Here is a 69,527-nt window from a genome sequence, read left to right as displayed (position 1 = left end):
CTGTTTCTGTGGCGTGAGGTTTGGGTCGTAATGGGCCGCAGCCTCCTGCCAGAGGGGAAGGGTTCAAAGAGTTTGTGGCAATTCAGAACTGAAGAAATGTCAAAAGAAGCAATACTTAAACGTTCTCCTGAGGCAACGGAAGAAAGAGAAATCAACACGTTGAATGATTACTTCTTTTTGATCAAGGAGACAATTAGATTGCTTTTTACTACTGTCCGCCTAACCTCCTCCCTTGAAGTAGACTCTTCTGGTTGCCTGGCAACCTCAAAGTCAAGACAAGACTCTAGGAAGTCACAGCACCCGGCCACAGTCCGGCACATAAATCCTCGTAAAAACCATAATTTGTTGTTTTCACATTTTGTTTTTTGTACGGATTAAACAAACAATATACTGTATAAAGTGTTAACCAGTGAGTTTTTAGTGGCTTCTTGTTATCTTTGGACAGAGCCGGTCTGTCTAATTCTCTCTGTTTCTTTGTTCTAAGCTAAGCTAAACCAGCTGCTGTAGCTTCATATTCCTTGAAGAGCATGCCTGCTGATGTTTGGGATGTGTGACATGTGAAATGTTCAAAGTTGTATTTCCATGTATGTAGCTGCTGTAGTTGGACTGGATATGGTCTGCAATTAAACGTTGTGGTTTATGTGACCAAATACATCTCTGACAACAAGAGGTAGTTTTGGTTTTATTGTCTTGTGTAGTTTTTCTCATCTTAAATGTATTTCAATAGTCAGGTGAGAAAATCACTAATGGAAAAAAGTCCTAAAATGATACAGTGTAAGTCAAGTCAATTAATTTGGTGATATTCAGTACTGCACAGAAAAGCTGAGTATCCACATTACAGTTGTCAGTGAGCGTGTCATATGCTATAATGACTTTGTTACTTCACTTACGTTAGTGATGCTCACAAATAACTAGGGTTGGGCATCGAGAACCAATTCCTAATCGGAATCGTTTCAAAAATCCCGATTCCATCGGAATCGTTTCTTTATTGGAATTGTTTGGAGGATTTGGTTTCAAATCTGATCATAGGTTCCAAATTTAATATGCGCAAGTTTTGGTTTCCGTAGAAGCCAGGCGCTTGTTGTGTTGCAGCCGTGCAGCACAGTAAGCGGAGCTCTAGTGTGGCTTTATTTTGCATTGTAAAAGCTGTAAAACTGCAACCCACCTATGAATCAAAATAAAACTTTCCTCTTATTTGTGAAATAAGCATCTAACCTGTTTCAACTCCACCACTCAAAGAATCGGAATCGAGAATCGATAAGAACCGGAATCAAAAGGAAGAATCGGAATTGGAATCAGAATCGTTAAAATCCAAACGATGCCCATCCCTACAAATAACCTCACTTTGTTATATTTTTTTAGCAGCAATGTTACTGAGAATATTGCTCGACCATGTTATTTGAGTAATTCCTAGTAACAAGCAATTATGAACTTTGTGAAAAGGATTGGCCTTGGACTAATTAGGACCCAGGTTGGCACAAAAAGACCGGCAGTAAGTTTTTTGTGTACACATTTAGAAATGTGCATTTTGCAATTGTATCTAGGGTAATTTTAATGATCTTTAATGAGGTGTTGGAGGGGATTTACATTTTGTTTTTCTTAACAGTTCCCTTTATTTTTCTATCTTCTGTTTTACATTACTCTTACATAAGGCACTTAGTGTGAATAGGGGACATACCAGAAAGTTGAACATTGACAATAAGAAACCAGTAAATAGACTGTTGACACTGGTGTTTCTATGACACAAGTTAATTTAGTTGACTGTAGAGAATATTTGACTTTATTATTGGGTTAGGTCTAAATGTCAGATGAGTTTGGTGTCTTCTGTTATAATGACTTATTTAAGCCTTTGCTGTCTTGGCTTAAGCAATGATAAAAGGGACATAAAGTGCTGTGCTGAGAGAGAATAATTTGGTGATTCAATGTAAAGGAATACTCCACCCCAAATTGTTAATTAGTATATTACTTTCCACGTGTGACCTTGAATTCTTTAAGAAAACTTTATGTTTGACCCATTCCTCCATGGTGAAAGAAGAATCCCAAAAAAATCTTGATAACGCCCTATTACTCCAATGCATCAAAACTACTGCGTTCACCATCGAGGCATACAACAAAAACAAAGTTTTCTTCAGGAATTCAAAGTAACACGGGGTGAATAATTGATATACAAATTATAATTTGGGGGGGTGAAGTATTCATTTAATGTTTTGATAATTGTAACAGTGTTTCAGAAACTGAGATTAAGCTATTAAGAAAATGGACTAATGATGACTCCTAGTTGTTAAAAATACCAATAACATCAGCCGGTTGTATAGGTTGGGGGTGATTTTAGGGGAGCTAACAACAGTTTACCTGATGGTCGGCTTGAGTAATTTACTGACTGATGCGTTTACTCTGTTTATACTCCTCGATAAAAGGCCAGTTTGGTTGGTGTGAATACATTTAAGCAACATGTTCCTATAAATCTCAGGTAGAAAAAGTAACTCAGTGTTTTCTTACAGCCCAGGTTGTGTCCTTGTTGATCCGTGCAAAGCACACCGACAACTGCTGGATTTTTCATGCTGCCAACAACACAGACAAAGAGCTTTCAGTCGTCTTTAACGTCCCAACAGTCAAAATACGAACTCAAACAGAGTGTGGTATTAACTTACGTATCATCGAGATGTTGTTCGAGGGTGGACTCCATTATTAACAATCGTAAATAACTGCAAAAGTCAAATTCTGTGTATGAATATTACTTGTTTTGGTTGTCTGCTTCCTCAGTTTCCGGTTCAAATCAGCTGATCGTCACGTGCACTAAGGGTCCCTGCGAGGACTACACGAAGCGCGTATAATGATAAACAAAACAAGAAAAGGGACTGCGTAATACTTGTAAGCAAGCACATATAGTGTATCATTAGTTAAGTGTACGATGTGTAGTTATATGGATGCAATGTACGCACACACACACACACACACACACACACACACACACACACACACACACACACACACACACACACACACACACACACACACACACACGTATATTGTTTTGCAAGTTAGTGTATGGTCTAAGACAGACCAAATATATTAGAGAACAAAAACAACTCTCTCCGAAATCCAAAACCTAGAGTGCTAAAACTCAAATTTGTGATGTCTTCATAGTCTGGATCTGCTCCAGCCTCCATAGGCAACAAATTGGGAAAGATGTTATAGATGACACTGAGAGCAGCCAGGGGAATGTTCTGAGTATATGGGTACATTTTCTGTTTCAGAACTGAGAACACTACAATAGAATAAAGCTTAGTCGGGTATAAAGAAGAAAGCAAAATCAACAAAGTCCCATTAATTGTCTGTGGAGTAGCTCCAGACTTCATACTTGATGCCATCACAAGTTTGAGACTCACTGCTAAGGGTTCTGTGAAGTAAGTGATATAAATTTTCCTAGGCAATTAAAATAACAAATTGAAATTCTTTATTTAGGTGGTGTTCCTCTTAAAGCTATAATTACCAACTGGGTAGTGTTTATATGTCCTCGGGAGATTTCATATTCTACTATCAGCATTTGATATATAAGCTTAATATAGGCTGCTTAATATCACTCCTGGCTTCTTCTATGTGGCTAGGTCCTCATTCCCTAAAATCATTTTCTAAACTGGATTAGTTATAAAATGAAACCCTGCCTCTCTATATTTCCTCATGTCACTCTCTTCCTCCCCGCCCCAGTGAGAAAATGATTTGGATATTCAGAGTTGCATAAATATAAAATTAGATTACTTGAGTTAGTTATTTCCTCCTGATTATATACTAATCTTTATTGATAATCTGTTCCCATTTTTTTCTCAAGCATTTCACAGGCAGTCACAATCAGATGACTCTCAAAATAAGCTGAGGTTGCCCAAAACAGCTCCAGTATCACATGCTGCTTAGTCATAAAAAAAAAGTTATTTGGAGAAACAATAAGTCCTTGTTTGACACTCAGATTTCATAATTGAGAATTAAAATCATCTTCAGCAACAAAATCAACATTAACATCAGATTCATCATAACAGGCTGGTGCAAACATCTTTCAGCATGATAAACACTTGAGCAACATGATGTGAACTTTATCAATGCTTGTACTTTATTGAACATAAAATATAGTATTAATATTATGAGTCTAAAGCAGGGACCTTGTTTCTCACAGCCTTTTGTTGATGGATTTTGTGTGTTCTTCTAAAGTTAGCTGGAGGCCACTGGGCTTACCTCCCTCCATGATTTCTGCTGCCTTTCCCAAGACGGCGAGGAATCAGTGCTCCTGCTGACAGAGCAGAAATGGGTGAATGTAATTATTTGGCCGCTGCATTGGAGGAATCCATCACCTGCGCAGCAGCAGGGTAATGTGCTGCTGACTAAACCATGGGGTACACTCTCATCCTCTCCTCTCCCTCTCCTCTGCGCTCTCTCATATTTCTCTCCTCACAGCTTAAATCAGAGCCAGGACGCTTCCTCTGACAACCTGCTGCTCATCACTGTCCAAGCACGCACGTTGGCAAACACACGTACAAGTTTACACACACACACACACACACACACACACACACACACACACACACACACACACACACACACACACACACACACTATTATTTATGTATTTTAGCACACAATAAGAATCATTTATCATATTCCGTTATCCATCAAGTGATACTTTAGACAATAAGCAATGACAATGAGGTATAATTAAATAAAATTTTATTGTAGCCAAATTTCACAAATCACAATCTGTACATCTTAAAGGGGTGATAGAATGACTATATAGGGTATTTCACACTGTTCCTTAAGGTCTCCTAATGGGGTATGTAACATTGGTTGGGCTGAAAATGGCCTGGTTGATATTTTATTGGCCCTTATCCATCCCTGTGTTTTGGCCCTATTTCTAATAAGCGCTTTTCTTCCAAATATGATATGCTCATGAATATTTAGATGAGCTGCGCGCCGATTGTTTGAGCGAATCCCCATACACACACATTGGAGACGAGACAGTAGGTCTCATATTCCAGACACTGCAATGTTTCATTACCAAATTCACTTCTGAGACTTTTTTATGCGAGAAATCAACTATATAAAGCTCAATTATGGGCCGTTTTACGAAAAAATTGATGGCTAATTGCAAATATGGTAAGACGTGTCGGACTTTAGGAGCTTCACACAATCTGACGAGAAAGCAGGGCGGCTGCCGGCATAACTATATTTACAGTTTGAATTTCGTCACAGCACTTGTATCACAGCTACCCCAAGGTCTTACAAAAACTAGCTAACAGTTGTGTCGGATTTCAATTTCAGGCATTTTTGTGAACGCGAGGGGTCTTGTTAGGAGGAGCAGCTAGCTAGCTAGCTATGTGTCCCATTCAATACAATGGGAAAAGATCGCAGCTAGCTAGCTACACTTTCTATATAGTATAGTATATTTACACTTTGAATTTCGTCACAGCATGTATTTCACAGCTATCAAAAGGTCTTACAAAGCTTAGCTAACACTTGTCAGATTTCAATTTAATGCAATTTTGTGAATTTCAGAGGTCTCGTTAGGAGGAGGCTAGCTAGCTCTTATTGATGGACTCCAGCTCACCGCGGGCTCTATCAATGAGACTCGCGGACAAGAGGCGTTTATTTCCCTGATCGTTTGTTTAAATAACTCAACACACATCCATTATAAGATTAACTGGAACCTGCGGTAAGAGATTGCGGGTGTAGCAAGCTCGCTGACCGCGCTCTCAGTCACACACCAGCCATTTAGCAGGAAGAGGGGAGGGAGAACAGCGAGCTGCAGGCCGCGTTTGGTAGTCCGATGTAGCAACCCAGGCAGCACCGGCCGGTGAACTCCGACACACATTGCAATTAGCCATCAATTTTCGTAAAACGGCCCATATTTGAGCTTTACTAGTTGATTTCTCGCATAAAAAAGTTTCAGAAGTGAATTTTGTAATGGAATAGCAGAGATCTGCGTGACCTAGCTAGATTCAGAAGACTGCCTGATCTCAGGTCAGTTGTGTAGCCTATGTAAATGTTGGGGCCATACCCGTCGCTATGGGCGGGCCATAGGGGGCCGGGCCCGCCCCCAAAAATGCTTGTGCCCCCCCACTTGAGGCACAGATCTCTTAAAAAAATTACTTTAATTTTATATTATCATAGTTGCTAATTTTGTGTTGCATTAATGTTGCATTCTTTATCATTAAAACATTATAAATATAAATAAACAATGGTGTGATTTTTGTTTGATTGATGGGAATCTACACTGCAACAGCCTATCACGGCCTTACTAAAAAGAAAGTTAGGCTACGACGTGACGTAGCCTACGTCAGTGTAGCTGCTCAACAGTTACCGCACATTTTTGAAAGCTGGATGAGTTTTCGCCGGCTTACTCGCTTCAGTTCCTCATGGTAAGTGGTTGAAAAGCCCACCAACATTCTCCTCTGCCAAACTGGATACGACACCGACGCCTCCTGATGTTGTCGTTGGAGAAGGAGTCCCTGGACGACAGTCTGAGCCTGATGCTAGTAGCTCCGTGGAGCCCGACCCTGGGCCTGGCAGGACCTGCAGGTCAAGTGCAACTGCGACTGGGGCAGCATTTGGGCCACAACTAACTGTTGAATCAGGGGGTGTGACGGAGAAACCCGAACAGGTTGTGTTGAGGAAATATCCAGTCAAAATGTTTGGTTAAAAAAAAAAACGTAGCTGTAGCTGGTATTTGAACAGGGACTGGCTTGCGTAGGCTACTCGGTGGAAAAGGACTCCGCATTTTGTTATGCCTGCAGGAAATTCACATCTGTATCATCGGACGCGACCTTCTTCATTAAGGGGTTTAAGATTTACAGACAAGGGCTTAAATAAGCATGCAGCTTCAAATGACAGGAGGGACTGGAGAAAGGACATGCTGCCTCCACTCAAAGTACCGGGAGGTTCGAAGTCTCTGTGTGTGTGTGTGTGTGTGTGTGTGTGTGTGTGTGTGTGTGTGTGTGTGTGCGTGCGTGCGTGCGTGCGTGCGTGTGTGTGCGTGCGTGCGTGCGTGTCTCATGGCACATGCATAGCAATGCATATCCTTCTATTGACTGCTTTAAAATGCAATGTTTGAGAGATGCTTCTGGTGTTACATCTAATATGTTGTATAGTCAAGTGTTTTATGGATATTCATAACATTGCTTCTATGTAATGTGTTGTAGGCTATATAGGCTACCTGGTCATATTGCTGTTGGTTATGTTTAACGTGATGATTACGTGCGAATAGTATAACAAGAGTATATGATTATTATACATATACGTACTGTACGCCAATAATAATTGTGCCCCCCCATGTATTTCATGTGCCCCCCTTAAGACTGAGGTCTAGCAACGGGTCTGGTTGGGGCGTGACAAAGAGAGAGACTAGAGCCAAATGAGGAGGAGCCGCCGAGTTGACGTCAACTCAGTGGCTCGTTGAGATTTGCCCGTTTTCAGAGGCAGTTTAAATTGTGAGATTTGCAGAGGAAAGAGGTGTCAATGGGCTTTTGAGATTGTATGTATGTCCTATTTACCGGTACCCATCAAACTTTTTCAACTTTTTTTTGTCATTTTTCAACTATGACAAGGTAAAATCGGTTTTGCATTTTATCACCCCTTTAAGACACTCTATTTTCTTTGACCCTCGCATCAGATAAGAAAAACTCCCCCCAAAAAACCCTAAAGGGGGAAATGGTAACCTCAGGAAGAGGAACTGAGGAGGGATCCCTCTCCCAGGATGGACAGACGTGCAAAAGAATTGCGTTTATAGAACAGACCAGCATAATGAAATTACAGTATAAACAATCCATATGCCATAATGATACATAGAAAGTGAGGAGAGAGAGAGAGAGAGAGAGAGAGAGAGAGAGAGAGAGAGAGAGAGAGGATTTAGTAAGGAGTCTGAACCATGTTATTCTTTCTTTCAAAAAAAGACCAAATATGTTAGTGTCAACATTTAACAAATACAGTTATAACAGTAAGATCATATGTATCACACTGATTGCAGAGTAGCTTGTGTGATAAAGCAGATATGTTATTGACCTTATAGGCCTTATTTTCTCAGTGTGAATGAACTGCAGCTGAAGTTGATAGCAGCTGTCACAATACATGGCATCCTGGCACACATATCCCATAATAAAATAAGGAATATCACTTTCCCTCCTTACATGAAGCCCAGTTCATGAGTCAGCCTGTGGTAATTTCAGTAAACTCATTAAATGACTTTGATGTTGATTTGTCTTCACACTGATAAATATCTCTGTATTTCATGGCACCTGTGCCCTTTTTCTCACAAAGAGGTGTCAGATTAATTTTAGTTCATATGAATGTCTACTACTTGTTGAGTAGTTTTGCATATTTTTTGTGTTGGCCACAAAACCACTGAGTCATGGAAACTCTGTCAAGCAGCTGTATGACCAGACACTATATGTAAGTGTACAAGTAGAGGGGACTACTGGGAGCCTCCATCATCCGTCATCCAGATGAGTAAGATGACGAAGCTATTAAGGAGACAGGCAGAGAGAGGGCGTGGGGAGATCTCAGAAATGGCGAGCGAGGGAGGGTTGGGTGAGGGTCGGAGGTGGATAAAGAGAGGGAGAGAGTGTGCCCCCTCCCTGAGGAGTTCTGGGAACCTTCAACACTGACTGGAAAGCCGAGGATCCAGTGTGAGGTGCCGGACAGACCGTTAACAGCTGTTGTCCAGTGTTGTGGGTGTTGATAGAGTCCAGTTCTCCTGTTGCTGACATGGGCTTCAGGGCGGTGCTGCTGTCCTTCCTCCTGGTATCTCTCAGCTGCTCCAGAGGAGCCATCATCACAGGGGTGAGTGAGAGGCTTCTGGTTCTGCTGCACACTGTTGAGTCATTTTTTATTCTGGTATTATATCAGTTTATTACATTCATGTTTAATCTGTTTTTGTTTTTAATAAATGACTAATCACTCCATTTACTCTTTTGAGATTAAAGTAAACATTACATTGCTATTATCTTCTCTTTCTGTGATTGTCTTATTTCCTTTTGAAAATGAAAATATGTGATTTCACAAATGACTTACTTACTCGGGCTGCAACTTGCAAATTATTTTTTATTATTGCTTAATCTGTCATTTATTTCTTTTGATTAGTCAATTAATCGTTTAGTCCGTAACATGTAGAATAATGACAGATGCCCATCAGAAGTTTCCTAAGCCTAAGGTGATGTCTCCAAGTTGCTTGCTTTTGTCCTATCAAAAATATTGAATTTACAACTATATAAAACAAAGAATAGCAGCAAATTCTCACATTTGAAAAGCAAGAGTCAGCAAATGTTTGGCATTTTTTCTTGATAAATGAATTAAATTAAGTTATTATTACAATTGGCAAATTATTTTTCTTTTGATGGATTAATCGACAAAGCAAATTGTTTCAGCACTAATTCTGTCTATGCATTGGGAAGTGTGCTGTACGTGCAGTCAAACCTCTATATAGGTATGTAGTATGTTTTTAATACTATCCCTTGCCTTTTGATTTTTGGTGTGCTTTTCTCATGTTCAAACTATATGCAAAACACCTATTATGCAAACAATACAGTTCACTTTTCTGGATAATTAAAAAAAAATTTATTACAAATGACTGACAGGAGACCACATCCTCCTCCGCTTCAAGACCAATGGAAAAATGAGAGGAAATTATTTCAGTCCTCTGATTGCTATTCATTTGTAAATGGATTAGGGAGATGACAGGCAATGGATAAAGTGGCTTTCACTGTTAGAACATGAGAGGGCATCTCTATTACGATAAGTAAAAATGAAATAGATTCAAATATAAAAAGGAATCTCTAGTAGCATAAATACAACTGAGTCACTAGCAACAAGAAGAACTCTTCTTGTCTGTCACTTTTATTATCTTCCGTCTGTCCTTTTCCTCCCTCGTCTCTCTCTCTCTGTCCTGCAGGCCTGTGAGAAAGACGTGCAGTGTGGTTTTGGTTTTTGCTGTGCCGTCAGTCTTTGGCTGAGGGGCCTCAGGATGTGCGTCCCAAGAGGTGTTGAAGGGGACGAATGCCACCCATTTAGCCACAAGGTGGGGAGAAATGTGATGTCACTAATCTTCACACACACACACACACACACTCATATGTGTTTTCTGTGTTAGTGGAAATTCAGATTATATCAAGCTGCTGTCAGGTTGGCTGAAGCTTTAGAAAAACTGCTGATAACTGCAGAGACTATTGATCTTCTCCAGAGTGAACTGACCAATCAGAGCCATACATCATTTTGATCATCTGGACATGGCAACAATTAGTTCTGCTAACACCACATCCGTCTCTGAATTCAGATTTTTAAAGACCTGCAGCTCCACTTGTCAGCTGATGAAGGATTTAAACTGTCAGATTATCCCTCCCCCTCCTTTCCTCACTTGCAGGTGCCCTATCCAGGGAAAAGGCAACATCACACCTGCCCCTGTCTCCCCCACTTGGTGTGCACCAGTTACGGTGAAAGCAAGTATAGATGTACTGACGACTTCAAAAACCTGGACTTTTAACAGATGCCCAACATTCAGATGAAAAAGAGCAGAGCAGAAACAGCATCCTGAGTGAAGACATGAACAGGGTGTGGATCAGAAATGCATATTTAATCTTCACTGGTTGTATTCTTTGTGTGTTTATATACTATAATACATAGTTTGGATTCTATCAATACACACATCAAGGACAGAAACGAAAATGTCAAGAGAGTGTAACCTATTAACAAGAGCCACAGCAGACATCTGACACTTTTTACTTTTTAAAACAAAGAAGGTATTTGTGAAACAATTGAAACATTTGCTGTTTTGTTTTCATGCTCACGTTATGGTAATTTATCAAGAGAAATGTATAAATATTATTGCCGATGAAAGTAGCCTATAATAACAACATTGTTGTTGGATACTTGCTCTGTGGACCTTTTTCGTGTTCAGTTTATGTTACTTGATTAAACATAATGTGTGTTGATGTCACGTGGTTTTAATCACGGTCTGATTATGATGAAGGTCATGTGCATAATACCCTTTACTTCCATGAGCAAACTCATGACCCTGATATGTAACTAAACTGAGGACCTAATTAACTGACAAAGAGCAATTCCACCAGGACATTTTCAAAAAAGATTTAGCTTGGGGTTTTTTTCTACACGTTTTTCACTTACAATAGAGCTTAACAAACTCTTACAATTGATTTTCTGCTATCTCAGATGATGCAATTTTCTAATGTATGGATGTCTTTTTTACATTAAGTGAAAACAAAGCAGCTGTCATGAGAAACAGACTGCCTTTTGTCCTGCTTACAGCATCTTTGTGTAAGACATTGAATTCTTCACCCTCTGTTTAATAGAAGCACATAATAAGGGTATATGAATAATATATTATTATTAATAGTAGTAATAGAAGCATTTGTATTTGTATTGATAGTAGAAGTATTATTATTACTAACGTGTTTATAAAAGACAACAAAAAGGCTCAAATTAATTTAATGGATTTAAATACACAACAATAAATCACCAGAGCTATTATGAGCTGTGGTGGAATGTAACTGAGTACATTTACTCAAGTACAATTTTGGGGTGATTATACATGAGTATTTACTTAATGCTACTGTACTTTTTACTTCCATACATTAACAGCTATAGTGACTTTGCAGATAAAGTTATTATAGTACTTTTACATTTTACTGCTGATACTTACCTAGTCACTTAAGTCACATTTTGATTGCAGGATTTTTACTTGTAATGGAGTATTTCTATATTGTGATATTACTACTTTTACTTTACACTATAAGAATCTTAATAATTTCTCCACCACTGTGCTTAAAGGTTACTTTGGGTATTTTATAAATTCACTGCAAAAACATATTTTGTGAAAGCAGATTCAACCCAAGGTTATGGAAACATGAATATGAATGATGAATTTTGAATTTGGATTTAAAAGATTTCATTAAATGTAATATCAACGATGTAAATATGCTATAATTCACTTTCCAATCAAGGTCAAACTACAGTAGGCTATGTGTACTGGGTTAGCTGCATTTTGTTATCCTTTGTTCATACATCACGCCATTTCACCGTGTCTTTGTTTTGTGTATCACTTTTATCAGATAACCCTGCCCAAATAACCTCAGCTCACACCTTTGGAAACCTGTGGAAAGTTTCTGTATCAATGTTAAACAGTCCAGCTCTGGACATAAAATCTCCTGATGTCAACACATTAACATCGGTTAAACGCTTATCTTGCATCTAATATATTCAAATGATCTGTTAGATAATAAAAGTCAATCCTCTGACAAGTTTCCTTTAAATAACTATTTTTGCTGTTTTCTATGACTTCTTGAGTAAATGGAAATAAATCAACACTGCTGAGATAAACATTAGCACTATTCCATTTTGCATGACTGATTTCTTTTCAGTAAAATAGTAGAAACATTAAAACGAGTGGCTGTTGCACAACTTTAAGCACAGTATCTCTTAACAAACTGTACAAGCAACATACAAAATATCAGCTGCATTTAAAAAAGGATACTTGATTTTACAGTAAATTGTTGCTACAAAATATGCTTAAAATATAATGTAAAAGGTTTTTATTGTTCATATGTTTAATGGGATATTTGCTCCAAGATAAGAGGCTTCATATCGCATATCTCTTATCTCTTATCTCCATCTGATACATGATATCAAGTTATGTGGAAGGGCATTTTATGAGACACAACCTTGATTTATTGTATTTAAGGGCTGGTTCCTGCAAATGGAACTTCACTTCTCTTAGTCCACCAGTAAAGTGACACAATGAAGTGGCTCGTAGTCCTGTCAGCCCTCGTGGCTTTCTCCGAATGCCTCCACAGGTAAGTCTGACCTGGCTGGTTGAAAAGGAATCCGTTCCTTCATTTCTTTGACATTTTAAACCAGAATTGCCTGAAAGGCAATCTCTCCATCTAGTATTCCTGAGGGAAAGTCTAAAGGCCATCTTGCTTTGAGCTATCATACTTTTCAAACTTGCACAAAGCTCAAAGTAACGCCTACTTATTTCTCCAGCTATAAAATGGTGGACATCTGTGTGTTTTATTCTGATTCTTTATTCATGTTTCTGTGTTTAGGATTCCCCTGATTAAGGGAAAGACTGCCAGGCAAGCTCTGCAGGAGAAGGGACTATGGGAGAAGTACAGGTTGATGTATCCATACAACCCCATGGCCAAGTTCGACCAGAGCGGTATTGAGTCCATGACCAACGATGCTGACGTAAGTCCAGACCAGAGACAACATTTATAGAGTAGTTCTCCTAAAAAAATATACATCCACTACTGTTGCTGAAACACTTAAAAATCAAAACATAATTTGTCCTCTTGTGTCCCCCTAGTTGTCTTACTATGGTGTGATCTCCATCGGTACTCCTCCTCAGTCCTTCAGCGTCATCTTTGACACCGGCTCGTCCAACCTGTGGGTCCCTTCAGTCTACTGCTCCAGCCAGGCCTGCCGTAAGTGTTACTGAGACTACCAAGCTGTTAGAAGTTGGCTGATGTGCTTCAAACACAGGGGAAGAAAGTAACTAACTGTATTTACCCAAGTGCTGTATATGAGTACAATGTTGAGGTGTTTTAATCGCTTAATACTTTAATTGAGTATTTTTATTCTGTGCTACTTTATTCTGCTTTTAAATCCACTAAATTTGTCTGACAGACGATTGTTACTTGTTACTTTGCAGAATAATATTTTAGATACAAAACATGCAATTATTCTACAATGCATATATTGTTATAGATTAAATGAGCTAACCGTGTATAAACTGAAGTAGTAGTACAGTAGCTCCACTTTCACCAGCTGCAACATACATAGCAACATATCAGTAGTATAATTATATTACAACGACAGGAATTCTGCAACATTAGTATTTCATTTCATTTATTTATTTGTATAGCACAAGTAAACACAACAGAAGTTGACCACTGTGCTTCACATAACAAGAGTCAGGAAAGATAATAGAATAAAACATCCTTCAGACAGCAAAAAACATAGAATTATATTATATATTATTATTATTAAACAAGAATTATTATTACTATTAAAATAGTACTTCTGTCTTTGACACTAAAATATATTTTGCTTCTAATATATACTAAAATATATTTTGCTTCTAATATGTATGCACTTCTACTTAGGTAAAATGTCAGGAATATAACTTGCAATGCAGTCTTTTTTGTTTGTTGTATTTCACTAGTAGAAGATTCAATTACTTGTTTAACAACTAACACTTGGCAAAAAAATCCCAATCCTCTGCAGAGAACCACAATAAATTCAACCCACAGCAGTCCAGCACCTTCAAATGGGGCAGCGAGTCTCTGTCCATTCAGTACGGCACCGGCAGCATGACTGGACATCTGGCCGTTGACACTGTTGAGGTAACCAAAGGAACAAAATGCATAGTCTATTTAGAATTCAAACAGGCATTTCTCTGTGGTCTGTTGAACTGTGACTGACAGCTGTCTTGTGTGTCCAGGTGGGCGGCATCTCCGTGGCCAACCAGGTGTTTGGAATTAGCCAAACAGAGGCTCCCTTCATGGCTAACATGGTGGCTGATGGCATCCTGGGATTGGCCTTCCAGTCCATTGCCTCTGACAACGTCGTGCCTGTCTTTGACAACATGGTCAGTGAAGGACTGGTGTCTCAGCCCATGTTCTCCGTCTACCTGAGCAGGTACTGAAACAGGATGGAAATCTGTTCGTTGTGAGTCCGTCATTTCCCTTGACATTTAATGTAAGTATGACATTTGTTTATTTTTTTCTCATTTAGCCAGAGTGAACAGGGCAGTGAGGTGGTCTTCGGTGGTGTTGACAGCAGCCACTACACTGGACAAATCAACTGGATCCCTCTATCCTCTGCCACCTACTGGCAGATCTCAATGGACAGGTACAAATAATAAACAAATTGAAAAATACCAACCCCAAACATAAGTTGCACAAAGCTTCCTAGCTTGACTCTAATCCACCTTTTGCTCCTTCTCCTCACAGCGTTACCATCAATGGACAGACTGTGGCCTGCTCTGGTGGCTGCCAGGCCATCATTGACACTGGTACCTCCCTGATCGTTGGCCCAACCAGTGACATCAACAACATGAATTCCTGGGTTGGAGCCTCAACCGACCAGTACGGAGATGTGAGTCATACCATCCTACCGTACCATTTGAAGGAAATATTCCCCATTTTCTGAACCCAGAGTAAACAAACATGTAATGCTGTGACGTCAAAACTCTCAAATAAAAATAATTAAGCAGGACTTGGTTACTTGCTTTAGCTGGAAACATGTAATATACCAATAAATACACCTTCTGCTGCCACAAGCTATTCAGCTTTATGTGTGATGTTCTTCTCACAGGCTACAGTGAACTGCCAGAACATCGGGAACATGCCTGACGTCACCTTCACTCTTAACGGATACGCTTTCACCATCCCCGCATCTGCCTACGTCTCTCAGGTCTGTCAGAACCCCTGCCACCCACTGCAACAGGAGGTTTTCCACACTATAATGAAGATTTGGGGAAGTAAATGTATTTTCTGTTGTCTCTCCATAGACCTCCTACGGTTGCAACACTGGCTTTGGCCAGGGTGGCTCTGATCAGCTCTGGATCCTGGGAGATGTCTTCATCAGGGAGTATTATGCCATCTTTGATTCCCAGAATCAGAAAATTGGTCTGGCCACGTCTGTGTAGTCAACTGAGACACCCGGTGGATAATCTATAAATGTTTTCACTGCAGGGGCTTGTTTGATTTAAAGCAAAAAAATGGTTCAAATGGAGATTGTGGAAATACATGTGAACATATTGTATCTGCCTTTGCATTAAATATATTATAGCAACTAAAAGCATTTTGTATTTGTTGTGTTTGTGTCAGTCTTACTGTGGTGACTACAACAAAGATCACACATCAGTGCAGCAAAAACCATCCTTAGTCGCCTTGGTTTAGTGTTACAGAGCTGCACTGAAATGTCACAGGAATAAGAATTTGTTCAGTCTGTTCATTCATTTGCTCCTAAGAGAAACTTGACCTTTTATAGAGGATACAAAAAGGATTGCCACCAGCTTTCAGTGTAAAGGAAGAAGAGGCAAAGAATAGAATATCGAGCGGCTCTAAGAATAGCCAGAGGGCCAGGTTGTCATCGAGAAGAAACTGATAAGGACAAACGTTGATTTAACAAAGGATAACCCGATGACATAATCTGACAACTCTGTTGCCGTTTCAACCTGTGAACAGTGTTAAAAGGACAGAAAAAAAACACATGGAAGCAAACACAAGTCTTAATTTTACCAGCTATGTTCATTTCTTTAATGCGTTATCATTTCATTTTATGTCATTTACCATTTTCTCAAACAACACATGCTATATACACTTAAAGCGGTAGTTCAGTATTACATATTGCACTTCCATAAAGTTGGGGGACTCCCAACAGACAAAAGATTAGTTCAAACCAAATCAGCAGATGATGATGATTTTTAGTCAAGCTCCAAAAATGCTGTATCCTACATTTCCCATAATGCAACCAAATGGATGTTTTTGTTAGATCATCCCTGCCTGGTGAATGTCTTTCAAACTCTACACAGGCTGAGTGGCACTAAGCATGACTCGCAAACTGACATTTATGTGTAAAATAAAGTTCATTTTAGAAAGTGTCGGAACAAATATATTCTGCCCCATTAAAATCAAAAACTAACTAAACGTTCACAGGTATTGATTGGTGGATGGCCAATGTGGAGTACTCCACCATCCCATCATGCTCTGCGCGCCAGGTCGAGTCAGGGGCTCCCGCTTGTGTTTTGTGCATCCTCAGGTTTGCGTACACCTCTGTCGGTTTCTGGTGAGCTCTGAAGTCCACCGTTGTGTAGACTATGGCGCTCATTTCCTGCGGGAGACTCACTATGTCAAGAGACAGTGTTCTGGAGGAAGTATGTTGAAGCATAAACATGCAATCTGCTCTTTAAAAACAAGTGACGATGAATCACAGACGTTACATGTTCCTTGTTTAGTACTTACCGGGGCGTCTTGTTTCAGTGACTCACACAGAGTTTCTCCACATTTGTCTAAAAAGAATAAGAAAAATCACATTGGTTCTATTTACCCGTTCCACACAAAATCAGATCCTTGTGATCATCAATTTAAGAAAACTGCTTACCCGGCAGTTTACGTTTTGTCTGGACTCTGCAGCAAACAACACCAATGACTGAAGTGATCAAAATCATCACCGTAATTGACACAATGACAGCTAGTGGCAGGCCAAAACTCCAGGGAACTCTGGAGAGGAAACAAAATACATATCTTATCCCTAGACAGCACTGTTTGGCTGGCGAGAAACAGAAAATGAGTAATCTGCAGAGTGAATACCTGGAACTGTCACTGTGGTCCTGTGCCAGAGCAGGCCCAGTGGAGTCTGGGAGTATTGTGGAGGTGTTGGGGGCTTTGATGGTTGTCGTCAGTGAAGGCTGAGATTGGCTGTGGTGACCTGAAACTTCTAAACAGTGCAAGAATATCAAATAAGCTTCCAGCGTTTATTGCAAGAATTAACCATTGCAATTGTTTCCCTACTTTACCAGGGGAAAACTACACTAAAATATTATTTTGCAAGTAAACATTTATCTTATGTAGCTGTAATAACGCAGGTTTGGCCCAATAGTTATTGTACACACTAGAGGCTATTGCATAACCTTTACATTTATAACATCACATTATTGAAGATTATAAGACTGCTTACCAGACACCTCAACATAGTAATCACTGTAGATTAGGTTTTGAGTTCCTAGCACAATACATCTGTAATATCCTCCGTCCTCAAACCGCACATTTAATATTTTAAATTCTATCCAGCCGTCTCTCTCAGTTTTCGTCACTCTTCCTTTCAGTAAATCACAGGTAAATCCTGCACTGTCCAGCAGCTTGTAGCATCCTCCTGGATAGAGTTTACAGCAAGACTTGTTGTAACTGTTGTAAACGGAAGGGAAGGCCAGTCTCAGCAGGACGTGTTCAAACTCCTCGATCCTCTGCTGCCCTTTTAGATGAGGAATATCTGCAAAACAAACATTTCTTATTAATATGTTATTACAGGCACTGGAGGACAGACAATTGTCAAATTTGGCATATTGTTTTCCCACCATACCTAATAAAAGAAACAAGACAAAGGAAAACTTCATCTTCAGTGTAATGCTCACTGAGGCTCAGCACTTTTTCCCCACACTTTTCGACACTTTTATAGGATTTGAGGCCCCGCCTCGCTGAAGAAAGAAGGAAGTTGTCAGCTCATCAGCTGGAGGTCACAGCCACAGACGTCTCCCCGTCTGTGCTGACTCTTTGAGGATTGATATGGCACACTTGATATGTTTCATTTCTAACTTCTTTTTAAATACATGATGATTCAAGGAGAGGTTAATCCTCACCTGATTTAGTGGCACACTATTTATTTCTTACAAATAGAGTGCAGATAAAGTTAATCAGACATATTCTACTTCACCCCAGAGTTAAGTGAGCTCCCCCCTACTCTTCACACTTTATATAGACGACTGTAAAACTCGATATTCCAAATACATTCATTTTGAAGTTTACAGATGATACTACACTGTTAGTGGAGTGGTGTGAAAGGAATTCATTTATTATTAATCCAAAGAAGACACAAGAAATGTTCGGTCTTCCAGTGAATCATCCACCTGTATCCTCCACCTGTTACTGCCTATAACACACATCCTACATGGACGTGCTTTATCCTGGAGTGCACATATACTGTAGATCAGGGGTTCCCAACTAGTCTCACCCTGTGACCTATATTTTCTCATGGTCATTAAGTCGCGACCCACTTTTGTAGAATTCACACCAAGCAAATTTATTTTTCAAAAATAGCCTTAGAAAATATACATACGTCATCTTTTTTTTAAAAACATAAATACACATATTTACATGTGCAACGTGCATTTTAGAGCACATTAATAAGAAACTGAGTACCATAACAACTGCATGGACAAAAGTGACTAAAATAAATTAAATATCAAAACTTCACAAAATAAATATTAGTAAGAAACTGAGGACCATGACAAATGCATGTATAGGTGAATAAAATAAATACAGAAACTGCAACAACAAAAAAAAAGGCATACAAAACGAGATGTTTTCATCTAACCTGTCATTTGTGGAAGCCAATGAGACAGTTGGGCATGTGCTTCACTCTTGATCCGAGTTTCAAAGTCTGGGGTGACAGTAGACAGAGTTACTCTCAGTTCACTGAATGAAATGCGATTTGGCGTCTGACTTAAATGTGCATCAAAGACAATGAATATTTTCAAAATGGTCCCTGATTCCAACTACATTAGCATGCTCAGTGTTCAACCCGTTTCTCTGCTTTGGCTTGAGCTGGACCAAAGTAGAGAAGCCACTTTCACACAGATAGGTCATGCTGAATGGTAGGATCGTTTTGACTAAATGAGTGGCGAGAGATGGACACCCAACCATCGCCATCTTGCTTCCAAAAATCAACAAAAACTAAAGTGAACGTTAATGAAATTATGGTTACCATGGCTACGGTGCTAGACTGCTGCACGGCTCTGATGCATATGCGTCCACATTTATTTATTTGTTTTTATAAAAAATAAGTCCAAAATCAGATACGTATTAAATTGACCATTATTGACCAGCTGTCCGCGACCCACCCACAACGGGTCGCAACCCAAAAGTTGAGAATCCCTGATATAGAATATATCTAACAAGGCATTTCTTTTCTTACAGTAAGAGACTGAGGTCCTTTGGAGCAAACAAACAGATCCTATTATTATTTTCCCAATCTATAATACAAAGTGTTATGCTGTATGGAATCAGTGCATGATACGGTTGTCTCTCTGTTCAGCTTAAAGCTAGACCGGCTAGACTGCAACGGATGATTGTTGGTCAAAAGATTGAATCAAGTCTACAAACTGCATATACTAATAGAATGTTGTCTCTGGCTGTATCATACCTCTCTCACATTTTATTTGAAGAATATCAGCTTTTTCCAATCACACAGATTTAGAGTCACACGGAATTCTTTTGTTCCTCAGTCTGTCAAACTCATATGGTCAAACTACTAAATCAGAGTTTGGGTTCTTAGAAGGCCTCAGTGTACCTGGGTCAACACTGAATGTAAAACAGAGCCATTAAATTGATTGCACTGCATCCACTTTTTTTTGCAATGTCAGCTTTTTTGGAATGTAGGCTATTGCAGGCATCAAATTCAAAATGAGTGAATATTTTCAAAAAAAAATAAAGTTTATAAATTTGAACATTAAATATCTTGTCTCTGTAGTGTATTCAATTGAATATAGGTTGAAAATGATTCACAAATCATTGTATTCTGTATTCTATTCTTTACATTTTACACAACGTCCCAACTTCATTGGAATGGCAGTTTGTATATCTGTATTTATGTAAAACAAAACAGAAAATATTCTGATAATGAAGTGAAATCAAATCAAAAGTTAACTGTTTATAATGAAGATATGCAGAGGGTGGAAACAGGAACATGATAGTATAGTATGACGCAACCTAATACAATAACCCTGCTGAATCTAATAATGTTCACACAGTCAGAGGATGTTGACTAAACTGCTCATTTTTGAGGGTGTAGCTTGTAGTGTGCTTGTATTGGATTACATTACATTGCTCGTGTTCCTGTCATTGCATCCTTCTTTTTTATTGCAGAAATATTGACACGTTGGAATTTCTATTAGCATATTATAATGCAATATAAAACCACAAATTACAGCCTATACAGTTGCATCAACTCATTTCTGACTGAAGTGTGCAACAGTGATTCTTTTTTAATGGCTTCCTGTTTGTGTCCACTGCATCATAATAAAATAATTTAGAGCAGATATATTAACCTGACGAGCCATAAGGTTTGTTACACAGGACCATCTGAGAAGACTTCTTTGGAAACTGTTGGACGAACCATCTGTCACCTTTGTTGACAGGCATGTGTGACTGTTAAACGAACAGTCACACACGCCTAAACCACGCCCGTAGCTGCCAGTAACTCCTCAATGGGACACCGATTGGTTAGCTGGTAGTTCAGATGCAAACACATAACTTAAAGCCTGACAATTTGGATTTTCGTGTGATAGAAAGCAGCTGCTGTGCAAAGTAAGATATACTGTAGGTACCTTTAAGAACAAAATCCATCAGAGTAAAATCTGGACATTTATGAACACATTACCGAGTATACACAAAGTGATTTATTTGGTGTCAGCTTTCAGCTTATTAAACACTTCATATTCACCAAATCAAGATGTATCCTCCATCAGGGAACAGAAGACAAATGCAAAAGGTATGTACATATTAATATTAAGTAAACACAATGCTGTGGCATTCTAACAATCAACATTATTATTACAGATAAAAAATAAACACTCCCTTTTCATTTCACTCCATTCAAAAACTAAAATGTTCATATGGATGTTCTGTATATTTTCTAAAACATGATATAAGCCATTTACTTGTCTTTGATAACCTTACAAATTGGAAGAAGTTGAGGCATGTAAACAGAAATACATTTTTACAATTACATAACAGACCAACCTTGCTAAATTAACTCTTAAATGCACAGCCCCTATGATTAAGTTAGAAGCAATGGGTGCAATATTTTTAATTTACAAAGAGTTGTTGATCCTATTAAACAGTGCAACTGCCCCCGCGTAGATGATAGCGTGGAGGAGATAATATTTTAGTTCACAGCCAGCTGGATGCATAAATAAATTGAGGTCACTGTACTTGTCAGCTCATAGTGGTTTGTGGTGGGTTGTATCCGGTTTAAAAAGCTGTCTATTCGTCTGTAAAGGTAATGACATCATAGTGGATGCCTTGCTGCTGCAGCTGCTCCAGCTGTTCAGGTGTAGCTTCAGTGTAGACTGTCTGGGTCTGCGCCATGGCTGCGTCAGCTACAGCTACAAGAACAAAGATTGTCCGCTTAGTTTGATTTGTTTTCAGGGGACTGTAGTTCGTTCATCATAATAGTTATTATCAAGCTCAAATTATTCGTAATGGACGATGCATGTTCACCATTTTTTAAGCATCTAGACCTTAGTCGTTGTGGCCTCCTTGATGGTGTGTTCAAGAGAGCACAGACAACAGTGTTTTTTCTTCTTATTCCAAGAAAAAGCCAAACTCACATTAAAATAGCAAATTAATGAAATGCGATTTGGCGTCTGACTTAAATGTGCATCAAAGACAATGAGTATTTTCAAAATGGTGATTCCAACTACATTAGCATTGTTTTGTCAAACAATGATGTTTGACAAAAAACTAAATTATCAGTTCAGTTGAAATGAAGAATAAAATCTCCACAAGCTTATTTTTATCTGATACATTTTATATTAAAGTGAGAGGAAGTGAACAACTGAAAGGTCATTTAAGGTCCTTCTTTAATGAATTTGGTAAATATAAACAATCTAACAGTGCAGTGGAGGACTGAATATAAAACAATTAAAGTGCAATGTGTTCCCTAAGAGAACCAACCTGTGACAGCAGAGTGGGCAGCAGCCTCCAGATCTTCAGGATTCACCATCTGCTGCTCTGAGCTCACAGGTAGATACTGAATCTGACCGTCATGCCCAACAGCAATCTGAACACGTAAACAACATGGAGGAATGAGCTTTTGTCAAAACAAAAACCTCTCACTGCAGAGCATTAAAGGTTATCTGCCTCACTTTGTCAAGCTCAATCTCAAACTACAGAGTGATCAACATGTGCCTCACCTGTTGCTCCTGCAGAAAGGTCCCATCATGCTCGTACTGGAGGATCTGTCCATCTGACATCTGAGGAACAGAAGAGCAGTTAGAACCAGACATTATCACCTTAAACACCGCATAAATCCATCAGTTATGGTGACTTCTTATGAGGGTATACGCTGACCTGTATGTGGTTGCCATCAGCTACTACTACATACTCCTGGGGGATCAAGTGCTGCACTCCATCCTGCGAGATGATATACTGAACCTGAAACAAATGAGTTGAGATGAAAGCTATAGAATATCACAAGGGCTGTGTTATTAATTATATATATATATATATATATATATATATATATATATATATATATATATATATATATATATATATATATATATATATATATATATATGATATTCCATTATTGTCATGGTAGATTCTGGCCATTACCTCAGTCACCTGGTTCTCTCCTGTCATCAGGTGCTGAACTGTCTGTCCATCTATGGTGGTTATCTGCTGGATGTATGTGCCCTCCTCCTGATGTACATGTTAATGCACTTGGTTATAAAACACAGAGTGGCTATACACTGTATGCAACAATAATTTATTCAAGAAAAGTAGGTTAAGTTACAAGTATGTCCAGTTTAGAGAGAACGCTGGTACCTGGTCTGATAGAGCCTGTTCTTGAGCTACAATGATGTGCTCCTGTCCCAGGGCCTGCAACCGCTCTGGAGTGATCACTGTCTGATGTGCCTGCAGGGCTGTTAGACACACAGACACACAGAGACACACACAAAGTTTGATTGATTTTTGTGATTTTGTTTTGCATCAGTTTATAACCTATAAACCAGTTTGAACCCTACTACCTGGTATAATTTATTAATTTTCATTTGTTTCTGTTTCTTACACTGTAGTGTGGCCAGGGCCTCCTCATCACTGTTCACTATGATGGTTTGCTGAGATGTGGCAGTACGGCTCTTGCGAGCGGAATGATCCTGATTGTGGAGACGCTCCATATGAAACTTCAGATGGCCATTACGGTTAAACCTGAGATATTGGGAAAAAACCCATCAACATTGGTAGCTGGTCAAATGCATACAGATATGTTGCATAGAAGTTCCTAATATTATTTTGTGACAATTTCAGTTAGTTCCACTCCCACCTTTGTCCACAAAGTTTGCAAGAGAACGGTTTCTCATTGGTGTGTGTCATCATGTGTCGGCGCAGGTCTTTTTTGTTCTTGGAGGCAAAGCTACAGTTTGGACACTTGTGAGGGCGTAGGTAGGAATGCTGCTCCATGTGAGTCTAAAATAAATAGGAGATCAATAACATTCAGAAAGAGGTCAGAATAGGTGTTGTAAGACATAAATGCTTTTAAAATTACAGAAATGCCTTAAGATACATGTACATAAACATTTTTTTTTAACACATTATATATAAGGGTGGAAATGCTGCTGTGCTGTCTTTCATCCTGTTAAAACTTTATTGGATGAGTTGTTGAATATTCATAAGTGTCATTACTGACCACTGTGGAAATCTTGGCTCAATTTATGGAAGCCCATGACTTTAGATGGTGATTATTGTCAGTGCCTTTTCAATGAAAACAAATGTGTTTTTGATAAGGTTAAAAAAAAGAAAGAAAGTTGAGTACAAAGTTGCACAATTTAGAGCGACTCACCTTGACCTCGAGCCAGGAGGTGGATGTGAAATCACAATCCGGACACTTAAAGGTGTTGGGGTCCAGGTGCGCCCTCTTGTGGTTCTCCATGTCAGAGCGTCCGTGAAAAGACTCCATGCATATTCGGCAGGAAAACCTCTTGGTGCTCAGGCCACCGGGAGAGCTCGCAGCAGAGGGAGAGGCTGGAGCTTCGCTGCTCAGCTGACAGGAAACAAACCACACAGTCAGAGAGGAGGGATACGCAGTGTAGACAGGTCTTTACATGCCAAAACAACCGATTTCTCGCAGTTACCTCCACCTGTTGCAGAACACCATCAGCCAGTGCTGAAGTAAGGTAGTACTTGTCACTTTTCAGGCTCTCTGACCCGGAGACTTCTACAGCCTGAGAAGGACTGCTCTCATCGTTACTGCAAAGACCACATTATGGATTGTTGAGAGATCATAAAGGTGATCAATAAGTCCTACATTCAATCTCATAATAATAATAATAATAATAATAATAATAATAATAATAACAACAACAACTCGTCATGTCACTGTGTTTTCCAGTCTAACAAGATCTGTTCCACTTAATCAGAGAAAATGTGTGTTATGTTACCTGTATCCAGAGCTGTGGATCTCTTCAGCCGCCTGTTCGACCACATTGAAGTCCCCCCCACCCTCATAGGCTTCGATGGCAATCTGGGTGAGCTCTCCCGTTTCAGAAGTGGCTGCCTCGAAGGCCTCTTGTAGCACCGTCTCACCGTTCTCAGACACGTGGAAGGTCACGACCTTTTGTGCCTGGCCTGGTGCTGTGGTCACCGTACTCCACGTGCCCTTTTCCAAAGCTTTGCCTTCTGACAGCACCGCCACCTGAGGAGCACAATCAGTCCATTTTTATACTATTTTCAAAATGCAAGCATTCCACATACCGCCCGCTAATGTAAAGGGACGTTTTTTGATGAGCCAGAGCACCAACCTGTAAGGCATTTCCAACCAATTCCCGGGCATTGCTCATATTCAGCAGCAGGTCAAGGGCATTCTGGGCGGACTGATCACTGGATTCAGCTGAGGAGCGCATGGTGAAAAAGTCAGCATTTGTCCTTAGGGTGACACACATCGCCAGAAATGCTATAAATGTCTCCTGAATGACAAGAGGACTGACCTTGTTCATAGATGATGGTGGTGTTTCCCAATGCGTCCTGGGACACAGAGGCATTTTCCATTCTCTGCATGGCTTGTAGTGTCGCCGAATCCACTGCAACCTAATGAACGGGGGTGAAATAAAGTTATTATCTCCCAATTATCCCAATTTTAATAAAAGTCATTATCTCCAAATACAACAAAATGTAACACATACTAAAATGAAATCCGAATTGGGTCTGAAATAAATAACAGAAAACCTCAAACAGACTTACAACAGTGTTCTGCAAATCCTGTGTGTCGTCATGTTGTTGTTGTTTGAGCTCCTCTATCTGCTGCAGGGTGAAGAAGGGTCTGCGTCGCTTCCTGACAGGCTCCTCAGGGTGAGCCACAGACCACTCGTCAAACGTTTCCGGGTGGCGACACTGCACATGTAGGCGCAAGTTCTTCCTGTGCTTGGTTGTGAAATGACACATTTCACAGGAGAAAGGCTTCTCCCCTGTAGAGAACATTGTTAATTGTGAAGGTGTTGTACAGTATTACATACAATGAGACATGCTTTAGTTTAAATAAATGATAAATGCCTTTCTGCCACACTGACCTGTGTGTTTGATGGCCAAATGGGAGACCAGAAACTCCTCTTTAGAAGTAGAGTATTTACAGTAGTCACACTTGAAGGGCCGATCGTTGGTGTGGGACAACTGATGGTTGAGCAGCTGCTTCTTGTTGTCACAAGTGTAATCGCAAAATTCACACTTGAACCTGGCACATGCATATCCACAAGTTATTCATTGTGATGATATCATCATTACCAACATCAGACAACAAATAACGGATATTGGTTCATTAAGGCATATTCTAGCCCACATTGCTGATCAGACAATTCTGTTTCATCCATGTTTTTGAAATACAGAATGATACATGATAAAAAATAAAAGAGATGGAATGAAAGTGGTCACTACTGACTTGCTGTCTCCAAGACTCTGGATGTGGGTCAGTAGGTGCATTTTGAATGTGTAACGTTTCTTGAAGGATTTTCCACACTGCAAAGACAGAAAGGCATCTTCAACAAGCGTTTTGAAGAACTTTGGAGTAGATAAAAAAAAAGTCCATAGAATTATGAGTGCACTCACTTTCCTGTAAGGATTGTCACAGTTATGCACAGCAAAAGGTAAATCATGCATTCAAAGAAGGAAGGGAGATAAAACAAGCATCTTACGGGAGTAAGATGCCCCAAAATCATTAGAACTATTGACCTTTTCAAGAATATCTTTTATGGGAAATCCTGAATTGGTTACTGGTGTCGAAGCACTCTGTACACTAGACTTAAGTGTAAAAATCTACAATATACTGTAAGCTTAACAGAGAATGTCTGGAAAATCATTACATTGTTTGTCAGGGAGGAACAGGTGATAACATCTCCCCTGTAGTTGCAGTGAAATGTCTCTTTTAATTGTTGGTAACCAAATAATATATTTTTGTCCTATAAATGTTCTTAAAATGGTAAAATATTTATTATCTGACCTTATCACACATGTGTGGCTTCTCTGAGCTGTGGGTCTTCATGTGCTGGGTCAGTCTCTTTTGCATGGGGTAAACCCTGTGACACACAGGGCAGAGGAACTCTGACACCTTTGGTACCTGCAAGCCACAAAATTGACATAAGTGGCACAAAAGCATTAACCAGCCAAAACAGAAAGTAATCTGCTACAACATTAAGAATGCATATTATTAATATTATAGCATGAGTATGCTAATTAGCATTTAACAATCATTCAAATATGGGAGACTTGAACTGTCTTACCAACTCCGTTTTTCTTCTTCTGTAGGGTGGGGGGAAAAAATAGTAACAATATTTTAAAACCTGCAAAACGTTCTGTAATAGGAATAATTGATTGTGTATGTGCTGCATGTTGTCGGAGTTACTTACTTCTCTTTGTTGTGGACTGCTGAGTGGCGAATGACATCTTTCTTGTAGACACTTGTGTAATCACACTTCTCACACTTGAACGGCTTGGTGCCCTCATGATTGAACATGTGTTCCTGCAAAACAGCCCACAAGACCTTTAGGACACCATGCAAACATGCATGTAAACACAGGTTAACATGGATGTTTTGACCTGTTTTATCTGACCTTAAGTGAAGACCAGCGCTTACAGCGGTAGTTGCACTGGAGGCACTTGAAGAGCTCTGGGTCATTGCCTTCATGAGAGTCCACATGGAAGCGCAAATCTTCTTGAGTGAGAAAGCGTGAGCCACAGATCCAGCAGTTGTGAGGTCTCAGGAGCGGTTTGAGGGATTTATAGTACCGACTGGAAGACAATGAAGAGAAAGATGCGATTAGCTTGTTGTAATATTAGGAAATACTATGTGTAACACAACTTCATTTCAGAAAGTGATACTTACTTTCGATTTATATACTTCCTATACTTCTTCCGAAGAAAACGCTTGGAGGGTCGGCCGCGTTTCCTCTGGAAGAACTCCTCTGGCTGTGTGTTGGATGAAGGGTCTTTGTTCTCAGAGTCTGATTGGCTAATTGCTGCCTCAGCTGTGTCTCCATCGGTCACCATAGCAGGACCATTGTTTAGCCCAGAAGAGCTGGCCTCTTCAGGTGCACTAGCATCTGCACTAACCCTGGGCTTCTTAGCAATAATCTCTGCTTCTGTAAAAAAACAATGCAATAGAAGTATGTGTAGGCTCCTATTTGCAGCGATAGGCGGTTTTAGCTTTACTCTGTCAAAACTGAAAACCAACCTTTGCTGTTGTAGCCTTCTTCTAAAAGGCTGTACTTTCTCGGACGACCAACCTTACGTCGAGGACGCCCTTGAGAGGAGGAAGAGATAGGAGGAGTGCGCTTCTTCATAATGGCAGGTGGTCTTCCTTTGAGGTCCTCATCTGCAGGGTTGTAGTCACTATCCTCTAGGAATAAACACAGGAACAGGGAGAGGAATGCATTATTCTTATCTCTTTGACAAATACACAAAATCAGAAAACTATGAATGTTTGGTTGCTTGGGGGGGGGGGGGTTTAATGAAAATCTTCCTCACTAACCTTCAGCATCATCAATAGCACCAGCATCAACAATATCATCCTCCTCTTCTTCTGCTTGTTGGGGCTGAGCAGCCTTCGCCTTTGCTTCCTCCCTCTCTGCCTGACGACGGGCAAACGTCTCACTTTTAGGAGGCCGTCCACGTTTACGCTTCTTTGACATGTCCCCTGTAAACCGGACATTATACCACAAAAAAAATGGTATTAAAATTTAAACAAACAATCTGAGAACAAAAAAAATCTAAACTTACAGTGAAAATTATATGTCTTTGTGATACTTAATCAACCAAACATCCTTACCTGCAGGTTTGAAGTGTTTGTCTCTCATGTGGTTAATGAGTGTGTCTTTGGAGGCACTCTTGTATGGACACATCTTACACTTGAACTGCTGTACGATCACTACTTCCATCATCTCCTCCAACTCCGCCAGGTTTGGTGGTCTGTGTCCGGAGCCTTCTGCCACTGTTGATGTCTCCATCTCCCTGACCAGCCCAGCTTCATCCTGGGGCTCCTCCTGGCTGGGTGAGCACTGTTGGGCCAGCTCAGGCTCTGGATTGGAGGTGTATGTCCCACTGCTGCTGATGTAGGGCCCAGACTGGCTCTCGCTGCATTCCAATGCCTCAGGAAGCCCATCTAAACCCGCCGTGTCTGCCAGAGGGTGGTCTGATGAGGAGCTGTCATCGGCATAGAGAGAGGCCTCAGGGCCATTGCTGCTTTCCATGTAACAGGAGTGCTGGGGCTGCTGTTGGGAGTGCTGCGGCTGGTCTGGATCCTGGTTCCGCTCATCATCTTCATCATCGTCATCCCTCGCTTGATACTGAGAACAACCTGGTTGCTCAGAGTCTGCAGCTGCAACACACTGCCCCCCATACTCGGCCCCATACTGCCGACTTGTCTGAGTCCGATGGTCTGCACTACTATCAATGTAACTGCGGGAATGATGCGGTTGCTCTTCATCGTCCACCGCACACTCCAGATACCCAGCGCTGCACTCCACCACATAGTGACCTCGGCTGCGAGGGTTTGAATCAGCCCCACTGCATTCCACATATCCAGGCAGGTCCTGATCACTATTATGCCCGCTGTAGTCAGGAAAACCTGACTGGGAGCGTGTCTGATCGGGTTCCTCGCCTGAACATTCCACATAGGAAGATGAAGATTCCCCTGTCTGGTCTGGACCATCTACACTGCAGTCCATATACTGGGAAGGGTGTGAGTGCTGGGGCTGGTCAGGCTGACTGCTGCTGTCTTCTGGGTAACCTGAGTGACCAGGCCGATCGTCGGGCTGGTCAGGATCAAGGTGGCCCTGCAGGTCTCCCTGGTCCAGACAGGTGGACGTGGGCCCTTCTGCAAGAGCTTCTATGGCTATACGATCAGAAAGGGCCGAAGATGACATTTGGGCTACCATGGGAGCTCCTATAGCATACAAAAGGATTCCCATAATGTGCGTCATCAACTAAAGTGGATTTTAATTTACTTAATAAAAACTAGTAAGAGAACTAGAATAAAGTTGGTTCATTACACGTTGACATGGAAAGGCTAAATCATGTATCTGCTCTATAAATAAATGCTGTCTGAGTAACATCCCACCAGAGTATTCAGTAAATTGTTTTCTTATGTAAATATGGTGATCATTTTCTCATAAACTTTAAAAAGGTTTGGAAATGGGCTGATAATTAATAAGTTAACAGTAACAATAGCACACTTACCGTCATCTGGTCCTTGTAATATAAGATACTGGGTTGTTTCTGCACCTCCATCTTCTGCACTGGTCACAGCTATGCAACCTAACAGAAGAACAGTAGACAGATTCAGATATCTGCTACTTTAAGGTAAACTAATCCAACTGTCACCTCAAAGCTGCTCAGCCTATGATATAACGGAAAGTGGAGTGTCAGTTAAAATACCATTCATAATGTCAGGGCCGATGGTGGACTCTATGATCTTGTCAATGGCAGACCCGAGGTCTGACGAGGTAGAAGCAGTTGAGTCAGAAACCATCATGGCTCCTTCAAATGCTGCGCTGGAGTGGACCCGCACTTGGGCTGACTCAGACACCAGCACTGACTGAGTCACTGTGGAGACGCTGGACACACTAGTGGACTGGGCCACTGAGGAGGAGTCTGGGAGGTGGACTGATGAAACTCTGACGTCTGTACTGGAGCTGGTTTCTGGGATGAACACCTTGGCAGGGAGGAGGAAAAAAAAACATGATTGTGATATCTAGAAACATTTATGACACAAGCCTAATTGCTATATCTGGTTTTGTTGCATTTTGTATATGGCTGTTTTCTACCACACAAAATAAAAAAAAAATGTAATCAAAAAGCTTACCACAAGTCCCTCTGAGCTCTGTCCCACATGGCAGTCAGACTCTGGGGCCTGTGCATGAGAAGCAGTATCAGTGCTGTCTGCAGACATGGCCTCTGATGACTCCATACCCATGCCACTTTCAGACGGTTCCTCCATCCCTGAGGGACCTGCATCACTGCTGCTTTCCACTTCATTTTCCTCTGAATCCATGACTATCCACAAGAAATAAACAAGCTCAATATCCTCAATATATAGTTATTGGTTACTTGACATAGAAAAGCTCTATTTGTCATTAGTTTTAGTGTTTGCACAACTTAAGATATTTTATACTTCCAGCTACTTTGTCACTAGATAAACAGTAATTATTATTACCTTTATTGTTACTATAATTGCCACTGTTCATCGTACCCCCAACCGGCACCGTTAGACACCCGCCCACCAAGATATAATTTGATACCATAGATAAAATTGAAATAATTAAAGTAGGACATTACTTTTAAAACAAATACTCAGAGCTTTGAGACCTGCAGACATCCTGGACAGAAAGACTGAACATTTGTCATCTTCTTAAACTATGAGGAAGTAAGGTTGTATAACGTTGGAAAAGGCAACTCAAGTAATCCATTTTTAATCAACAATAATATTCTCTTTCTTAAGTTATTGTATGTTGCTTAGCTGTCATTAACCCTTACAGATGAGCAAACAACTGGAAATTAACTGCAGTTTTTTGTGGGGGGTTTTCACTTTGAATTTTGTACACAGTTTACACTTAATGTGTCCTTATTAAGCCTTTTATATGGATTGTGATACCAATGATGTATTTGTAAGAATGTAAATTCACTGATGCCAAATAGAGTGCACATGGAAAAAAGGTTAAAATAGCTGAGCAATATTTCTACCCAGAGGTGGAAAATAACAAAAGTGCATAAAACAGATACACTTGAACAAAGTTTAGATGTACTAACTAACATTTTCTGAAACCTTATACTTCAACTCCACCAAATGGCTGTGAGGGAGTTATTTTGTGATACTATTATGTACAGTATTTCTGGACTTAATGCATGTGTTTTGCTCCTGAATATTTTAAAAATGGCCATATCCTATATTAATTTCATTAAAGGGTATTCAGTTCGTTACACTTATCACTTTGTGATAAGTGGCCATTTCCTACATTAATTTCATTGAAGGGTATTAAGTTCGTTACACTTATAAGTGTAACGTTACCGAACAGTGTTTATTTCGGAAAACTATGGACCGGCTCCTCCAGCAGTAACGTTAGCATTTACCTAAGCTAGCTAACGTTCATGCCTTTAACGACATGTCTGTCTACATTAGTTAGCTAGTAGCTATATGAAGAGTTTGTTTTCACTCAAGGACGTCAAGGTTGGTGTGAAATAAAGGTCTGTTCTGGGGGTGAACAGTGTACATTTTGACTGGTCGAGTGTGACTATACTTGTAAAATGACATCAGCCCTGAACCGCAGTAAAGTTATTTAAAAACTTGATGTCAACGGGAGCCAACGTTAGCTAACGATGAAACAAAACAGCTAACGCTAGCTTTTAGCTGGCTAACAAGCATTGTTGTCAGCTCCGTATCTTGTTTGATGGATCTGCAAAACAGATATAACTGTTTACCAATTACAGTTTGAGTGGTTGAATACGGTAACGCTATTTAAAGAACATGTCACTGATCTAACCAGACGTCATATCGGGTGTAACAACGTTCAACACAAAGTGTGTTAGCTGTTTTAAACGGGCCCAGCTGCCCTTCGTCCTGCCTGCTCCGCGTCGCCATTTCACACCAGACAGCCCCGTTTTACACTCAGGCATTCTGAGCGCTCTACTGGGGACCTCGAGGGCCTCAGCTGCGGCAGACCGCCCAAATGCTCTCCCTGAAGGAAATTAAAATATTTTCCTTCTCCGGCACTAGAATCTCCACGCTATTTTCTTACCGTGTATTTTCGAGTAGAAAGGTGTCCTCTAGTGTAGATGCGCTAAATAGAACAGATATTAGTAACCGATAATTGTTGCTTCATTCTAGTCGGGCGCCATGAGACTCTCCTTGCTTCCTGTCTGTGCAACCGGATCTTCTTTATTATTTTTGTTGAAAACTATCTTGTTGTTTAAGCAAACATTGACATATTTACAAATTCTACCAATTTGTGTTTACTGATAGATTGGTCGTTATATGTTTCAGATATTTGGTAAATTTGATGTTTATAATCGCTTGGTGGACTATTGTTTTTAGAGGAAGGCATATTACGGATGCGGAGTAATATGCATACACATAGGGCTGTTGTTTCAGGAGACTACAGCAGAAAGTAATAACATTACATTTCTGTAGTCGTGGTTTATACGTGTTTTTTCTGTTGTGCGAACGTGGATTCAAATGTCGAATAATATAGCGTGTGAGCATAGTGTTGTCAGATAATCCATATGCATGTCAGTTAATCAAGTGTTTTGGTGAACGATTGAGACAGCTGACAGTGGGATGTAGTTCTCACAGAATGTTTATTGCATTAACGTTAAAAGTACAAACTGTAATACAAAACACATCAGTCTTCCAGTGCAAGTAATTGGCTTTGAAGCCATTTTCAGAAATACACACATATAATTATACAAATCAAACAAGCTTAAGGATGCAAAAATAATATTAGATATTGCTATAAATACCAAAATAATCTAATACTGTAAAGTGTCTGAACCTGTCAGACGTTAAGAAGTTATGCAGCAAATCTGAAATCCAGATAGCTTTTGATAAAATTTTAGTTGTGGTTATGGGTCTTAAATGTTAGACCCCCATAACCAAGCAGTTCACAGACTGAGGGCAAGGCAGTGCCAAAGATCACGACTTGGTTTGCTTTCCTTTGTGCCTTTGAATTATTTTTAGGCCAATACTGTATGTTATAGAATTAGCCAACGTCAATGATGGCAAATTATTCACATCCCAAGAAAGCACACACATCATACAACAGACACTTTACACAAATACTGCTTCACATTCTCCCTTACACCTGCACAGGAGAGAGAAGTAGGTGCTACCACATTAAAGACAATTTTCCAGCTCATCCCAGTTTGTTCATCTCCTCAGTAGTAGTTAGGGCCTGTAGCATCTGTGCACTTGAGGAGGTCATATTTCACATAGCCAACACGATCCACCTGCCTGCGGGAGTTCATACGCCAGTAGAAGCTTTCCCGGCAGAAGTAGGTGTGACCTAAAGCAGAAATATTTCAATTTGAATCACTAGAATGCAAAATGAGAATTCTAATATGCCACAATCTACTGTAACATGCTAATTGTGTTTATTGAGCTCAGTAGATACATATTTGAAATTACCGTTGTACTGGAACACATCATGAGCATCACTGGGGACACCACCAAAGGCCACATCTGTGTATTTGGGGTACCCTTTGTCGATTTTCTGGGCCTTCACATCAAGCCTGTGTTGATCATAGCAGAGAATGTCATTAAAATGGCAAAAACAATCTGTTGTCTTAAATCACAAACTTTGGTTATCTTGTAAAACATAAAAATAATAATAAACTTATTTCAACAGTTGACTGGAACACCAAAGGGGAGGTGGAGTTTAACTGGCTTGGTCAAAACTAATAATTCTCAAAGAAGAGCAGATGGGGTTGAATTTGAGCTGAAAATCTTCCAGTGACAAACATGCTTCCCCATCCAATTTTAACTGACCTCCAGTAGTTTTCCCCACTGAAGAGCAGCACTTTGTCTTTCCCCCTCTGCAGTGCTCCCTCCACTTTCTGAACGCTGTCGGGGAGACCGAGCTTCTCAATGCTACGGGGTCCCAGAACACTCTGCCCTGTGTACACCCAGAATCGGGTCCCTATAGAAAGAAAATGATCATTAGAAAAAATGGTTTTGCAATTTTGGGCTTAAGTGTTAGAGGTCCCTTATACACAGGATAACGTTTTATTACCTGAGAAGAAGTACAATTTACTGTTCAGAATGTTCTCGAAGGCAGAGTCAATGACTGCTGGCAGAGCGGGCCACCTCTCAGAAACAGAAAACGGTCCCTTGACCTGTTCATCGTTTCCGTTGGACATCTTCCAGAAATGTCTGTTGATTAACACATGCAATTACCACATCACTACTGCCGTTTTCTTTTTATGATGCTGTTTTTACTTATTTTACAAAGAAGAAGAGACTAATTGGCTTACCCATCCTTGAAGAAATGTAGTTCTCCCTCAATCACAGTGATGGTGTCGAATTTGGTCAACTTGCAGGCATCTTTGGTCGGATCCACAGGTCGTGCGGTGGTAGTGGTGGTGGGTTCATCTGTAGCATCAGTCTTATCAGGGTCTGGATAAGGGGTAGCGGTTGGGGTGTTGGGCTGAGGGGGAGTGGGATCAGGGCCTGTTTTGCGTCCTAAAAAAAGAAAATTTTGTTGGTTGAGAGAAAGTGTTGAGGAGTTGGAAATTGTAACATTTTGATGTGATTTTGCACAATAACACAGTTTATCATGACCTTACCATAGAGATATTGAATGCCTTCAATGTCGTCTTCATGCAGGGAGAAGTCTTTCACATAGCTGTACATGGGGTACATGAGAGCGTCTCTTATGTTGGAGTGATCCAGGCCAAGGGCATGTCCAAACTCATGGGCTGCCACCAGGAAGAGACTGTAACCTGGAGCACATACAGTAAGGAATATTAATGATTGGCACGGGCAAATACATATAGCATTTTATCTACTCTACTTTCTCTTTCTTATATTCATGTAACTCACCCTGGTCGGGACAGAAGCCCCATTTCTTGTCGTCATCATAGGTGTCAGTGGTACTGCACCACAACTTGCCATCTCCTCGTCCCTCACTTGTGCAGGAGTCATACTCTTTACCCAGGAACACAAAGGGGAAGTGGCAGGGCTCTCCCTCAGAATTTCCACCAATTACAGCGGTGTCTGGCCAAACAACGACATACCGTATCAACAGTAAGAAAACAAGCCATTGTGGCAGTACTTCACAGCCCTTATGCATTGTGGTTCCTGTCACTCACCACGACTGGGACAGAATCCATATTTCTTGTCAGTATCAAAGTTGTTTGTGGTGGCACACCAGCGGTAACCGTCACTGCGACCCTCTGTGGTACAGCTGTCATACTCCTCCCCCAGAAAGACGAAGGGGAAGACACACTTTGCTCCGTCTGCGTTTCCTCCAAATGTGTACAGAACTGTCAGGATAAAAAATAGGGGGAAGGATGAGCGGGTGAAGCGAGTCAGCATGCCTTAAAGCAAATGCCCTCATGTGGCTGACCTCTGACCTATTATTTCCCTTGCAGAATAAATTGTCAATCTTACGTTCGCTTGGGCAAAAGCCAAATTTCTTGTCTCTGCCATAGTCAGCTGTGGTGGCACACCATGGCAGGTTGTCCGAACGACCCTCAGTAGTACAGCTGCTGTAGGATTTGCCCTCGAAAGTGAAGGGGAAGTGGCACATGGCACCATCAGCATTCCCATAGCGAGTCTTCACAGCTTAAGTGACAGAAATAAACCATACATTTAATGCAATGTATAAAGTGAACACCGGGTGGAGAAAACCTCATAAAATTGTTGGAGGTGGAGTAATATCTTTTGGTATGTCTGATTACCTGGTCCTGTTCCCAGGGTCCAGTACTCATCCTCGTCAAAGTGTGCGTCACCCTGCACACCCTCGCCAGGGGGATAAGCATGGGCCAGAAGACCATCCTTACCATCAAATGGGTATGGGTCTCCGTGATCTGAATTAAAAAATAATAATTGCACGTTAATCTTTGATTTTAGACATGTGTTTAGTACAAAATTACAATACAAATATGTCACATCAAAATGAAATGACCACCGCACAAACACATACTTTTTCTTCCAAATGAAATCATGATGTCAGCCGTCCCATCAAAGAGGCGGGTAAAAGTCAGAGGGGCCACATCACTCCACACCTTGAAGGCTCTGGCAAAGGCGTCATCAATCAGAGAGCTCTCCATATCTGGAGTATAGCTAAGGATCCTGTGGAGAAACGCAGAATGAAACTGCTTTCAGACTTATAATTGACAATGTCAGCCAAGATACTTGCGGATGTACCTCCATCAGAGATACTCTTCTATGTGGTGCCTTGCATTACAAAGCACAAGCATTATAATGTCTTCAAGTCTATGAACAAATGTATTCTCTCCACTTACCTGTAAGTAACATCTCGATGGTCCCATTTAAGGTCTCCATCAAATGTTTTGTAGTTGGCCACATCAGGAACCCCGCAGCGAGGCCGCTTCATGGCGTCCAGGGTGGACTTATCCAGCTCTCCAGTCTCCTCCAGCCCCATCTGCCTCTGCATCCTCTTCAAAGCCTTGGAGGTTGAAACAATAGACTGGAAGCCACTGCGATGCAGTGTGTCAATGTAGCCAAACTTCTTCAGATAACCCTGACAGGAGAACATGAGAAATCACATGATCTAATGAGTCCAGTTGGATGATTATATCAGAATGGGTCCTTATGAAGTAAACTTTGGTTTGGAAAACAAATTAAATTCTATTCTAGTGTTTTTGTGACACCTGTTCTCACTAATACACTGCTACTCGTGTAGCTTAAATTCAGCAGAAACAATTTTTAACATTATGACAGAGATATGTGTTCAGATAATTACTTCCCCGCACAGCTTGATTGCAAACTGTTTTGGCAATTTCAATCCATTAAAGACGAAATTAACCATCTGTTACTTACTTCTGCCAGCTCCATATCAGTCATGTTTTTGATGATGTCTCCTGGGAAGGTGACAAAGACAGACTTGAGGGGAAGGCTCCATCCATCCTGTATGCTTACACTCAAAAATAAACACACAGCTAAAGCATAGCACCTCATGATGAGATCTGCTGTAGGTTGCTTCAAAATGTAACAAAAAAGATATACACTAAGAGCCTTGGAGCGAGCAAGTGCTCCGTTAGACAAAAAGGATTTAAAAAGCTGTGCTGACGATCAGCAGTGTTTCTTCTTCAGTGTTGGCTTTCCTCTTTGTTTTGGTTGCTCTGCTTGTCTCTGCTTTGTGCCCTTGGTTGTGGACCTTGTTTTTATGCAATGTAAAGTCTTAGTCACTTCACCTCAACCCCGCCTACTACTAACCTCAACCCTCCCACCGAACATCTTGACAGACAGCATGTTGAATGGACATGGGGAATTTCCAAAATATCCACATTTAGCTTTACCTAACAGCTAGTGAGTGGTTAGCTAATTGTTAATTTTTTGTAGAAATTTCAAGCTGGAGGGGGTGAGCAATAGCAGTGGTGGATAAGACCAATTATGGTTGCATTTGTACTATGTTAATAAAGTAAAGCATGCTGCTTGAAAACGCACACAAATTATCAACCAAATAACAAATTACTTTGAAAGCTCTTAAAGTTGCTATTATCTTAAGAATTTACATCATCAAAAACCTTCAGGAAATAACCTAAAGAGAGCCTAAAGACAATGTTTAGATGCTCAGTATACATTGTCATTGTCATCCTTTTCATTCATGCAAAAAGCTCTTCTGGACATGTTGATGTATTTTTACCTGAGTACAACACACTCATCATGGGACCAAGCCAGACACTTCTGTTATTTAGATGCTCAAAGTAATGATATAAAAAAGAGTTTGTTCCACCTTTGTACATAAATAGACATTTGTTTCCTCTTTATCTATAGCTGGATACTGAATAAAATGTCAATCTATGTCAAGCCAAAATTAGATTCTTACAGAAAAGTTGTCTGTTGTTTTATTTTCTAAGATGGCAAACATTTAATTAAATGTTTTAGTTTTCTGCACTATGACAAATTATTAAGGTGATTAAGAAATCCCTGTGTTGTTAAATATGACTCTTTGCAGTATTACAGTATTGTTGTTGGCCAGATTTTGGGGAACTACCTGCTTCATCATCACTGCACACTGTTGCTGATGCAACATCTTCAGTGGCTTCATCCCCATGATGACTCAATTCATTAGCAATAGGTCTAATTTGGCAATGCGTAGTTGGCAATGAGTAGTTGGACCTAATGTTTATGTATTTTCCCGACAAAGCGGATCTTACTTCTCTAGTTCTCATGCACATCTCTATTACGTAACAGTTTGAGCCATGCGTCCAAAACAACAACACAGAAAACAACTTTTGATTCTAAAAAACAATTTCTGCTTTGGCTAATCTGTAATCTTGAGAGTACCTACTGTGCAGTAGTGTGTGTATGCTGGGTATATGTTGATATTTTGAGTTGTGTGAGTATCAAGGTGTTGGTGTGTGGGCAAGGATGTGTCTCAGCCAGCATATCGTGACTCACTTGCAATCCCACATGAATGGCCAAAACTGCAGATGAGGGTCTTTTTTAGTGAGCACACTGCTGACATCCTTTCGACCTGTGCAGTCATGTTTACTCAGTTGCTCCACTGAGTTTTCAGATGCAGAAAAATAAACAACTCTTTTTAACTGATGAGCCAAGTCAAAATACTCCATTTAAAATAGAGAGGGAAGTACCTGTAAAAGCCCATGTTGAATATTAGTTATATGTGGCTAAAAATTTTTTAGCTGCAATTGAGACTTTATTTATATGGAGAATTAAAAAGAAAAAATTGTGCATCCTTACAGATTCTCTAATGACTTGCCTTTTATGGTTAGAAAATTCTGTACCTATCAATGTCCTAATGAAGAGGCGTGTGAAATTTTGGACCTGCGGTTTGATGAAGTAGGTGTCCTTCCTCATTTTGAACTATGGTTTCCTGATGAGGTTGATGCTTCACACATTTTGACACACGCATCATTCATCCCACATTTTCAAAGTTTTGAAATGTCTAAAAAATGTTGTCATATCCTTTCCTCATTAAGTACTTCCTCTTTGTTCCAACTGTTATTTCTGTTGTTTGTTGTGATTTCCCCACAGAGAGCAGCAGCCATGATACTACTTTTTATAGTTAGATCAGCATGTCTACACGGGTGCTATAACGTTTAAATCTATCGTGTATGCTACCAGTCTTGATAACACACATTCTTCTCCAGATTTAAAAAATGACTGGTGGGTCAAAAAACATTTGTTTGTGAGGGGGATTCAACATTTGTAATTTCCTTTATTTTATTATGCTTGTTGCCCGTTTGCTGACCCTCACCTAATTTGCACATTATTCACAAACCCAACACATTGTTCCTGGAAAACAGTGATTCCACTTGAACGTCCTTTGTTTTCCGATATAGACATTTAATAACAGACATTTGGTTAACACACAAAATGCAGAATACCAGCTACAGTATAATTACATTACACACATTCATATTGTAGGCTAGCTACATATATTTTTGGCCACATGGATTATATTTCTATCTATATATTTTCTATCCAGCTTCAAATGCACAAGCCCTCTTTCATTGGATGCAGTTGTTAAGGTCATTCAGACACAATCATAAGGTTATTTCTGTTCATATGTGGCTCCTCAGTTGATCCCCAGGCCTCCTTTGAAAACATCTGCCACTGATTTTACATGGCGTCAAAGGCTTAATGAAAACGGCTCCATGCTTTTTAACAAATGCCACATTTCATTTGGTTTGGCACTTTGCTTGAAAAAAGACATCTGGCACAGAACTTACAAACTTACAACAGAAAAATACAATTTTTTTTGTGTGACATACTTCCCAAAATTGCCCTCAATCATAGAACAGCCTGTTGGCACACACCACCACAACCGTACGAGGTGTTCTGCGTCATCAGAGAGCTGGATAATATCATAGTAGAGCAGCAAGATCCTCACAGCTCACATGGGCGGGATCTTTATGATTAGGTACATTGCTCTGTTGTTGTATGGTTAATACAATAACATAACAATGTACTACCAAAAAGTCATAATTTGTGACCTCTCTATCTTTTTTTCTGGAGCTGCTGAAACAGTGAGGCAGAACAAGACATTTTTAAAGGCATTTTAAAGGGACAGTTCACCTCTAAATATTTATCAATCTAGATTGTTTTGGTGTGAGTTCCCCAGCACTGGAGATATCGGCCATAGAGATGTCTGTCTTCTTCAACAATATCTCTATCCAGAAATCATGAACTGGTTACTCAAGATAATACACAGGTTGTGAGCAGTTTCATGTAAGAACTACTTTCTTTATAACGAACTACACCCGCCAACCATATCAATGTGCAGAAACTGCTTACAACCTGTGAATTATCTTATTAACCAAGTCATGATTTTGGATAGAGACCTTGCTGTTGAGTGTTCAAATTTTTTTGGGCGCTTTGAGCAAAACAAGCCGAGTGCCATCTTGTTCCATTATATTTGAGAGAAGGCAGACATCTCTATGGCTTATGTCTCTAACACTGTGCAACTCACACCAAAACAATCTAGATTGATGAATTGCACTACAGGTAAGAGGAAAAATACGTGTTTTTGATTTTGGAGTGAACTTTCTCTTTAAGGTCAGTAATAGCTCAGGGTGAAAACTCTGAAAGCTCAGCATCTTTATGCCCTGATTCTTCAGCTGGGCTAGATTCTTAAGGGTTTCAGTGTTGTACAGCAAGTTTTGCAACTTTGTCCTTAATTGTGCCCTGTTTACTACCCTGCCTCGTTAAAGCAAACTGTTTATGTCTTATGGTATGTTTCTAGCAGGCAGTTATAAATGCAAAATTCACTTCCTGTCTGCCACAGTTGATGTGGTTTCTTGGCCAGCTTCCTCGTTCAACTGTGTTGTGTTTTATGACGACTGGTTTGTTGACTTTGCGGTGGGACACAGAGACTGTGCAACACACGGAGGTTTTGATGTGGAGGGATCGTTACCCCTTCACCACGTCCAGGTACTTTACCCAGCCCTGCGGAGTCTGCTGTGCCTTGCAGTTATTCTGGGAATAGCTTTGTTTTTATACCCCACTAAACTCCTACAACAGTTTATTTTGGCTTTCCAAGAAGTTTACCTCTGTGTTTCCTTTGTTTTATTTTCGGCCATTCTATGTTGTTCACTTCATTATTACAATAACAATGAACTAAAACAGCAATGAACAGCATGTCTAATGTATTGTCTTGGAATATTTGTAACCCTTTTTAATTTGCCAAGATACTATGCATGCTTGTGGGTGAAATTGGCACACAAAGATCCTCAGAGCGCAACAAACACAACTTATGACCCAGCCAAAACAAAAACTGATCAAAACAAACAATCACCAGGGCGGAAACCATGTTGTGCCCTCCAAGCCCTCAAGTATCACTCATAAAATAGCTTGTCTGTAATGATTCATAATAAGTCAGCATGATAATATAGACAGAAATAATTCCATATACAAACTTTAAACAGTTGTCATAAAGTTGTGTGCAGCCATATAAATGTAGACGCACAAGAGGCCACAGCTTTGACTCATGTCTCCCTGGAGGGTTACTTCTGCTTCTCCAACATCTAGACTATTAGTCACCTTTGGGAATATTTCTTGCTTACTGTGCGAACACTTGTTCATACAATATTTTAGTGTAACACTCTAATAATCTTTTGTAAAGATTAAGAGATAGAAACGATGGATTCCTATTCAGAGTCATACAAATATTACATACATACATACATATTTACAAGATGTTTGGATGTATTATAGTACTTTCAGATGCTACTGATAATAATGATCCTCAAAGTGATGTGTCATCCTTGTCACATCCAACCCAGGATAGACAATGCAAAATACTTAAATAGGTTAGGTTAAAGTAGGTCAGCCAAAGATTACTTAAATAAACTTAAATAATGGCTGTGTTGATCACCTTGTATCAGTCTTAAAACGTGATCTGGCTTACATTAGCAGACAACAACTTTTCTCAATCTTAATGTGAGGAAATGAAGTTCCACCTCGCTGCTAGGGATCAAAGCAAAGTGCAATGTCAAGTTGATCAAAGCTGGTAAAAATGCATGTCATATAAACCATTACTGCTTATCACTGTTTTCTTTCCCATTGCTCTGGCACCAAGCCTTTGGTGGCAACCGCAGACCAAAAATACACATTTCCTCTGTATCCACTCAGGTACTCTACAGGATTGGGACACTTTGGTACTGATGAGTGAAACAGGATATGACAGCAAGTCCTGGAAGCATTTGTACTGATGTTTTGCAATTACTTTGTATGGATACATACATGATTGTCACATTCTTGCTGTTTTATTGAGTAACTTGTGGCTTTATGAAAACCAAACATGTCTTCTTAGTTGTGTGCACATGGTTCACCTGCATGATAAATCATACCATGACAGAAGTTATTGAGGGATATATACACACATATATTTGGCATTTTCTGCCTCTATGGGATAGCGACAGTAGATAGATGACAGGAAATAAGAAGAGTGTGAGATGGGGAATGATGGGGACGTTGTGGTTCATGTTTGGCGCCTTAACCCCTTTTAGGCCACCAGGCCACCCCAGGGAGGTATAAGTTTAAGTGATACTGTAGACAATTTGTAATTATATAATATCACTAAAAAAACAGCAGGCAGGTTTGGCCGAGAGCCATGCATGAGGGTAGACTGCGTCTGTTGAGGCGTGGGCTGCTACTGCAGAGCAAGTCCAGGCAGGCGGAGTTGTGTTGAAATTATGGACAGCCATCTTTCACCACCACCGTTAAAAGCTAATTACTGCCAGTCATAAGCAGTGGCCTTTATAGGCGTTCCATCCTCTGCCATCCAAAGCACAGCCACAGGGAGTGACAGCATGGGCCACGATGGGAGCTCTGATTGCACCAAATATTATTATGGCTTGTTTAACTGCATATGGAGCAACGCCTCCACAATGTTTTAAAGAGTTGTTTTCAAAATCTGCCACAGCCAACAGATGGCCTGTAAACCAAACCAAAAGATTGCTTTGTTACAGATAGGCATTTTGTGTTATAGTAAAGAGTTGTGTATGCTGAAGTCCATTCAACAGGGTTTTAAAACCACCAGCTCAGAAAATGGTAAAATGGGATGGGAATTTCCCCTTCCTGATAAAGGACAAGCAGCTGATAGCAGGCGGGAAGTGAGTCAGGCTCTGCACTTCAGCTGCCTCTGCGCACTTTGGTTCAGACTTGTTGAGGCAGGCAATTATCCCTCCTTTTGATGTGTGTTTGCTGGGGTTTGAGCTCTCTGTTACCGTGTGCGTTGTTGCCGAAGTTTGAACTCGCATGGCCATTTCCCTCTAGGACAAAAACCCAGATCATTGTGCACACACTGCGTCATTTTCCCGTAATGCAGCAAAACAACTTTAACCCTGACATTACTGTTAGTGGTTATGCATTTGCTGATGACTGCCTGTTTCACTAAAGTGGACAGCAATAGATCTAGCATTACATTATCTCAAGCATAGCATTTTAACCATAAGTAACCTCTTTAAAATGCCTGAGGAACACACAGTAAAAAACAAAAAAATGATTTCACAGTATGTCTATATAAAGTAGTATATTATATAAAGTAGGCTAATTAAAATGAGCTCCACACATTAATGCATCAATAATTAGAATCCAGTAATATTATATACATTATTCTAAAATGGGTACTTTGACTTTGGTACTTTCAATATATTTTGATGGTAATACTTTTACTTACTTAAGCTTTTGAATGCATGACTTTTACTTGTTTTTACACTGTAGTATTACTTTTACTTCAGTACCATATCTGAATACTTCTTCCACAGGTACATTATATTGAAGTTCATAAGAAAAACATTATTTTGGCACAATGACAGTTTGTGTGTGAGAGATCTGTTGATGTGGGAACTACATATCTTTAGGATCTCTGTGAGATAATCAACAATTTCAAACAAATGTTTCATGCTCACGAATTTAGAATGATTAAAAAAATGTTGCTTATGATAGAAATAGTTGATAAATTATCTTGCCAATTCATCTGTGCATTCTTTAAACTGCAAGTTTTTACTATACATAATTGTATAAAACAGAATTTTATAAAACAACAATGATTATAATGGGGTGCACTTAATTCTATTATTGAGGGAAATTATTAAAATGTATAATCTTGTGGATTCATGTTGTTTCTGAGCAACATATGGCTGAATTATGTATTGAATCCAATGTGCAAATGCATGCAGGGGGGTTTTTGTTTTGGCTCTTTCATCCTTGCTCCATGAGCTAATTCTAGTGTCTTGAGGATATTAATCTGCCAAGCAGGTCTTTGGAGCTGCCATCAGAAGATTTTAAATGCAAGTCTATGGACGCTGAAAGGGCCATCAGGACCTGTGGGAGAAGCTTAATGAAGGAACCAGATGTGACCTTAGTACCCTCCACCACAGACTGCCACAAAAGTGAGTACTCCTCCTACACACTTTTAATCAACTATACAAAAATATTCTTTACCAGCAGGTGGCAGTCTGTCATAAGAACTGTCAATGACGCCAAAAGAGGGTTAGGAATAGCGTTCCTTTTTCTCCGTAGGGAGAAATGCAGCATCAATTTTTAACAGCCAGTATAAGGAAAACCTCTTTTTTACCAAGGGAAGTTAATTATGCCATTTAACAAAGCATAACACCATCTCTGCTCGATCTGCTCCATAAAACTTATTTTTTAAATGAAATCCTGGGACCATTATTTGCATCTTCTCTAAAGTCTGGGTTCATACAGGAGCCAATCTCCCCCTACATTTTACAACATTATAGCTTCAAGGCTGTTTTTTTCAAAATACCTCCTGAGGCAGAGATTTGATAAAAAATGAGCTAAAATATTGATGTTGTTGTAAGAAGCCTGAATAATTGATTGTTGGGGAAAATTAGTGTTATTTGTAGAACCCTAATGCTGTTTTATTGAAGGGTTGTCACACATGCTGTGAGCCCTTATTGCTGTTTTCAGTGAGTGGGAGGAAACTGTTTCTGTAGCATTGTAAAATATTACTGATTGCAACACCTTTAGGTTAAATTCACAGCTGAAGAAGATGGCTGAAGAGTTCATCGGCTCTGTGTAATTGCTTTGCTATATTGTAACTGTTGATCTAAAATCTGTTCCATATCATTATATCTTAATTATAATTATATATTAATAATATCATTAATATGTTCAGTTGTTATTGCATGCAGATTTTCCATCTGCTGCAAATTTGCACCCACTCTTTTTTTGTGTGCATCTTCGCATTTTTATGCACATCAGTTTGGATGCAGCCTTTCATTAGCTGCTATGCCAAATAGGAATTGATGTTCCCACATTTCTGTATCATAACACAGATTGGTATGACACAGATGCTCTTTCAGCAAAGGCAGAATTGGTGGCCTTGTTTTATGACTGATTGCTTTCCTGTAAAATCACATATGCAGAAGAATGCCTACAATCAGCCGTATGTGATGTGATGGTGGATATTGTTCTGTGCCTTACTGTATAACACCATCATACTGTAGTGCTTCTTTTACGTGTGTGTTATCCTTCCTTTATCCTTTAAAGCTCTGCATTGGAGCTGTGTTACAGCTGTTCCCTAAGACAGATGTTGTGGTATATAAAATGTTCTGACAAGGAGGCTTGTTTTTCCTGTTGTGCAGCAGCACCAGGGGCACAACACCCTTGCTTATTCATGACGCCAGATCAGAACCCAGGTAGATCAAACTGCTCCTCCATTTTTAATGAAAAAAGCCCTTTACTGGGACATAAATATCATGCAATGCATTTCCCCATCAGCCTGCCCTATAGTTGAAATAGAGGGAGTCTTTGGCAGATTGGAAGGTCGTTGTCGGTTAGATGTTCAGCTAATGTACAGAACTAAATATTGACCTGAAACATGGTTGAAACCATTCTGAAGAAATATTAATATTATTATCCAAATAGGTGCACTTCACCAGAAGGGACCATGGCAGGTACACTGGAGGACATCTGCTCTCTTGTTATTACAATACTTTGCATTACATTAGTTTGTATTCATTCCCAAACACATCACTCTCTTTTTCACATTTTCCAGAGAATTTCCCTCGCAAATGTTTACCAAGCCATGTACGTCATCTAATGCAAATATAATAGATACAGATGTGTAACAACATAAAACACAAAGTTGCTCCACCCTGAACCTGGTTACACTGCAGAACAGGAATATGAAGCGGTTGAAAGAGAGGCCTCTCTCCTTCCCTCAGGATATGCGGTTAGCACCCACATTAGCCCCAAGGACAGTAGGTCGCTGCAGGGAAAGGTCACCTCTGCTGTTCTGTTGAAAATACAAAGCTGAAGCCTCTTTCGACTTGATATTTAATCCTTCCTTGAAACTCAGCATCTTTGCCCAGAAAACCAAGCCAACATGATAAGAATAGCCTCCAAGACTGAGTAAGTGTTACACTGTATGTAAAACATTCCTAATATTGAACCAGACTATTGATTTATAAAAGCTTTCTGCTCAGCACTATATCATATGAACATGCACATATAATATATTTTCTGCTGCAAGTTGTATCTGAAAGAGGACACTGAAGTGAATCTGTTGGCAACTTGAGAGATGGAGACCTCACACAGCGAGACTGAGCAGCAGTACTCACTAGAATAACATGGTCGTTCCAGGAACTTTATACATTGCCAAATATCAAAGGAACTTATACACTGAGAGAAGAAATGGGTTGTCAGAGCTGCGACAACTCTCAACTGTTATCTAAGAGCCACTCACTGCATTATTGCAGCGGTAATGAGAATTTTGTCAGCGCTGCCAAGCTGCAGCAAGGTACCAATAGAAAGTTGAGCTATCCGGGGCTTGCTGTGGAATAATTACAGCTGAGAAAGTGATGACTTGTCAGGAGGATTTTATAGGTAGAAAATTGAAAACTGAATAGGTGCACTTGAGTGTATCCTCAGTTAACATACAGGAAGTGCTGACCATGTGAGGAAAGTACAGATTGATAACGGCTGTTAGCGCCTACCTGTAAACCTGCAATACCTGTTTCTTTTGTCCACTTAGGGGAAGCAGGAACAAGATGTAAAGGCAACATTAACATATTGTCACCTTTTAAGTCGATATGGGAAAATTGTTAGCAAACAGCTGTTTATTACAACCAGCAGATACAGAGCAAAATAAGCATTCATTTGGAGTCATGTTTATGGCCAGGTTATGAATGCAAGTCCAATATTCACTCTTGAGAAAAATATCTGGCTCCTTAGTTGCAAAATGCTCAAATTGCTGAGGTTTGTCTGAAATAGCATCTTGCTTCAGCTGGAAAGATGAGATGAGAGCGGTGAGACTAAACCAAATCAGTTTGCTGGCCCCATAACCAAAACAATGATTTGAAAGATGCTATAAACCTTTATAGAGTTAAGGGGACCTGTAGATTCAGGAGGATACAAAAGTCAAGATTTTGACACCAACGTCTGGGCTTTGCATCCAGACTCCCTGTCTGTGGATCGTGGTTTTGGCAGATATTGTATTGCCGTATCGGATATTTTGGTGGAAAACAAATTAAATACATTGTCAGTGAACATTTCTTATACGTTTAGTATCAACATTTCTGTGACTTGATATTTCCACATTAATATTAATAGAAAACATAATCCAGGTGCCATTATGGTTGCTGTTACTGTTGCAAATTAGTTGTATATAAACGTTATCTCTTGGAAACATGGTTGGACCGTGTGCGCAGTTGTCACATTTGCACCAGAAGTCATTCTAACTATGAAATAATATAATCATATCACAAATATGTATAATTCTATATTCTATTAGAATAAAAACTGTAAACATAGGTTTTAAATATCATGACCTAAAGGAACATTATGTTATACATTTATTTATCCTCTTTATCCTTAAGTATGTGTTATGTACAGTCCACTTGGCCTAAACACTGTAGAGACAAATCAAGGTATTGCTACTGCAGATTGCATTAAGGATTCTGCCTTCTCGGCGGCAATGGGATCATCAAAATGTTCACTGCCAAATGTTCATTTCCGAGAGATGCTTGTCAAGACTGCAATGGAAAATGTCGTAAACTTACATAAGAGATTGTCACCCACTTAAGAGAACATCAGTGAACTGACTTAGCCAGAGCTCTGAGTCTTTACAAGAGACAAAACAGAATTACTTTACATACTCAAACAGTGTTTTTATGTCAGTGGCATTGAACATTGTTTAATTACGACAGGTGCTCCAGTTTGGCATTATACAAAATGTTGAGCTTACAGTGTAGTTAAGATACTCACAATCTTTTGGTTGTCTTTTGCAGTCTAGTCCATACTACAAAGTAATTAAAGTACTGAGTAAGGCCATGAAAGCCACTGTGCCTAGTGGTAAATTGTGTTATGGTTATCATATGTCCATTTAGCGAAAAAAGAAGAAGGAAAACCCAGCTCCCAGCACCAGCTGGCATGGAGGCTGGATAAATATGAGCTTTAAGTGCATCTCGTCTTTCTTCCACATGACTAGCTGTGGTGCTGTAGACGCGAGTCTCCTGCACGCAGCTTCTATAAGGTTAAAACCTCCCATTCCCTCCAGCCGCTTGCTTCTTATCCCTGTCCATCTCCTCAGTAATGGATCAGTGCTGCTGGGTCCACTGAGGGACTCAGCTCTAGTGGAGAAGAGTTAAGAGACTACAAAACCCTTCTATCAGCACACACACACAGCGTTGCTGCAGCAATCTCTCCCATAGTTCCGCTTGCGCTACCACCGTTGTGCAATTAAGACCCTGAAGAAGAGATGAGCGTTCAAAGCTGTGCTGCTGTAGTCTCTTATTTACATTACCATTACATTCATATTCTTCAGCCACCGTCAGTTTAAACATACACACAGTATTACAGTAATAAGATGAACCTGCTCTTTTGAACGTATAAACTTTCATTCTTTACCAAGTTATAACATTTGATAATCTGATACTGACCAACCACAATAACTTATATTGCACATTTTGTGATGTTCACACCAACTGTTTGATCATAATGAGCAGTTAAAAGCTTGTCTTTAGTCTGTTACTTAGACAGTCATTTTCAAAAAGATTTCCATTATTGCAAGTTAATGGATAACCTTTTGTTCAGATAACATTTTTTGCTCACTAAATCCACTCCTCCTGAGTAAAGATAAATGATCTTCCAGTATTTGAATAAATGATCGCCTCAGTCACTAGAGCATCGTAGGACACGATGCTCCTCATTAGACTACATTCAAATGAGGAGAGAACCAATGCTCATTACTTTCCCAGCCAGCGATCAGCTCTGTTCCTTGGCTTAGACTGCATTGTGCTCCGGTAAGGGCGGATGTTCTTTAGATTGTTGGGGTGGTTCGGTCCTATGGTCCTGCTGCTGCTGCTGCTGCTGCTGCTGCTCAGGTGGTGTTGGCTGTTGTGGATTAGATTTTTGGATTTCCTTCTGAGGGGGCTGTGGTGGTGTAGCCTGCTGTGACTCTGGATTGGGCATCTCTTTCCTGTCGCTGGGCTGAATCTCCAGAGCTGGTGTGTCCTTGCAGCAGAAGTATTGCTGCCAGATTTTCCTGAAGGCCATGCGGAACTTTTTAATACGGAAAGCGTAGATAATTGGGTTGACAGCAGAGTTGCCATGAGTGAGCAGGATGGCGATGTAGAGGAGGACTACGGGCTTCTCACACTTAGGGCAGAAAAGCGTGATGCAGTTGATGATGTGGAGGGGGAGCCAGCTGATGGCAAAGAGAAAAAGAACCAGAGCCAGAGATTTGGCCAGATTCAGCTCCTTGTCATAGTACTTGTTGGGGTCTGTGTGACTGGTGGTGAAATTCTTATTGTTAAGCTGCTTGTGGATCACGTAGAAGATCTCTGTGTAGATGACCAGCATGAACAGCAGCGGTGGCAGTACCCAGCCGAAAAAGTTGAAATATACCATGTAGTCCATGCTGATGACGTTCTCGAACTGGCAGGTGATAATAAGATCAGAGCTGATGGAGCCGTTCTGCTGGTGGCGCTTCAGGTTGTTCCAGCCTAACATGGGGGTGAGCCCCACGATGAAGGCCACCGTCCAGCATATCACCACTGCCAGCCCCGCTCGCCGAGGGGTAACCACTCGCTTGTACCTACAGACAACACAGTATAATGTCAGCACTTTCTCTCACAGTGCTGTCAGGACATGCAGGCTTTATTTACTTCATTTTTCATTTTGTCAGTGTCCCTGGGCTGAAAAAAGGTGTGATTCAGAAAAAAGAGTTACCATTCAAACCAAAAGCCCCTGGACATGTTACACACATTTCCTTGCAGCACATATTTCCACTCGAACAACACAGTGCCTGCAAACCCTTAAGGAGGTTAAAGGTGCAGAGGCTGTAAAATCTTATCACTACTGTCCATATCACCAAGAAATGTACAGAGACTCAGCCTGAGGCAGGGAAACAGCTACCTAATCCAGCTCATGTTGCTCCCTTTCGGATAACTAATAATTGATAGTGGCAATGTCTGGGGGGGAATCCTCCCTCTTGATAAAAAATAGAAGTTGTGGGAAAGGAGTGGCAGTAGCAACTGCTTAGTGATAGAAATTCTGATTTAAATAACACAAGGACTCACTGTAAAAAATGTAGCAAACAAAATAAAGCTTGGTTGGTTTTATAAGTAATAAAAAGCTTAGGAATGAAGATTTAGTTGATTCGTAGACAGGAGATTACAGTTCAAGGCTATCAGACAATATAAATTCCCCTCTTCTACTAAGCCTATCTTTTCAGCCTTTATAGCACCGCTGCTTAGTCTTTTGTTTCAGCCCAAAATCATAAACCACTGGTGGCATCAAATACAAAGAGAGATATGGAATCATTGACAGCAAACCTGACCTTTGTTGTGCCCTAGAGGAACACAGAAAACACATTTTTCCTACAGCCATCATACTAATTCTGTACCTGTGCTACTCTTCCACACATATTAGCATCTCTCAGGACAGAGAGACTAATAAAAAGCTGTTGGTTGATCAGCTGTGCCGTGGTTAGCTGTCATGTCAGTACTGGTGAGTCAGATCTACTATATGCATATAAAAGGGAATGGCAGTATGGAAGCATCATGTGAAGTGAAGCAAGACCCATGAGGAAACCAATGTCCATGAGCACAGAACTTGAACTGTAGTGACTTCTGCTAAAACCCTGTCATCATCAGCACCATTCTTATCAAGATCACTGTCACGTGTCCACGTGGCACTCTCTTCATTTTCATGTTGCAAAAAAACTCATTACCTGGTCGGGATCTTGACCCTGAGATAGCGGTCAATTGCAATAGCCAGTAGGGCCAGGATTGAACTTTGCGTCAGCACCAGCACCGTGCACGCTACGAGCAGGCAGCTGTAAAAGTGAGTTTGGAGTCCGATGCTGATAGTAATGGCCAAAGGGATGACGAGGGCTCCCACTGCAATATCCGCCAGAGCCAGGGAGACGATGAAACAAAACGTGTTATCTCGCAACGACTTATTAATTTTCACCGCCCAAACCACCATCACGTTGCCGATTACAGACGCCACTGCAATCAGCACCTCCATTCCTATGTAGAGCGACTGCGCTGATAAAAGTTGTACGGGCATCCTTGCAGATGATTCTGTCCTTGATAATAACAGGATTTCAGTGAAGCAGCCTTAAGAGAAACCAACAGAGCAGTCCTTGATTATTATTTGTTTTCTCACTACAGTATTTTCCAAATAAGCTGTGCGTCCATCAGTTTCACGGTGCCCACATTCTCCTGATAAGTTGCAAGAAAAAAACCGAGTTATTTTGAGGGCAAGAAGCGCGTTGACCAGTAGCGTTGGCTATCTAAGCATGAGGGTTTTTCCTTTGGAGCAGGTGTTGTGGTCCGGTGGCTGTTGTGCATCGCTCCTGCTTTGTGCCTTGCGCCTCCACTTGGCTGAATACACCTGCTCCTAAGAAGAGACGCATCCTTCCCTCGCGCTCCGATTTATCCAAGCGGGCGCTTCATCTTCATCAGTCTACGTTTTTTTATTTAACAAAGCGGGTTTACAAAGAAAAGAAAAAAAAGCTATATCTTTTGGATGAACGCGCGCAGTTGCAGCTCCTGCGCAGGCGGCTGCTCCCTCTTTCTCTCTCCTTCACTGTGCTTCCAGTAAGAGCAATAATGCTGTTGACGAATATAGCTGTGTGATTTTCTCGCCTTTCTTTTGTTCCATTTAGATGCGTTGTGTTTGTTTCGGTAAACCATATAATCTTGGTTTCACTCGGAGTCCATCTATTTCCTTTGGTGGGTGCGACTGCTTTATTTTCAATGCAGAAATTATGAAATGCCGCTGTAGCCTTTCACGGGACCGTCCCAAGGAAGGCAGGTAGTGCAGAGGTGATTTGAACTCACTCTCATTTTCTATCTTGCCAGGCACGCCTTTCTTCCACGCCCTTACAAATGCTAATGGACCTTGCTCGGTTGCCTATTGTTCTGATAAGCGGTGAGGCAGTGCACTGCCACAGCTGACAGAAAATAACACAGATAAAGCTATGAAAATGGCAATCCCTAGTGATAAGGGACTAGGAAAACAGTGGCACAATTATGGAAGTGCACAATGCAAATCCCTCCGTTTGCCAACATACAATTCATTTGATTCAAAACACCTCAAAGAAGCCTAGATATTCAGGTCATTCTAAATATATTCATGTGCCTCAGACTTCAAAGACTTCCGCTCTGAGCCTGAGGCCAACCGTATCCTCCAAATTAATAAGAAACATATTAGAACATAACTGGAAACCTTATTGACTGATTTAGATATATTGATCAGCCTCAAAAGGATATCTCCTGCCACCTGACTTTGAGCATTCAGAAGCAGGATGCCAGTGACACAACAACTCGTCCTGACGCTTTCTGAGAACCACACAATGATCCTTGAGCAAGTAGCCAAGCATACAGGAGTGACAGCAGGCAGCTGCGTGAGCTCTCTGACCATTGCAGGAGCTCTGTTTTCACATTCGAGCAGGAATGCCTGTGTAGACTGAATGTGGAGGCCAGATGGTGCACTGCGCTCACTCACTGTAACTTATGTAATATGGAAGAAGGCAGGTGGAAGTCCTGGATTTCAGCTGTAATTCAGGGTAGAACAAAAACAAAAAGGTAATACTGTTGTCAACATTCACACCCGGAGACTGTGTGTGATGGCAGGATGGCCAACAGTCAGCAAGAGCTCTGCTGAAGACAGTTTCCATCTGTGACCAGTGTTATAGCCAGAGACATCAGCGTGGGGCATAGAGGTCAGCCAGCATACACCAAGGAAGGAAGCAGCCATATGGCCCGCTTGCGGTGATTGGCATCAGACACACTGGTGATTTTAATGAGCATAAGCATGGTGGAAATGCATGATAAGTCATTCTTTATAGAGCAAATGGTGTGAGCTAACACAATTAGGCCAATATGGCTGACAAATCTGACAGATTGTTTTAAAATAAGCCTCACCGTCCAGATTGCATTTCCTTCCACTTTTACAATCAGATGTCAGTCAGTATACAAATCCCACTGTTATAGTATGTCAAACCTTGGTTGAGAGTAGCAAAAGGATCTGGCGTACATCATTTTTGGCTGTTTTCTTATGTGTTTATCCTTTTAGAGATTTAGAGCAGGGAACACAGTCGTGCTCAACATGGCCAACACAGACCTCATAATGCTGATTGTGCTTGTTCACAGTCAGTGTTTTCACTCAGGACATGTCTGCAACCTGATGGTGTGTGAAGTATAAACCTTCCCTTTATTTCCTAAAGACTTCCTAAAATATCTTGACTTTTCTTACTATCAAGGTTTTTTGGGATGAATTTGAATGAACAAACCTGAAGTGCTTCTATGACAAACTGTTCTGCCGTATCCACAGAGTCAGGAAATGAGGAAATGGTTCAGTAACTTATTGTCAGATTTTGCCATTTGGGGATGTGTGACCAGTGAAGTGCAGTCTGCTTCTGTTTTACGAGATTCTACAGCTTGGTGCTCTTTTCCTGTCCAGAATCAAAGATATATCAGCAGTTACAAATGTCTACAGTTCTACTTGGCCTTCACCCAGCTCAGACGTTTTTGACGGGTGAAAAGAAAGCTGTTCAGTTGTGAGGATCATTCCGATAGATGACAGAAAGACCCACTAATGGGCACAGTCACAGTGCAACGCCCTCACAAACCCCTGTAAAGCACACATCAACCTTTTTGTTCTGAGCATAATTTATGTGAAAGCTTCAACTGCCTGGAGGAAGAACCAAGCACTGAGCCATGTCCATATTCGAAGGAGAAAAGATAACATAGCGTCTTCCTCCCCAGTGTCTTTTCTGCTGAACTGGGTTCAAAAACAATATTGCTCTGTCATTAACAAAAAGACCCAGGGATGCACTGCAGTGGTATTCTCAGCGGAAAGCTGACCCAGACGGCAACAACATTATTAAAACTGATAAAAAAGACCTATTAGCCAGGATCCTTCCAGGAAAACAGTTTAGTCATTTCAAACAAGACTGGGGCCATCAAGCAATACAACTGCTGTGTTATTACAGGTCTAGAAAAAACAATATAAGATGGATAGTCGTTCAGAAGACCTTCAATGAAAATGTCAGATAGGATGCAATTTGAGAACACATCAGCATTATCGTGTATCCCCTGGACAACAACAAGCACACGAACAGCCTCTAAAGTATCATAGCTGCTGGGAATGGATGTGGCCCTATGTAATTTACATGGAAATTCTCTAGAAAGTGGTGCATTACAGAGGGAAAAAAACAGATGTACGATTTTAGTATGATTTTCCATGAAAGCTATTTGTTAACACAACAATTAACTCAGCTTGTTTCCTCTACACAATTAATATTAATATCATAAAATTAAAGATGATGTTGTTGTTGAGGTAAACAGCTGTGCACAACAGAGAGTGAGGACATCTACACAAGGCATAATGTATTGCCTCAGGAAAAATAGATTTCATCACATTAAACAGGTGACTTTATGGATAGAAATATAACTGCACATTTGCAGGACAAAAGCATTTGTCATTATTACATTTTGCATTATGCATGTGACCCAGATTTTGGGTTGCATTTCAAAAACACAGTTAAGCTAGTTGGAGTCCTAACCATTGAGTCTCATCTGGAGGACATAATCAAATACTGTACGTGAAAAACTTCGGTGTACTTGGATTTTCTTCCATAATAAAAACACAGCTAAGAGCTCCTCTCAGGGCTGCCAGCTGATTGACCCACATCATTTCGCCTGCTCGTCGTCATTCACAGCATGCCCGTGGAATTAACCACCACACACGCTTGAAGCTTGAGCCGACAGAGTGAAAATGAAAAATGTCAACAGCTAGTCCGGCAGATCGCTGTCTGGTATCATACAAAAAGCCCTCCTTGATCAAAACTGGGATGTTTTGATGCGTGAGTCTGTTAGTTTGACCTGCTGATGAGGTTTTGTCAAATACTATATTTTACTAGCAGGGTCGGAGGAGCCAGGATTTTAGAACAAATTTTGGACTGCCCATCTGTGCATCAAATACAAAGACATGATTGTTTCAAAATTATTTCAAATTCATTAAACCATTCAATTTTGCTTTTTGCAAATGTTATCTCCCTACATGATGGTCTAAATGCTGTTTCAAAGCCTTCTTCACCCTGCCAGGAATATAGAAATTCTGGTGAAAAAATACAAATTCTCTTTGTTTAATTTAAATGTAGCTTTATTTTAATTTTTTAAATACCAATAAGCTGTAAAATTTTTGGATATTGCAGGCAGCTGTAAAGTCCACCTCAGATCGTTAAACCCCCTACAGTAAATCCTCAGAAACTAACAAGGAATTATAAAGTTAAAGGAGGGGTTCAGCAAGGAAATGTACTTATTTGCCAACTTGCTCATAATGTCTGTATCGTGGAAAACTACAGCTTGTCGTCTTTACACTTCGGTTTTGTACTGATTAAACAAACAAGATATAACATGTGATTTAGTGAGCTTTAGAAGTGCTGGTTGGCAGATTGAGTTACCTTTTGACAGACCTGGGCTAGCTTTTCCCCATTTCTGTTCTTCATACTAAGCTAAGCTTAGTCTGTAGCTGTAGCTTCTATTTACCATACAAACATAGGAGTGTTATCGATCTTCTCATCTCACTCTCTGCAAAAAAATAAAAATGTCCTCAAACATATTCCTTTAACAATATCTCCCTCCTTAGATATCTGTATGGAAAAGTAAGTATCCTTTCAGTGGGGGTGACCTCTAGCTCACCCAGTAAGAGCATGTGCCCCATGTAGGCTGAGGCCTTTGCAGTGGCCCAGGTTCGAATCTGACCTGCGACCCTTTGCTGCATGTCATCCCCCATCTCTCTCCCACCTTTCCTATCTATCCACTGTCACTCTGAAATAAAGGGAAAAAATCCCCAAAAAATAATCTTAAAAAAAAAAAGTATCCTTTCAGTGGAGAAAGTTGGAGCATAACAGGGGATTCCCAGGTGTGTTTTTGACTTTTCATGTGTACGAGTGTGTGTTTGTATGTGTGCTAAAACTTGAAGAGGAAGACCACTCCAACAGAAAAAATAAACCCAACCCCACGGTCTCCATTATACTGTAAGCTCTGTGGGGAAAGCACCTTCATGTCATCCAACACCAGCCCCAAACACGATTACTGTGGTGGAAATACTGAGCCTCTGCAACTCCCACAGCTCTTCACTCCATCCGTCTACACACGGAAAAACAGACAGCAGCGAGTGCCACTCTCTGCCTCTCACAAAATATCAAGGTTAAATATATAATTCACACCTTGCATGTTGACATTTTTAATATTCAGTCTGCACACAGTTAAAAGCTCTTCAGCAGCCTACTCACCAATCATAGAATTAAAAACAGAGCTATTTATAGGCAAATGTGTGAATGGAAGTGAGTAACCCACATCTTGTTTTCGGTGGGTGAGTTGACTTTACCTTGTGTTGTGCTTCTCAGTGCTATGACATAATTTGGCCCCCATGAGCCCAGTAGCCGATGCTAACAATGTAGAAAAGATTCTCAATTTCTCCTCATGGTTGCACACATATCAAAAGGCCACTGGATAATGAGTGGGAATATTCAATGTCTTTATCCAACATGTGCTCCTATTAATGCTGCACAACACTAATTGGAAGCACTATGATTGCAGCATGTACAATAACATGCCTTCCATGATCACAGCTTGCACATGCAATATTGATGCTCTATGTTATATCAGCCGGTGATTGCAAATTCCTAATTTGTCAACAAAGGTGATAACTAGGGGAGTACAATGTGTAATGTCATGTTCTGCATATGTGCTTATTACTGCAAAAACAAGTCTCACACTATTAATTAATTAATTAATTCACACTAGATCAGGAAGTGAGAAGAATAAAGCCAGCACTGAATAATTATGTTTTTCAAAAACACAAGTCAGCACTTCCCCCATTGAAATCAGCTTCTTGTTCTTGTTCGTCTCAACAGTAGTGAAGGCTTACTCGCATATAAAGGCAATGCAGAGGAAACTGGTGGAGAATCCGTGAAAGGGAGAATATAATTAGATAGGAGTAGAAGAGAGGCATTGGTTTGGGCTCTGAACTAGCGCTTAGATAGATGAGAGGAGATCAAAGGAAATGGAGGGTAAGGTAGAAAAATGTGTGGGATAATGAAAAAACTCTGAATCTAATCTATTTAAGAGGGGTGGTCAATCCCAAATCAAAGAACTTGATGTGGTCTATTGTGCATTTATCACTTCAGAATGTGTCTTTTTAAAAGGCACTGCTGTTGTCAGCCCACTTTGCTGTGACGTTCCTTTGAAAATGCGGCCCCCTGATGAGGGGAAAGAAAACTTGGAAGATTTGGCTCTTTTAAAATTAATAATGGATAAATAGCTGAAGGAATATAATGGAGGCCCAGTACAGGGTTCAGTTTGAAATGACAAAGAAGACTGGGTGTTTGAATTCTGGATTCCTGTCTCTACTGCACAATGAAATTGGGCTGGGACTGTGCAATGGTCTATCATGCACAGGCATCAACAGTTTGGATGCCAATAAACAGACTCTGCCATACTTTGGGGAACGATGCATCATGCACAAACATATTCTGGATGCTGCTGATTAGATGGGTAGGAGGCATTTCATCTTCTAATTTATTCTGATTACTCTAAAGTGTGAGCCTCAGTGGTTGTATAATTGTCTATAGCCTGTGTCATCCATAAAATATTGAATGTTGCTCTCTCGACAACAAGTTATGCCCCTCATTGCTGTGTTCTAATAACTCTGTATTGATTGGCGGAACGCAGGCATCGCAGCGTTTGTTAAATGAGCTCTGGCAAGGAGATCATGTGGTTGCCTAGGCACATCCATTTGTGTTTCTGTGCAGAAAACTTACTGTACATCTAAAATAACTACTGCCTGCACATTGTATTTGATGTGCAGATTCACACTATCAAAAGGAAAAACACTTATTGACCCTGTGACCTTTAGTTTAGCATTCAGGTAGACATGTATTTTAATGACTATATTTCCTGAGTTAGCCATCAAGTTACAATATTTGTGTACATTCACTCTGCCAGAAAGAAACCTACTGATTGTGGTGACATTATAGAACTAAATCCTCAGGATTACTATTCCATCCTTGGCTTCTGTGCATCTTATTATTTTTTTTAAACCATGTATTTATTGAAATTTTTGTACATTTTACAGACAAAAACAGTACAAGGCACATAACATAAAACAGAAAAAAGACCAAGAATCAAATGTAGTAGCTGTAGTATCCACAGTCATAAGTTCGTACATCCAAAGGTGTTTTTTACATGAAAAACATACCGCCGTTGTTTATCTCAACACCGTACAGTACAGATGGCACACTACAGGCATTAAGAGAATGTTATATTATTTATAAAAAAAAACAAAAAAAAAGCTTGGACCAGCTAGTTATCACGCCAACCATCCACATCCATACTGTTATTCTCAAGAAAATTGAAGAAATCGCTCCAGATTTTCCATTCTGTGCATCTTGTATTGATTCCTCTTCCTTTCCCTCTTGTCATACCACGTATAATTCCAGAAACATGTTTTTTCTGTGTGTGTGTGTGTGTGTGTTTGTGTGTGTGTTAATTCATCTTTACTGTATTTGTTGTTGTGCATAAGGAAAATGTGTTGCCTACTCTCAATAAAAAAAGCCCACCAACAACATTTGTGGATTTGTTAGTGCATAGAAGACCAACCTTGAGGCCAACATCTGCACCTCCCACAGAATAAATGAGGCAGGCTACTTCTGCTTAAATGGATGTGTGCTACATTCACACTGCTTACCAGCCTGCATGGCTTGCTGCAGCATTTTTCCTGTTCACCACCTCTCAGTCGTAAGCATCCTCCGACTAAAATTTAGAGCGGTACATACTGTATGTAAAGGGGAGTTATGTCGTTACTCTGAGTGTGAGAGTAGTGTAAAATCTGCCTCCTGCAATGACAAATCTTCATGAATAAGATGCTGTGTTTCATGTAAAAAAGCTGTTGGGGAAAATATGAATAGCTGCATGGTCATATTATGGACAGTATCTTACCTTGGCTTGGCAGTCACGGTTGACATGTAGGCAATTCAAAAACCAATACTCTCTTGGTCTCTGTATTAAAATTGGATATCCTCGGGGGGGAAATGTATTACTATCTGTAATACTTGAAAACAAACCACTTGAGTCAGAAAGAAGGAGGGAGAAGAGGTTTGTTCAAATTGTTTCACCCTCTTTGCACTCTCCGAAAGAGAAACTGCAAATTAGTTGTAAAGGGTCCTCTGCCTCTTCAAACCCTGAGTTCCTTGCTAACTATCTAAGGCCTGAGAGGAGGCGTTTATTAATGAGATAAATCCCTGAACTCTATGGCCACTTGCCATTTCAATTTAAGAGCAATATTGCAAATGAAGCAGAGTGGTGGCAGATCTGGGATTATTACCATTTGGAGAGTAGTGTGTGTGTGTGTGTGTGTGTGTGTGTGTGTGTGTGTGTGTGTGTGTGTGTGTGTGTGTGTTTACACAAATGGGAGGTCTAAATATTGGAGCTAAGACAGGAAATAATTACAGAAATGTGAAATGCATTATTCTTGCTTGTGTGTGGGTGCTGGAAAGCGTCAGGCAATAAAAAGAGTTCTGCAACATAAGCGCTTCTTTCACAGAGGGGAGGGGATACAATCCCTGTGAAATATGTTGATGCATTATTAACATTCAAGTGAATGAGTATAGGCACCATTTTAGTCTGTCACTTGAATCATCATGATTAAATTATCAAGGCAATCATGAGTTTAGTGCACTGTGCCCCGCATCTTCAAACTGAAATTGACTTCACTGGGTTTAGCTTTGATTGATTTAATAGAAGCAGGTTTTCATGAGCTTTTAAATCACAGGACAGCATAATTGGGGAGAGGGGAAATTAATGAGTTTTAATGTAAGAGACAAGAGTGCTATTTGGAAGATTAGGATGTAAACAATCATATTGTTGATCAACTTATCTAAACTGTCATTTCACTGATGGTGTACTTTAGTTTTGACTTACTTTCCATCCATCCCTCCATCCATCCATCCATCCATCCATCCATCCGTCCATCTGTCCATCCATCCATCATCAAATGTTTCAGATTGACTCTTAATTGACTGGCTGATTTGTTCACAAATTTGGACGTTCTTATTGGCAGTCCTGTTACATATGACCTCCCTCTGAAATCTCTTACCAATTATAAATATTTACTAACACATTTGACACCAGGATAGATCGATGTGACTGTGCTCAGAGGTTACAGTTTACACACAGTATGTGTTGTCCTTTTTTATACGCTATTTCCATACGCAGATTACTTCATGGCTTTGCATTTTCATAAGAAATTCTCTGTGATTACTTTTTGACCCTGTGACACTCAACGTGCATGTGGCAGCCATGCAATTGATTTTGAAGCTTTGTTCTGCACTGATGTATGCGCCCATCCACCAGCCTATGGGAATTCATGTTTGTTTCTATGCCAACAGATACCAACGCAGGAATTAATACATTCTACATTTTACAGTGGAGAACATTTTCAGTGTTTAGCGATATCATCACACAACTGTCTTACACCAACACACACACTGAGCCCTTATTAACTGTGGTGAAGTCAAGCTGAATGTTCTAGTTTTCTGTGGGAAGGGGTTGGGGAGGTAAACACCTAGAAAAACAGATGAGACTGCTTTTACAAAACCACCCAGTGAGCATTTTCCCCTCATTTGCCCAAAATCCTTTTAACCCAGGCATCTGGACCATGGCTGCAAACAACTTAAATGTTTTACGCGTGGCCAATCCAAGTCTATTGACACACAGCCGTGGAAAGACTGAATAATGCCTGTGAAAATAAATTAAGTGAAAAGGAGAGGCAGCCCTTTGGGGATCAAGACCTTGCAGGTGTAAATGAGACCATAATGGACCAGATGGTCTGTGTGTGTATATAACAATAGGCCTGGGGGCGCTGTCGAGCACTGCATGGAGTAGACGCTTTTTCGAGTGGCTCCACTACCCTCACTCAAATTACATTTAATTTGCACGGACAATATTTAACCATGAGCAGCTCTGCTAAAAATGCTGCAAAGGGGAAATCCACCATCCAAAAATCAGCCCCAAAGAAAGACGGTAAAGCTGCCTCTACTATGGAAGAAGATGTCAGTGTTAGCAATTCCGAGCTAACTAGCATTGCCGAGCTAACCTGCAACCCCTCCGTCAGCATTAGCTCTGAGGGCTACCCGAGCCCACAACCTACACTGACCGTTATCTTAGCGGCCATCCAAAAGCTCGAAGAGGACATGAACGCTAGATTCAACGCGCTGGACTCGAAACTAGAACAAGTACAAACTTCTCTGATTGACCATGCAGCTCGCATTGCTGACCTGGAAGGTTGCGCCACTGGCCACAAGTCCCGCATCACAGTCCTGGAGAAACGGTGCGAGGAACTGTCAGAGATCAACAAGGCCACGAAGCACAAGCTAATTGACCTAGAAAGTAGATTGAGACACTCGAACATTAAAATATCAGGCTTACCAGAAATCGGAGAAAGGCAACCCGACGCAGTTCATGGCGGAGTTCCTGCCGCAGCTTCTTGGGATAAACAACTTTCCCAGCGGACTCAAAGTGGATCGGGCGCACCGTATAGGAGCGCAACCCTCATCTGCACACCCGCGCACTATGATCGCCAAAATCCACCATTTCCTGGAAAAAGAGAAAATCTTGAAACTTGTTCAATGGAACCCGCATCAGCCTGATTTCTCCCCTGAAATAATGGAGCAACGCTGTGCCTTTGACGGAGTCAAGAAAATGCTTAGAGATGCTGGGATTAACCATGGTCTCATCTTCCCTGCGTGCCTGATCTTCACGTTTGGATAGGAACAGAAAACATTCCAGGACCCAGCAGACGCTGAAGCGTACATAGACAGGTTTATCAATGTTGCGGCTGCCACTCCCTTGCAGCGAACTTGAGCCCGACCACCTTGCAGGTGCCAGCCGCCCTAGAGGAGCCTGCGGCTTTCCGGCTTTTTGTTAAGAACTTTGTGCTTCTCAAACTAATCTTAAGAGCAATTGTTATGGACATGAGGGTAGATGGGACTGTTCAACAGGACCTCTGATAAGGTATGCTATTTTTATTAGCCTATGCAGTCAGTATGTTTAGGCATGAAGTGCCCAGCTGTCACTCAATGTCCATGAGGGAATTTGTACTCCACTTCGTTTGGGGAAGTGGGAAAATGGGGGGGGAGGGTTTCCTGTTGAGTGTTTTTTTTTTATTGTTGTTTAGTTTGTTTGTATTTACCTAGCCTTTCCCTGCTCTTCCCATTCTGCACCGTCGCCAGGGTAACTGTTCATATATTAAAACAGCTTTGCTTAGCTATCCTTAATTATGGCCACTAGAAGTTCTCATCTCTCACCATAATGTGGCACCCTATCATTAATCATCTGGAATGTCAGAGGTTTAAGGTCCAATCTGAAAAGAGGCAAGGTCTTCTCTCATTTAAGATCTTTATCTGGGGATATTATTTTTATGCAAGAAACGCATATAAAGCATGGGGAACAATGGAGGTTAAAATGTAGTTGGATATCAGAGATATATCAGTCCACCTTTTCATCCAAGGCCAGAGGTGTAGCCATATTAATTCGTCAAAACATCCCATTTGAACATGTCTCAACCATCTCTGACCCAAATGGACGTTATCTCATCGTAACAGGCCATATATTATCACGACATGTAACTTTCTTAAACTTGTATGCACCAAACTTTGACGACCCTGGTTTTTTTAGGAGAGTTTTTAATCTCATCCCAGACCTATCCACTACCCACTTAATCGCAGGTGGAGATTACAACACCATTTTGGATTGCTTCACTGACAGACTCTCTTCCCGTCCCGTTACCCCCTCTAGATCCTCCGTCGCATTAAATAATCTAATTGGAAATATGAACCTTGTTGATATGTGGAGTCTACAACACCCAACTGACAGAGATTATTCATTATTTTTTTCACCTGTACATAAATCTTATACAAGAATTGACTATTTCCTCACAGATGCTAGACTGACTCCGGACATAACCTTTACTAAATACCACAACATCATAATTTCTGATCATAGTCCTGTCGAATTAAAAATCGCGCTTGGCAATGCAAAGCCCACATTCACGTGGCAATTCAATCCATTACTTTTAAATGACGCACATTTTCTCCAAAACACATCCAGCATAATCACAGACTATCTTTCTCACAACAACACCCTGGAAGTGACTGACTCGACTATATGGGAAGCCTTCAAGGCTGTTATGCGCGGAAATATTATAGCCTACGAGGCCAAACTGAATAAAGACAAAAAGAAGATGCTTTTAAAGATAAAACAAAAACACTTTGAGATCGCTGACAAACCAGATAAACTACTGGCCCGCCAGCTCAAAGGCCTACAGGCTAGGAGGATGATTCACAAAATAAAAACTAAAGCGGGAACAGTTTCCACATGCCCAAAAGAAATAAATGAAACCTTTCGTAAGTTTTATGAGGACCTTTACACCTCCAAAATCTCAGCTGACACTGCTCAAATTTCCGACTTCCTTCAAGCTCTTCACCTACCTAAAATAACCCCTTCTGCACAGAAAGAGCTGAATGCTAATATAACCTTAGAGGAAGTCAAAGAAGCAATACGGTCCTTCCCCAATGGGAAAACCCCTGGCCCAGACGGGTTTAGCATTGATTTCTATAAAGCATACTCAGACAAGGTTGCTCCAATTATGTTAAGGATGTTTAATCACTCTATTGTAACTCGTCATCTACCTGAATCTTTATATTCCGCTAACATCTCCCTGATATTGAAAAAAGATAAAGATGAGAATGATCCCGCCTCATAACGCCCCATCGCCTTACTAGGCTGTGATCTCAAGGTGTTCACTAAAATACTCGCAAACAGACTTAATAAATGTATTGCAAACATAACATAACATAACATCTCAACCATATCAGGTAATAACTTCATGGGAAAAAGCTCTTTAAGAATCTGGTATCAAATAAGGAAATAATTTAATTCACCTGAAACCTCCACTGCCACGCCTGTTCTCTATAATCATGCCTTCCCCCCTTCGCTCACTGATGCTGCTTTTAAGATCTGGAAAAATAGAGGCATCGTCACTGTAGCAGACTTATACGTCAACAACACTTTTGCCACCTTCATCCAGCTACAGGAGAAGTTTACTCTCCCACCTACACACTGTTTTCGCTACCTCCAGATTAGAAATTACATCTGGACAAATTTACCACATTTTGAATTAATGCCAGCCCCCATTGAACTTTATACTTTAATGAATTAGCCCCCTGACTCCAAAAAATGTGTCTCTCGATTTGTTGACCTGTTTACAGCATTTAACCCGACTCTCACACAGAATTTGAAGGAAGCATGGGAAAGGGACCTGGGTGTGATAATTACTGATGAAGACTGGTTTTCTTATCTTAAAGACATTCATAAATGCTCTATAAATTCTAGACACCAGCTAATTCAATTTAAAGTGCTCCATAGACTTCACTACTCCTGTACTAAACTACATTCTTTCTATCCTTCTGTCTCCCCATACTGTCCGTCCAAAATGTAAGTCTGCTGAGGGCACCCTGGGTCACCTCTTTTGGTCTTGCCCTAAGCTTAACAGATATTGGTCAGATATCTCTGCCTGCCTCTCCATTGTTTATGACATTGTACTAGACCCATGCACTGTCGTTTTCGGCTGGACCAGTCATCTAAAAATGTTGCACCACCTACATCGCAAGACTATTCAATATGGTATGATTATTGCCAAACGGAATATTTTGACATTGTGGAAAAGCGAGGATGTCCCCTCTTTTAAGACCTGGCTTGCAGAGATGTCCACCTTGCTACATATGGAGAAAGTACGATACAATGTCTCCCTCAACTCTGTAACCTTTGACGAAACCTGGCATCCGTTTTTATCTTATCTATCAAGAATGTCTTAAAATGCTTGATTTTCACTTGGTGACTGTGTCAACTGGTTTTACTGTTTTTCAGAAGAGCATCATTTCTTTCTTTACTTTATTTCTTTTATCTGATCCTGTGTTTGTACATGTATGATGTATGCATACTTTGTTACAATATTTTCTTTTTCATTTAGCTACCTAATTGTTAGCCTACTGTTATTGTCTGTTTTTTGCTTGTCTATGGGTGGGTTCCTTTGTTATGTTCTGCAGTGCTTTTTCTTGTATGTTAAACAGGAAAGCTATAAATAAAATATAAAAAAAAAAAAAAAACAATAGGCCTATGTCACGCAACAATTGAAGACCGGAAGAACGTCTCTGAGTGGGGATACAGCTCTTCCGGTTAGCTTTTTACAATGGTGGATCCCGATAGATAATGCTGGATCAAGTCTCTCCGCAACCTGCCTGAAGTCACCTACGATGATGCGGTTCAGATTGTAAATGAACACTCTGAAAGTAAAAAAACATTATGAAAACGACAAAAAAGGCAAAAGGTACAAGACCGTGTACAGAAACTATCATAGACTTCAATGCTAGAAGCTCGCTGTAGCCGTTCACGGTTTTGGTAAACATTTCTATGGTAACAGTGAGTTGGACCAATCAGAGACATCGCTGTTACGCTTAGGATTGTGGGTAATGTAGTTTTTCTTCATAAGATCGCGGATAAAACATGTTTTTCTTAAAATAAGGTTGATTTCATACAGACTTCTAGCTTCTACAGGAGCAGAAACTTTCGTTTCACAACCACGTAGCTCGTGGTCACTCTACCTCGGGTGGTTTAGACATTATGGCTGATAATCTAAATCCTTCGTATGTACACACCGCCGCCGACTTCAGCTGCAAAGAAGCTCTGGCCGCCCTGTCGAGGATGCTTGACAGAAAGTATGGGGAATCTTTTTGACGCTTTGGCCGCTCTGACGTGGCAGCATTCTTCGATCATGTTCAACACACGATTGAGGAAAAAGCACAAGCAGCCACTGCACGGCCAGTACATTGACACTAGAAACCTTTTATAAATTACATATATAAGGACAGAATTTGTATTGTTTGTTGGTCGCAGCGGTGTCTGTTAGCAGTTAACTCGCTCGTTAGCCGCTGAACCGCAGCAGAATGCAGGCAGAGCGAGCAGCCGGCAGCTGTTGATCCGTGCAGGACTTCACTGCGAGCGGACTGTTTAGAAACGAGGTGACCGGCAGCCAGTAACGTTAACTGGTCCCTATACGCAAACAACGTCATATCATAAATGATAGGGAACCCAGCAATGGCGATTATGAGCTTTTCCTCCATTTTCACGGAGCTAATGTTTTGGTAGTAATCAGCCAGCGCGAAGGACGTCTATATTCCGATTGGTTGCTGGTGTTTGCCACTGCTTGCCGCTGAACCGCGTCATTGCTCATTACCATAAAGTTCACATACTTTCAACTTTCTGATTGACGCTCTGGACGCTCAAAACGCCCAAAACGCGACGCCAACAGATTTGACGCTCCTTGCAGCTGAGAGAAGCCAGCTTCCATTGAAAATGAATGACTTCCAGTATAGAAGCTCAAGTCGGTGGCGGTGTGTACGTACAGTTATGGAGAAAGGGAATGTTGACCGAAAGTTCTGATTCCCTACTTCGCGTTCCGGAAGCAGGAAGTGTGACATAGGCCTATACGATGCTAGGCCAATGGGGTCATGTGAAGATTTTTTAGGACAGTTTTCGTACTAGGCACGTGTGTGGGAGTTGCAGTGTTGTAATGTAACAGAGTAGAAATACTTTGCTACTATACTTTTGCTACTATAATTTTCACGTATCTGTACTTTACTATGTTATTTATATTTCCGGAAACTTTTACTTTTACTTCACTACATTTCCTAAATACTCATTATTACAAAATAAAATCAGAAGAAATTTGTTACACTGGAAAAAAGCAGGTTTTGCGAATCATTGCTCCTAAATTGCCAAGATAATGCACCCTCCATTCCAGTTGGTGACCTAAAGCCTGTTTGTTGCCCTGCGACAAAAAAAAAAAAAAAAACGTAGGCCAAAACTAAAGAAGAAGAGGAGGAAGCATAATGACTGATTATGTTATGGAAACACCTGGTGCAGGCTCTGCCGCCATGGTAACAGACGATGACCACCACGTTATCTTCATCACCACTGTCATCGGGGTGGTCATCGCAGCAGAGAAGGCTGAAAAGAGTTTTGACATTGAGTGCCTGTTTGTGCAGTCCTGATATTTTTGCCCTTGCATCCCCTCTTACACCTCTATCGTCTTTCAAGCTTTCCAGTGTTGCCAGTACAACAACGTACGTTGCGCAGCAGCATTTAATTGCTTTGGCGCGCACACACCATCTCGTTGGGCATAGTCCTAAAATGTTGACAATGATGTCATCACAGCCGAAAAGTGTTTCAAAGAGCTGTTTGCGTTTTGCATTTTTTTTACTAAAGCAGTATATGAAATCAGATGTATTACCTACCACCATTTAGTTGTTGTGTTATTTAAGATATTTATAAAATATCTGGTCATGCCAGACGTAGACCTGTTCCAGCCACCAGGGGAGCAGTGCTCCCCCTGTCCCACAGCAAACTCATGGGTCAGACCCATCCGGTAGCAAAAGAGGGCCGAGACTGAGGGCTACATGGAAAAATATGCACCAAACAAGCCACTTGGAAATTTTGCCGTTTCTATGAATACAAAAGTTGGGTGACACCCCCATCCCTCCCCCACAGACTGCTGACTGAGTGTTCCTAAAAACCTGAGGTGTTACAGGACTGTGAAACAGCCAGTGGCATCCTCTTCCTCTATTAGCATATTCTTGTGCAGTAATTGATTCTTTCTTACACAACCGGACACACACAAGCTGCAGCTGTAACATGAGGCTTTGTGCTACCTTATATGAGACTTTAAATTATTAAACAGGAAAAAAATGTGTATTCACTTGCCACAGAAATACATCTTTAGAAAACACTGTCTATGACAACAGCTTGTCTCACTATATTGAGACCTGTGAATAAAATGTATTGTGTGTATTAGCCTGGCTAGCTTGTTTCCTGGGTGCCAGTGTAAAATACCTTCTATACATTAGTTAACCTCTGCCAACTGCCTGGGTATTTTAATCAAGATAAAGAATCCCCTGGCTTAAATCAACCCCCTACATCACAGACTAGCTAGGTCACCACACATTAATTATAGCTCAGGTCAAAGTGATGGACTACGTTAGAAGGATCTTGTTTTATTAGAAACACTCACATGTAATAATAAGCTGCATTTCAAGCATCTTACAAGACAATGTAAGTCTGTCCACAAAAGCAAACAAAACCTTTTTTTTAGCCTCAAAGTCTCTCAAACTGTAAATC

At 40.5% G+C, this 69,527-nt stretch overlaps 7 protein-coding genes across 11 annotated transcripts in view; 2 read left to right on the top strand and 5 right to left on the bottom strand.

Annotated features, from left to right (window-relative positions):
- The window catches only part of lamtor5 (late endosomal/lysosomal adaptor, MAPK and MTOR activator 5), a 4,873-nt gene extending 2,067 nt beyond the window's left edge, over positions 1 to 2,806 (bottom strand). The window contains exons 1-2 of the mRNA XM_039801980.1: positions 2,652 to 2,806; positions 2,500 to 2,561 (exon numbers count right to left, since the gene is read on the bottom strand). Of these exons, the coding sequence (XP_039657914.1) occupies positions 2,500 to 2,561; positions 2,652 to 2,686 (97 nt within the window). The 5' untranslated portion in view covers positions 2,687 to 2,806. The remainder of the gene's footprint in view (positions 1 to 2,499; positions 2,562 to 2,651) is intronic.
- Positions 2,807 to 8,628: 5,822 nt separating this feature from the next.
- prok1 (prokineticin 1) lies at positions 8,629 to 11,125 on the top strand. The gene is made up of 3 exons (XM_039801978.1): positions 8,629 to 8,820; positions 9,929 to 10,054; positions 10,397 to 11,125. The coding sequence occupies exons 1-3, from the start codon at positions 8,746 to 8,748 to the stop codon at positions 10,514 to 10,516; spliced, it is 321 nt and encodes a 106-aa protein (XP_039657912.1). The 5' UTR covers positions 8,629 to 8,745; the 3' UTR covers positions 10,517 to 11,125.
- A 1,661-nt stretch (positions 11,126 to 12,786) lies between these two features.
- On the top strand, positions 12,787 to 15,827 carry LOC120559344 (pepsin A-like). The gene is made up of 9 exons (XM_039800995.1): positions 12,787 to 12,842; positions 13,095 to 13,236; positions 13,355 to 13,472; positions 14,275 to 14,393; positions 14,492 to 14,688; positions 14,785 to 14,901; positions 15,003 to 15,147; positions 15,367 to 15,465; positions 15,563 to 15,827. The coding sequence occupies exons 1-9, from the start codon at positions 12,787 to 12,789 to the stop codon at positions 15,698 to 15,700; spliced, it is 1,131 nt and encodes a 376-aa protein (XP_039656929.1). The 3' UTR covers positions 15,701 to 15,827.
- Positions 15,828 to 16,301: 474 nt separating this feature from the next.
- Positions 16,302 to 18,219, bottom strand: LOC120559530. Of its 2 annotated transcripts, none has more exons than XM_039801273.1 (6): positions 18,136 to 18,219; positions 17,734 to 18,045; positions 17,367 to 17,493; positions 17,158 to 17,276; positions 17,019 to 17,065; positions 16,302 to 16,921 (listed from the first exon to the last, which is right to left on the bottom strand). In XM_039801273.1, exons 1-6 carry the CDS (start codon positions 18,167 to 18,169, stop codon positions 16,907 to 16,909), a joined length of 654 nt encoding a protein of 217 aa, XP_039657207.1. In that variant the 5' UTR covers positions 18,170 to 18,219; the 3' UTR covers positions 16,302 to 16,906. The 2 variants fall into 2 exon arrangements, with proteins under 2 accessions (XP_039657207.1, XP_039657206.1); XM_039801272.1 differs by having other exon boundaries at positions 16,302 to 16,887.
- A 2,987-nt stretch (positions 18,220 to 21,206) lies between these two features.
- On the bottom strand, positions 21,207 to 32,980 carry LOC120559125 (zinc finger protein 335-like). 4 transcript variants are annotated; one of them, XM_039800602.1, is made up of 28 exons: positions 32,834 to 32,980; positions 30,904 to 31,094; positions 30,477 to 30,753; positions 30,279 to 30,356; positions 28,870 to 29,985; positions 28,573 to 28,737; positions 28,276 to 28,440; positions 27,928 to 28,183; positions 27,656 to 27,833; positions 27,452 to 27,564; positions 27,326 to 27,344; positions 27,046 to 27,162; positions 26,488 to 26,564; positions 26,123 to 26,283; positions 25,797 to 26,020; positions 25,544 to 25,643; positions 25,358 to 25,446; positions 24,998 to 25,251; positions 24,692 to 24,806; positions 24,400 to 24,600; positions 23,884 to 24,026; positions 23,629 to 23,768; positions 23,385 to 23,482; positions 23,172 to 23,258; positions 22,905 to 22,988; positions 22,748 to 22,807; positions 22,509 to 22,614; positions 21,207 to 21,937 (listed from the first exon to the last, which is right to left on the bottom strand). In XM_039800602.1, the coding sequence occupies exons 2-28, from the start codon at positions 31,090 to 31,092 to the stop codon at positions 21,816 to 21,818; spliced, it is 4,734 nt and encodes a 1,577-aa protein (XP_039656536.1). In that variant the 5' UTR covers positions 31,093 to 31,094; positions 32,834 to 32,980; the 3' UTR covers positions 21,207 to 21,815. The 4 variants fall into 4 exon arrangements, with proteins under 4 accessions (XP_039656536.1, XP_039656535.1, XP_039656534.1 ...); XM_039800601.1 differs by lacking the exon at positions 32,834 to 32,980 and adding an exon at positions 32,579 to 32,677; XM_039800600.1 differs by lacking the exon at positions 32,834 to 32,980 and adding an exon at positions 31,377 to 32,672.
- A 398-nt stretch (positions 32,981 to 33,378) lies between these two features.
- mmp9 (matrix metallopeptidase 9) lies at positions 33,379 to 37,927 on the bottom strand. The gene is made up of 13 exons (XM_039800599.1): positions 37,597 to 37,927; positions 37,059 to 37,297; positions 36,737 to 36,885; positions 36,492 to 36,620; positions 36,202 to 36,375; positions 35,901 to 36,074; positions 35,632 to 35,805; positions 35,376 to 35,531; positions 35,064 to 35,271; positions 34,823 to 34,962; positions 34,579 to 34,729; positions 34,219 to 34,322; positions 33,379 to 34,096 (listed from the first exon to the last, which is right to left on the bottom strand). Exons 1-13 carry the CDS (start codon positions 37,732 to 37,734, stop codon positions 33,969 to 33,971), a joined length of 2,064 nt encoding a protein of 687 aa, XP_039656533.1. The 5' UTR covers positions 37,735 to 37,927; the 3' UTR covers positions 33,379 to 33,968.
- Positions 37,928 to 48,867: 10,940 nt separating this feature from the next.
- Positions 48,868 to 53,185, bottom strand: adora1b (adenosine A1 receptor b). Its single transcript, XM_039801958.1, has 2 exons — positions 51,950 to 53,185; positions 48,868 to 50,812 (listed from the first exon to the last, which is right to left on the bottom strand). The coding sequence occupies exons 1-2, from the start codon at positions 52,288 to 52,290 to the stop codon at positions 49,999 to 50,001; spliced, it is 1,155 nt and encodes a 384-aa protein (XP_039657892.1). The 5' UTR covers positions 52,291 to 53,185; the 3' UTR covers positions 48,868 to 49,998.
- Positions 53,186 to 69,527: the final 16,342 nt, after the last annotated feature.

The sequence above is a fragment of the Perca fluviatilis genome, chromosome 5 (assembly GCF_010015445.1).
Source record: "Perca fluviatilis chromosome 5, GENO_Pfluv_1.0, whole genome shotgun sequence".
Lineage (NCBI taxonomy): Eukaryota > Metazoa > Chordata > Actinopteri > Perciformes > Percidae > Perca > Perca fluviatilis.
This window is presented reverse-complemented; position numbering and strand designations above follow the sequence as displayed.

What these genes read in the sequence shown, in the direction of transcription:
- prok1 (XM_039801978.1), top strand. Translation starts at nt 8,746, where the DNA reads ATGGGCTTCAGGGCGGTGCTGCTGTCCTTCCTCCTGGTATCTCTCAGC. An exon ending in GAGGAGCCATCATCACAGGG is followed by an intron (nt 8,821 to 9,928) that starts GTGAGTGAGAGG and finishes TCTGTCCTGCAG; the next exon opens with GCCTGTGAGAAAGACGTGCA. An exon ending in GCCACCCATTTAGCCACAAG is followed by an intron (nt 10,055 to 10,396) that starts GTGGGGAGAAAT and finishes CCTCACTTGCAG; the next exon opens with GTGCCCTATCCAGGGAAAAG.
- LOC120559344 (XM_039800995.1), top strand. Translation starts at nt 12,787, where the DNA reads ATGAAGTGGCTCGTAGTCCTGTCAGCCCTCGTGGCTTTCTCCGAATGC. An exon ending in TTCTCCGAATGCCTCCACAG is followed by an intron (nt 12,843 to 13,094) that starts GTAAGTCTGACC and finishes TTCTGTGTTTAG; the next exon opens with GATTCCCCTGATTAAGGGAA. An exon ending in CATCTGCCTACGTCTCTCAG is followed by an intron (nt 15,466 to 15,562) that starts GTCTGTCAGAAC and finishes GTCTCTCCATAG; the next exon opens with ACCTCCTACGGTTGCAACAC.
- LOC120559530 (XM_039801272.1), bottom strand. Translation starts at nt 18,169, where the DNA reads ATGAAGTTTTCCTTTGTCTTGTTTCTTTTATTAG. An exon ending in TGTCTTGTTTCTTTTATTAG is followed by an intron (nt 18,046 to 18,135) that starts GTATGGTGGGAA and finishes TTTGTTTTGCAG; the next exon opens with ATATTCCTCATCTAAAAGGG. An exon ending in GACAAAACGTAAACTGCCGG is followed by an intron (nt 17,066 to 17,157) that starts GTAAGCAGTTTT and finishes TATTCTTTTTAG; the next exon opens with ACAAATGTGGAGAAACTCTG.
- LOC120559125 (XM_039800600.1), bottom strand. Translation starts at nt 31,416, where the DNA reads ATGTCTGCAGGTCTCAAAGCTCTGAGTATTTGTTTTAAAA. An exon ending in AGCCACACATGTGTGATAAG is followed by an intron (nt 26,565 to 27,045) that starts GTCAGATAATAA and finishes CTGTCTTTGCAG; the next exon opens with TGTGGAAAATCCTTCAAGAA. An exon ending in AGGATTTGCAGAACACTGTT is followed by an intron (nt 25,644 to 25,796) that starts GTAAGTCTGTTT and finishes CCCGTTCATTAG; the next exon opens with GTTGCAGTGGATTCGGCGAC.
- mmp9 (XM_039800599.1), bottom strand. Translation starts at nt 37,734, where the DNA reads ATGAGGTGCTATGCTTTAGCTGTGTGTTTATTTTTGAGTGTAAGCATA. An exon ending in TGGCTTTTGCCCAAGCGAAC is followed by an intron (nt 36,075 to 36,201) that starts GTAAGATTGACA and finishes TTATCCTGACAG; the next exon opens with TTCTGTACACATTTGGAGGA. An exon ending in TGATGTGTTCCAGTACAACG is followed by an intron (nt 34,097 to 34,218) that starts GTAATTTCAAAT and finishes TTTCTGCTTTAG; the next exon opens with GTCACACCTACTTCTGCCGG.
- adora1b (XM_039801958.1), bottom strand. Translation starts at nt 52,290, where the DNA reads ATGCCCGTACAACTTTTATCAGCGCAGTCGCTCTACATAGGAATGGAG. An exon ending in AGGGTCAAGATCCCGACCAG is followed by an intron (nt 50,813 to 51,949) that starts GTAATGAGTTTT and finishes TGTTGTCTGTAG; the next exon opens with GTACAAGCGAGTGGTTACCC.